The following is a 72089-nucleotide window of genomic DNA, read 5'->3' as shown; positions in this document are numbered from 1 at the left end:
TACTTACTCACACCTGGTTGAACATGAGTGGGTTTTTTAATCACAACAGGTGTGTTGAGATGAAGATCGAGCTCTTTAACTCCATGTTTTTGGTCATACCAATTTTTGTATTTCATTTGATGTGGTTGAGTCTTTAGATGCATATTTTCTTTGTTGTACGTGACCTTTTTACAACCTTCTAATCACCTGGGATTTAACTTCGTGCTAGCTTCTCTCCCTCTTAACATTACAAAAGGAGATATACCTGTGACGAGATTAGGTGTTGTGTGATAAGCCCAAATACATTCTTTCAAGGATGCTTCAACTTTAAGGTTGTTTGCGATTGCTAACTGAATGTGATCCTTTATCATGCGGTTGGCTCTTTCCACCAGTCCGTTAGCTTTAGGACAATAGAGTGCAGTTTTCTCATGTTTTATGTTTAGCTTGACAAGGAAATCTTTCATCATTTCGGAGGTGAACTGCACTCCATTGTCCGTGATAAGGGTGGCTGGAATTCCTTCAAAGAAAAATATATTTTCCAAGAAATAAGATTTGTCGTATTGGTGGTGGGAGTAAATTTGAGGTTGATCCAGTGTGATGTATAATCAATAAGGACAAACATAAACCTTTTTTGAGTTCCCAAAATTTCCATGGGACCAATTATATCTAAGTCTAACTTGGTCCAAGGAATCTCCAGAACTTCAACTGGAGATAGGGGCACTTTCCTTAAGACCTTGCTCTTATCACTTTTTGCACAACTGGTGCATTCTTTCACTTTCACTTCTACTAAGGAGTCCATCTTAGGAAACCAATAACAACTTCTAAGTTTGTTTTTCGTAAGGCTTCTGCCTAAGTGTCCTTCGTGAGCTAGATCAATTATTTTGTTCTTCATATTTTTTGGAGGGACAATTTTCCCATTTCTGAAAACTTTGCTATCCATGAATGATAGTTCATATCTTACTTCCCAAAAGTCTTTGATCGTGTCAGGAACTTGAGATTTATTCTCCGGCCAACCATTAATGATAAGGTCTTTTAAGACAAGTAAGTCTTTGTCATTTTTCATACTCTCTTCCCATTCTTCCTTAGTGATGGATGGAAGATGTGTAGACAAGATTGGAACATCAAGTTGATCTTCACCCTGACTGGAACTGAGGGGAGACCTGGATAAGTAGTCAGCAACAACATTGTCAGGTCCAGGTAAATACTCTATTCTGAAACAGTCATTTTCTAATCCTAACACCCATTTCATGATGCGAGGAGATTTATTGTCATTTTTAGAAGAGAACATGAAGGTCAAAGGTATGTGGTTTGCGCGAATAACAAATTTGGTGCCCCACAAAAAGAACTTAAAATGATTAACTGCCCAGAATCTTGCTAACGCTTCCCTCTCAATGATGAAGGCAGAACACAACAAGTATTGATCCCTCCCTTCATGTCCACTCCCCAAGCTCTTTTGACAGGTGTCCGCAACGGTCTGTACTGAGCCCTCTTTTGTTCAACTTGTACATGACTCCTCTCATTCATTTGGCAGAAGAACTAGGTGCTAAAGTTGTTGCCTATGCCGATGACACTCAGCTCCTGTTCTCTTGGAAAAAACAGAGACATCCACTTTTCATGTTAAAACCTGTTTAGCTGCGGTGTTTAATTGGCTGACGTTTGCTCAGATGAAATGTACTGAGGGCAAAACAGAGATTTTATTCTTTGGAGAGTTTCCCACTCAGGTTTGGTACACTTTGTGGCATGATGGGTCTCCCAGGCCCTCACCTTCAGGACTCCCTGTAAAAAACCTCAGGATTTGGTTTGATGAAAAACTGAGTTTTTGTAATCATATCAATAAACTGACTGGTACTTGTTTCGGCATCCTGAAACTTCTCAGAAAGTTTCTGTCCCTTTTGCACTTAGCAGCTAAGGAAACTATCGTTCGAGCTCTTGTTACCTCTCGCATTGATTATGCGAACGCACTGTAAGTGGGCCTTCCTGCATATTTAATTGATAAACTACAGGTGGCTCAAAATGCCGTTGGCCATCTGCTCCTTGACCTCCCCAAAAGTACCAGTGTTAGACAACATCTGCGGAATTTGCACTGGTTACCGGTGAAGGCTAGAGTCACTTTTAAAGCCCTGGTAACAATCCATGCTGCGCTCTACGGGGAGTGGCCCCCTCTACTTAAGGAAACGCTTTCAGTTCTACTCCCCCAGCAGACACTTGCGTTCCTCCAACATGCTCATGGCCTCTGTCCCTAGATTCCGCTTGAAAAGAAAGGGCGGTAGTTCCCTGGCCTATTTGGCGGCTATGGCATGGAACTCCCTCCCTCTTGACTTGCGCAGCTTGCAGAACCCTACCCTTTTTAGGAAGAAACTAAAACCTTCCTTTTCAATTGAGCTGGTTCTGTGTGTTCGGTTCTTTTCATCTCTTTTCTTTTCTGCTGTGTTTTTCGGACTCGCGCCGGGACACTCTGAGTAGCTTTGTGCTCAATAAAACCAGGATAACATAACATAACATATGTAAGTATATATATTTACTTCTTTTTTGCAATTTAATATATCACGGCTAAGGTTTCAGGTTGTTTATGTGTGACATCCCCATGTGAAGTGCATTTATGTGTGACATTTCAAGCCTTATGTGTGACTCTTTGTTGTGAGTGACGTAAGACAGTTGCATGCATGTCAAGAGATCATTTTTTGAAATAACGCCTTAGCTGTCAACTGTTCTGTTTTTGCCGGGACAGTCCCGCTCAGTTTGAGACTGTTCCCGGTAATTTACTATCCCGAGACAGTCCTGGCAATGGCACTTCCAGCCCTGCCAAGTGTGGCACATCTCACGTGAGTAACGCACTGTAATTCACTGTACTGCATTAGCACAAGTAACCAAACTGTCACGCAAATCAGCTTCTTAAAAGCCGAGTGGAGAAGCTCTTGTATTTGTAGAATCCGCCGTTTTTCGTGAAGCTCCAGTGACGCAAGGCAGGCGACGCACAGCAGCCAATAAATGTTCTGTTAACTTCCATAGGATCTGCAGGTTATGCTGGTTGGACTGTTTTTGGTTGCATTACGCAGCGCAGGCTACCCCCAGTATTGGTCGGCATTAGTAGCATGCACGTGCATGCGGCCCTAAAGCCTGCTGCTGCCAGGTGGCAAGGGCAGTGTTAGTGCCCATGAACGGAGTGCAGCAGGCGCCTCATTTGTGAAGTGGCAGTGACTAAAAGGCTCCAGCCAGCACAGGCAGGATCTTCCTGCCACAGCCAGCCCAGGCCACGAGCAATTGATGCTGCCGGAACTAAATGAAAGGACAGGGAGTGTCATCCGGGACCTCCTCGCCCTGCTCTTGGGGGACACGGGGGCTCAGCTGTGTCGAGTGTCTAAATGCACAGGGTGTGGCACTGAAGACCACATGCCCCACGCTATGCCCTCTGCACCTGGACGTCAATCAGTAGCCCCACGCTATGCCCTCTGCACCCGGGCATCAATCAGTAGCCCCACGCTATGCCCTCTGCACCCGGGCGTCAATCAGTAGCCCCACGCTATGCCCTCTGCACAGGGCGTCAATCAGTAGCCCCACCCTATGCCCTCTGCACCGGGCGTTAATCAGTAGCCCACGCTATGCCCTCTGCACCGGGCGTCAATCAGTAGCCCCACGCTATGCCCTCTGCACCGGGTGTCAATCAGTTGCCCCACGCTATGCCCTCTGCACCGGGCGTTAATCAGTAGCCCCACGCTATGCCCTCTGCACCGGGCGTCAATCAGTAGCCCCACGCTATGCCCTCTGCACCGGGCGTCAATCAGTAGCCCCACGCTATGCCCTCTGCACCGGGCGTCAATCAGTAGCCCCACACTATGCCCTCTGCACCGGGCGTCAATCAGTAGCCCCACGCTATGCCCTCTGCACCAGGCGTTAATCAGTAGCCCCACGCTATGCCCTCTGCACCCGGGCGTCAATCAGTAGCCCCACGCTATGCCCTCTGCACCGGGCATCAATCAGTAGCCCCACGCTATGCCCTCTGCACCGGGCGTAAATCAGTAGCCCCACGCTATGCCCTCTGCACCGGGCGTCAATCGGTAGCCCCGCGCTATGCCCTCTGCACCCGGGCGTCAATCAGTAGCCCCACGCTATGCCCTCTGCACCGGGCATCAATCAGTAGCCCCACGCTATGCCCTCTGCACCGGGCGTCAATCAGTAGCCCCACGCTATGCCCTCTGCACCGGGCGTCAATCAGTAGCCCCACGCTATGCCCTCTGCACCGGGTGTCAATCAGTAGCCCCACGCTATGCCCTCTGCACCGGGCGTCAATCAGTAGCCCCACGCTATGCCCTCTGCACCGGGCATCAATCAGTAGCCCCACGCTATGCCCTCTGCACCGGGCGTCAATCAGTAGCCCAGCTGTAGAGTAGATGCAATGCAGCGGTGACTCCACAGGCTTCACCTGAGCTACAGGTCGGGCGGAGCTGGAGGACACTGTCAGTGGCTCCCTTGGTAAGTCAAAGAGAACCTGTTATTTAATGTTCTTGCTGGACTGAGAGATCGGAGTTTTGTCTAGTGCAAGTTTTGACTCACCAGTAGCGCAGAGGGTTTATTGTGCCTGCTACAAAGAATGTGTATCAATCATATAACAGAACCTAATGTTGCTAAAAGGAGTTCGTTTGGATACAAATGCCTTCTTATCAGTAATGCTAACTCCAACCACTGAGGTACGTTTCAAACCAGTGTTTCTACTTCTCCATACCAAACACCCCTAACATATACTGCCTCCGAGGATCTGTGGCATGTTTCTCCTACACCTTGAAAGCCTCATCCTAGCGTGATTTACACAAGTATGATTCATGGTCTCTGTGTAATGTGTCTGTGATGTTAAGTGCTCTGACACCCTGTACTAGCATGAGCAGCGTTATAAAACAAATTAAATATTTGTGACAGAGGCCCTATGGAGAGACGAGGGGCACAGCTGGCCAGAGGTTGATAAGGGAAGCCGTGGAGAACTAGGTCATGGGGCACCAACAATGATTGTTGCACTGGGCGTCATCTGCTGGTCCTGAGAGAGTGAGTAAGTAATGCTTGTCACTGTGCTGTTTGAGATGGATAGTTTTGTCCAGTTGGGAAGGTGTGGTTATACATCTTGACTGTATGTATGTATGAACTTTAATATTACATTACTTATTTTCTATATGAACGTGACAATCCGCGACAGTATTTTTAACTACGTGTGTTTGCATGTGTGCACAAAACGTTAATGAAGTACTGACTCTGAACAATGTGTTTATTCTTTAATATCGCTGATGCACAATTGTTTTACTGTACACTGGGCTTATAAGGGCACTAGATTACTGCCCTTCCCTTTCAGGTGCTTTGCAGTAGGTTTAAGATCTTCTTACAGTTTCTTGTTGCTTTATATGCATGTACATTCTGAGATTAATCTGTTTTCATGAACTTCTTTGCTTGATTTTGCTCACCAGAAAGTGCCACTAGAAGTGGTACACATTTGGTCGTTGAATATCATTCATAAGTGCACGGAAACTATGGAATGTCACATTATGCAATCTGAAAACTTGGCAGCTGTGATTTAGATTAAATTGTAAAGTTGCCTGGCCTCCTCCTATAACCAGCTGTTGCATCAGTATTTGCAAAGGATTACAACTTACACTGTTCCCATATCAGAATAGTGTAGGGTCATCTAACATTTGCTGGAAGTAACATGGTCTAATGTGTGTCAAGCCATCTATCTATGTATGTATTGCCCCAGGTGAGAGTACATAAACAAAATATATTTGTGAAGCCAAAATGAGCTCCAAAAAACCGTTGAATATTAGATTTCTTTAAAACGAGATCTAAGAAACGGCCTGCAGGGCAAAGACAGGCAAACGCTGCTACACCAACTGATAGAGCAAATGTAGAGCAAGGAGAGCGAAGTGATGCTCTATTAGTTCAAAGAAGCTCTACATAGGAAGGACGACTGAGTGGCACTCGTCCAGCTGAGAGAGCGCCTGAAGAGGAAGGACACGCAAGTGGCACTCCTCCAGCCGAGAGAGCACCTGAAGAGGAAGGACACGCCAGTGGCACTCCTCCAGCCGAGACAGCACCTGAAGAGGAAGGACACGCAAGTGGCACTCCTCCAGCTGAGAGAGCGCCTGAAGAGGAAGGACACGCAAGTGGTACTCCTCTGCTGAGGAAGCGCCTGAAGAGGAAGGACACACAAGTGGCACTCCTCCAGCTGAGAGAGCGCCTGAAGAGGAAGGACACGCGAGTGGTACTCCTCCAGCCGAGAGAGCGCCTGAAGAGGAAGAACACGCAAGTGGCACTCCTCTGCTGAGGAAGCGCCTGAAGAGGAAGGACACGCAAGTGGCACTCCTCCAGCTGAGAGAGCGCCTGAAGAGGAAGGACACGCAAGTGGCACTCCACCAGCCGAGAGAACGCCTGAAGAGGAAGGACACGCAAGTGGCACTCCTCTGCTGAGGAAGCGCCTGAAGAGGAAGGACACGCAAGTGGCACTCCTCTGCTGAGGAAGCGCCTGAAGAGGAAGGACACGCAAGTGGCACTCCTCCAGCTGAGAGAGCGCCTGAAGAGGAAGAACACGCAAGTGGTACTCCTCCAGCCGAGAGAGCGCCTGAAGAGGAAGGACACGCAAGTGGCACTCCTCCGCTGAGAGAGCGCCTGAAGAGGAAGGACACGCAAGTGGTACTCCTCTGCTGAGGAAGCGCCTGAAGAGGAAGGACACGCAAGGGGCACTCCTCCAGCTGAGAGAGCGCCTGAAGAGGAAGGACACGCAAGTGGCATTCCTCCAGCTGAAAGAGCGCCTAAAGAGGAAGGACACGCAGGTGGCACTCCTCAGCTGAGAAAGCGCCTGAAGAGGAAGGATATGCAAGTGGTACTCCTCCGCTGAGAGAGTGCCTGAAGAGGAAGGACACGCAAGTGGCACTCCTCCGCTGAGAGAGCGCCTGAAGAGGAAGGGCATGCAAGTGGCACTCCTCCAGCTGAGAGAGCGCCTGAAGAGGAAGGACACGCAAGTGGCACTCCAGCCGAGAGAGCGCCTGAAGAGGAAGGACACACAAGTGGCACTCCAGCCGAGAGAGCGCCTGAAGAGGAAGGACACACAAGTGGCACTCCAGCCGAGAGAGCGCCTGAAGAGGAAGGACACACAAGTGGCACTCCTCAGCTGAGAGAGCGCCTGAAAAGGAAGGACACGCAAGTGGCACTCCTCCGCTGAGAGAGCGCCTGAAGAGGAAGGACACGCGACTGGCACTTCTCCGCTGAAAGAGCGCCTAAAGAGGAAGGACACGCAGGTGGCACTCCTCAGCTGAGAAAACGCCTGAAGAGGAAGGACACGCGAGTGGTACTCCTCCAGCCGAGAAAGCGCCTGAAGAGGAAGGACACGCAAGTGGCACTTCTCCGCTGAGAGAGCGCCTGAAGAGGAAGGACACGCAAGTGGCACTCCTCCAGCTGAGAGAGCGCCTGAAGAGGAAGGACACACAAGTGGCACTCGTCCAGCTGAGAGAGCGCCTGAAGAGGAAGGACACGCGAGTGGTACTCCTCCAGCCGAGAGAGCGCCTGAAGAGTAAGGACACGCAAGTGGCACTCCTCCGCTGAGAGAGCGCCTGAAGAGGAAGGACACACAAGTGGTACTCCTCCGCTGAGGAAGCGCCTGAAGAGAAAGGACACGCAAGTGGCACTCCTCCAGCTGAGAGAGCGCCTGAAGAGGAAGGACACGCAAGTGGAACTCCTCCAGCTGAAAGAGCGCCTAAAGAGGAAGGACACGCAGGTGGCACTCCTCAGCTGAGAAAGCGCCTGAAGAGGAAGGATATGCAAGTGGTACTCCTCCGCTGAGAGAGTGCCTGAAGAGGAAGGACACGCAAGTGGCACTCCTCCAGCTGAAAGAGCGCCTGAAGAGGAAGGACACGCAAGTGGCACTCCTCCAGCTGAAAGAGCGCCTAAAGAGGAAGGACACGCAGGTGGCACTCCTCAGCTGAGAAAGCGCCTGAAAAAGAAGGATATGCAAGTGGTACTCCTCCGCTGAGAGAGCGCCTGAAGAGGAAGGACACGCCACTGGCCCTCCTCCAGCCGAGAGAGCGCCTGAAGAGGAAGGACACGCGAGTGGTACTCCTCCAGCCGAGAGAGCGCCTGAAGAGGAAGGACACGCGAGTGGTACTCCTCCAGCTGAGAGAGCGCCTGAAGAGGAGGGACACGCGAGTGGCACTCCTCCAGCCGAGAGAGCGCCTGAAGAGGAAGGACACGCAAGTGGCACTGCTCCAGCTGAAAGAGCGCCTGAAAAGGAAGGATATGCAAGTGGCACTCCTCAGCTAAGAGAGCGCCTGAAGAGGAAGGACACGCCACTGGCACTCCTCCAGCCGAGAGAGCGCACGAAGAGGAAGGACATGCAAGTGGCACTCCTCCAGCCAAGAGAGCGCCTGAACAGGAAGGACACACGAGTGGTACTACTCCAGCCAAGAGAGCGCCTGAAGAGGAAGGACACACGAGTGGCACTCCTCCAGATGAGAGGGCGCCTGAAGAGGAAGGACACACGAGTGGTACTACTTCAGCCAAGAGAGCGCCTGAACAGGAAGGACACACGAGTGGCACTCCTCCACCCGAGAGAACGCCTGAAGAGGAAGGACGCGTCAGTGGCACTCCTCCAGATGAGAGGGCGCCTGAAGAGGAAGGACACACCGGTGGCACTCCTCCAGCCGAGAGAGCACCTGAAGAGGAAGGAAACGTTGGGCTGGAGGGGGCCAGGCTGCACCAGGAGTCTGGTGGAGGCGACCCAAGGTCTACAGCACTGGGGTCAAGATGCCCACCCGCCCCTTACAGATCAAGCTCCCCTGGAGGTGAGTGACAGCAAGCCAGGAGAAGCAAGGACTGACAAACAGCCTGTGGCCCTGACCTCACAGACAAGTCTAACAGGAAGTAGCTGACCCCTACCCTGAAGGGGCCTTCAGGCCCCACAGTACACTGACTTCACCATTTCTGAGTCCCGACACCCAGACCACTCACGTCCTCGACACATCTTCAATATCCCAAATGGGTTTCCCTTACAGCAGCCACGGGCCATAGGGATTCTAGTGTTGTAAGAAATACTTTTAGTCTATTAATAGTTTGGCTGGATGGGAATATAGCCAAGGCAGCTGCAATTCTTAGAAGCTGCCTGCAAGAAGCAGCTAGCTGGATGGATGCTAACCCTCTGCCTTTCAATGGAGGAAAAACAAAAGTCACTGTCTTTGGACCAGACAGCTTGGGCTTCAGAGCGGTGGCCAGAATATCACAGAGTGCTACCACTCCACTCACCCCCTGCTCTGAATCTAGGTCATTGACAACAAACTGAATTTCTGAGAACCTGTAAAGTCCATGGGATTCTGGTTGCCATATAATTAAAAAAATCCTGTCCTTTATTTCACTATCTGCAAGAAAGGACCAGGTTTAAGCACAGATCGTACCGAGAATGGACTACTGTAATTCCTTATTGGTTGGTGCCCCTCAACATCTCTTCAACCGTCTTCAGCTGACGCAAAATGCAGTCTCCAGGCTGATTTTGGGCCTGAGAAGAGATACACCAATCTTACAACGTCTACAGAAATTTCACTGGCTTCTGTGTGAACGTGGATTATTAGTTGGGGTCAAAGGTGGTCCACCACAAGTAATAATGGCACTATTCTTGTTAGGACCACTTACGGTTTCAGTAATTTAAACCTGAGCTCAACCCCTGGTAGCTACGGCACAGAGCAGACAGAAATGTGTAAAGCATTTAGAAATATCTAAACATCTAATAAGTTGAAAACACAACAGAATAAACAAGCATTTACAATGCAATGGTCTCGGCATTGTTAAAGTTAGAGCTATTGGCATTGCTCATGACATTATTTTTGTTTATGTTTTTGTTTTTAAAACATTTAAAGAAACGGCATTGTTATTTACAATGCCAATAGCTTAATCACTCTCAAATGCGAGACCTTTTGCATTTGCACCCACACACAGAGCCACACACACAAAGCCACCCACACACACACAGAGCCACCCACACAGAGCAACCCACACACAAATAGAGCCACCCACAGAGCCACCTACACACAGTTACCCACACACAGAGCCACCTACCAAAAAAGCCACACACACACAGCCGTCCACACACACACACAGAGCCTCCCACACACACAGAGCCTCCCACACACACAGAGCCTCCCACACACAGAGTTGCCATATTACTCAGTGTCAGAATGACAATGTTTCGGGCACTGATTTTTAATCATGAAATCAACGGATTCTACCAACCAAGTCATACACTGTTTTTAAATGCATAGCCCAATACTGTAGTGCTTGTGTACAGTCAACATGGAGCGACCGGACTACCAGTTTAATTCGCGCAGACGTAGGGCCTTCTGGTACTTGTAGTAAGGCAAGTGAGGCATGTCCACCGCTCACCTGATTTAAATCCTTGTCGTTCAGCAGAGTGCTATTTGATAGGCAGTGTGATAAATAGAACACTTTCTGATAGCTGGCTGGCTACCTATTACACAGTTTGCAACGCTACATACAATGGTCAATTAACCTTTCCTGCCGTTTACCCGGCTGTCTGGCAAGTATCACATTTTCACACCTGTCCGACACAATGACACTAAAAATAAGACACTTTCTGCTATTGGTCTTGCTGGCTACTGCACACAATAGCTCATTTTATATTCATCTCGCAGCCCCACTAACAATACGTTTTTTGTGTCTATGTACCCAACACGTCAAAACAAAAACATTATAGATGTTTCTTGCAGTTTATCCACCTGTTGATTTCACGGAGAAGTTTAAGATGGAGGTGAAAATAGCCAGCCTTGTAACACACATTTAATAGTGTGCTTCGTCCTTAAAGAATCTCGCTAAAACTTTTCTGCACATGTAAGGGAGACAGCATGAATGTGGTGCGGTATTAACGTGCACCTTAACTTCACCACTGCCTTTAACAAAGAGCGCCACAGCTGCACCACTCTAACACCCCCTGAGCAAAAACCTATGACAATTGCAGAGGCCGCCCCCGCAGGGGGCTCGAGGGCCGGCGCCATAACGGCCGCCAGAGCCCGACAAGGAACGGAACTGGTTCTCTCCAGCGGGAAGCGCCGGAGGGTGGAATGCCCTGAGGCCCCCGCGCCCCCCTTCCAAGAACAATAGGAAGGGGAGATATAAGACGACGCTCCCCCTGAGGCAGCCCACTTGCGTATCATGGGAGCTGGGGGAGCGGCGCCAGGCGCCAACGATTTTCGAATCACTGCTAAATGGTAGAAGGTGTTTTTCCCGCATGCACCGTCTTGCCGCCGTCGCGACCTAAGAACAGCGAGGAGTGACCACCAGATGACGGTACGGCCCTCGCCGGGGCATGGAGGGTCGGGGGCAGAATGGACGGAGGCCCGAGGTCAGGAGATGCAGGCATGACCCCCAGCTCCCCAGGCAGCAGTTGGAAAGGAAGAGGCTCTCGGCAGCCAGCGCCGACCGCACTAGCAGGGTATGGGCTCAAGGAGCGAGGAGAGGCGACGCGGCATGCTGCCAACTTTGGAAGCAGGGCAGAAGGGCACAGAACAGCAGGCAGGAGACAGCGGTAACTACAAGATGCCACTGCCCGGTGCGGGGTTCTGCCCGCTTGCTGCTCAACACACCGCCGTGACCCAGGAAGTCTGCCATCGCGTGCGGAGCCAGAGCCAGGCTGCGGAAAGAAGAAAGGCTGCATAGAAGGTGTGTACGGTCCCATTAATAAAAAATAAAAAAAAAGATATGTATATGATTGTGTTAGGAAAGTGCGCTATGGGTGCAAAGGCCAGCTCTGGGTAGAACAGCCCCTGTTAAATGGAACACCTTTGCAAGCTGGGATGCTTTCCACACAGTTGGCACCTGAATGTCGAAGAGCGCACTATATTTAGAGCGCGGTCTCACCCTGTTAGCCACAGATAAGGCTGTTTTAGGAGGGTAGTGGTATATTGTATAATGGACCAGTGTAAGCACACATTTCAGGGCAGACTGAGCACTTGCAGATACCTGCGTGTACAGTAAACCAAGCCCAATACATATCCTTTGGAAAGGGCAAAAAAGGAACATACGGACTGAGGTCCGGATATGTTACAATATCTGTTGAAGAGTCTTTGGAAAGTAAGCAGCTAGACAATGCAGCCCCCCTTGCGGCCTGATTAGCAACAGTGCTTTTAAAATAAGATTGCGTTCGGAAAGTGTGCTTCGGTTACGTTTTGGAAATGTCAGGAAATTTCTTGGATTAAAAATCCTGGCTTTGAGGATTATGTTCGAAGGCCACGCTGCTACTAGGCTTACTCACGGCATCACAGGCTTAAGGTGGAGCAAAGAGTTAGCACACCTGTGATTAGCGTAGACCTGGAGGAATTGATCAGTTTATTTCATCCAGCGTGAGACTTGATTTCTGCATAGCACTGCATAATGGGAGCCTATGGAGAGGGGTTGGCCTAACGGCTAGGGCTTTCGACCTAGAGAACGGGGTTCGAGTCTCGGCGATGACGCTGACTGTGCAAATCACTTAATCTCCCCATGCTAGATAAATATTAATAATCACATGGGGAGTGTAAGCCCTTCCTAGGTACTGGAATATGTCAAAAAGAATAACCCCAGTGGGAGCACGCCACCTCACCCCTAGCACGGCAAAGGTAAGGTGTGGTTTCGAAGGTAAAATGCTGCGCAATGGTTGAATGCGCAACACACACTAACTAGCGGCAGCCTGCCTACAGGCAGAAACAGGACAGGACTTACATTGGGAGCACGGTGCACAACCATCTTCTATTCAGGCGGTAAACGGGCGAGTGCGCCCGTAAATACGGCAACCGATAGAACCATGTGCTGCGGAGCGTTATCATGCGGCCGGCGGAAATTGCCCGCTAGAGGAAACCCCCTGGCGCAAGGGTGCTGCTTGCTATTTAGTAGCGCAAAAAAATGCAAAAATGTCTACTTTGGCAATTACAGTTGCAACACGGGCTAGGTTAAATAGAGTGTGTAAACTAGGCTCGACTCTTAAAAAGGAGCCAGTTCTGCTAGCCTTGCCAATATTTGTTAATTACAGCAATAAAACGTCATGACATTAGCTTTCCTTACCCGTTCTAAAATAATTGACAATCTTCTAATCTAAACCTGGAAAGTTGTGAGGTTTAAATTGCCTATCGGGGTTCTCTGCAGACTGGTGCGTTAAACTTGAAATCCAGAGACAATAAAAGCATACCTTATAGTAATCACATGTATGGCGCAAAGGCGTTTTTGCTTGGAGTAGGTCAGCCTGCCGGCAGGCTCGAGTTACCAGGAGTACGAGCGAAGATGCATGCTTTCAGCTCCGGACCGGCTCCAGGGCAGTGCGACCGCAGCGGGTGATGACTGTTGTGTTAGTTTACGTTGTGATCAAAAGCTATGCTGCCCATCCCCGCCTCCAGCAATTGTCAGGAAACAATGGTAAGGCAAGATAGCTAGTAACGTGCTGGCGAGAGCAGAGTCTGGTGTAGTAGCGTTGACTCGGGGGAGTTGTTTGTGTTGTTCATAATAAACAATGCTGAGGGTTAATATGCCCGCGGCAAACAACATGGACCATGCAGATCATAAAGGGAATGCAAGGTCAACATGTCAGTGGGTTACCACGTTATCAGAGATTTTCTTTTCTTAATAGCAGTATACAGTGAGCTCTGCACTGGCAAAGAACTGCGTGCAGATTTCAAGGTTTGGAACAGAGCATGGGTATTTCCCACCCAGACTTTAATTGGTCTAAGGTCACAAAAGGGCTCAGCTCCGGTTATGAAAGGGAGCCCCAATCCAGGGTGTTTCATTTTAGAGCCGGAGTTTGTGCTGTTCCTAACCCAGTACTCCCCAACCACACTGCCTACCTGTATGGATGAATAGATACAGCCGGTAACCAGCAAATGTAATGGGCGCCTGGGGAGCCTGTACTGGCTTCAATTAATGGAATCACTTGAAGCCTTGTGATGACAAGGATTTATTCGCCTGACTGGGGCGGTAGTGCAAGGTCCTTAAACAGTTGGCTAAATACTGCTTGCCTTTTGCCTAGTTTAATGTCACGGGTATGGGAGTACTGCTCACACACGTGGCAGAGAAAGGTTGGGTTAATGTTTCAGACAGCACCTAAGAAAAGGTTTCTTTTGGGTAAAACAGGGACCACTTATGAGAAATGGGAGGGTGTCACGGAGAGTATTTGCAGTAATAATAGTGAACTGTTGCAGTGGTTCAATCCTCGAAACACACATGACTATCCCCGAGGATGGGGGGGGGGTAAATCACATTAGAAATTGAAGGAGGGTGCCCAGGCACGGTAAAGGACCCAGTGCAGGAGTCAAGAAAAAGCGGACATTAATTTCGAAATCTAATGCTGTCCTGCATTCGAGCCCCTAGAATACTGAAGCAATCGGGTCAAAGGCCCATGAGCGGTGCCCATCCAGAGGGGCAGGAACAAAGTAACAAGCTGTACATATGCACAGGCATGTGCCCTAAGCAGCGCAAACCCCAGTTTTCATCCCCCGGAGTGAGAAATAAGTACTGTGGAGTGGGTACTCCAGCCTGGCGGATACTAATAGTAAGACCTTCGCGAGGTCTTGTCGAATGCTCAAAAAAAATAAAAAGTACCATTGAATGGGTAACAATAAACATCTATTATGCAGCGCCAGTGCCCCCCTATTTGTACGGTATTTCAAGAGGGAAGGTCAAAGTCAGTTTCCCGGAGACAAGGGCTGAGAACGCCCCATGGCGATAGTGTCCGAATATTGGACAGACGGTCTCCGTCCTTCAATGGTCACCACAAATTTAGAAGGGGGAAGGACGCATTAAACTAGGGTGTGTGCCAACCCGGGGGTTCGGCCTGGCGCAACGTGCAATGGTGCTGGCATGGAATCGTGTTTCTTGCTCACTGGGGTACAAGGAAGGCGCGCGTCGGGCAGTAGAATGCGGGTTGCCTTCCTACCAGTGTAAGAATTAAGCACAGTGGAGCGGGGAGTGCAGCCGGGCGAATACCACCTAGGCTCACCATTTTGCACAGGTGCTTACCGGAAGAGCCTGCCAGGAGCAGGGGTGAAGTAGAGGACGGGATGTGAGCAATGTATGTTGTATCATGCCACCACAAACTATATCTGACTGTCTCCCAATTTTGTTTTCATGAATGGCCCATGGTGAGAGGAGACAGCGCTGTAAGACTCCGAACAGGACGCAAGCGTCCCACCGCATAATGGCGAGGAAGGAGCAGAACACCATGGCGTTTGGATTGAAGATTGCCATCAGAGCCTACCGGGCGTCAGCCTCCCGAAACACAGCTAGAGGTATGACCCAGGGCGGGCGGAGACGGTACTGATGGAGCAGAGCACATCATTGCGTTTGTGGGAAGATTGCCGTCGGAGCTGACCAGAGGTGGGGGGAGCCGCAGGAAGACGTAAGCCTCCCTGGCGGCGTGGCGGAAACAACAAGTGTATTGGTATTGTATGGGAGCACACCAACAGGGCGGTGTGTAGAAGGAGGGCCACTCACTTTGGGATGCCGCACGGCAGGGTGAGTGCGCCTGACAAAATCGGGGTAGCAAACGGAGACGGCGCTCGCAGCCCAGCCCCCGCCAGAAGGTGGGGCACAAAAGAGACTAACAAGGTAGCGAGTTGGGGCCTAACTCCGGGGAAAAGGCTACCCCCACACGCAAAGGGGCGTGATAAACAACAAAGAACAATCTACGAGCTGTCAGGGTGATTTACGACCCTAGGAGTTGCAAATGAGCAAAAAGACAAACCAGTGATTTATTGCCAGCAGATGATTTATGGCTGATGATTTATGATGCTCATGCAGAGTGATTTATGACAGCCGAATGATGACAGATTGTGACAGAATGAGTTATGATATGCCGATGATTTATGACCCATGATTTATGATGCTCAGGCAAAATGATTTATGACAACGAAATTATGATGGCTTGTGACAGAATGATTTATGACATACCAATGATTTATGACCCATGATTTATGGCTGCTGATTTATGGGGATCAGGCAGAGTGATTTATGGCAACAAAGAAAGGGCCAATTGTGGCAGAATGATTTATGACGCACAATGATTTATGGCCCAATGATTTATGGCCCAATGATTTATGATGTCCAGCTGACAATGCGTGACAGCACATTTGTAATAATGTGTGACAACGATTTATGACCCCGGCCTCCAAGGGGGTGTCAGGGGGAGTTGTACAAGTGTGACTATGTAATAAGTAATAAAAACTGCGGCCAACAATTACCACCACATATGACGATTGTTGGCTGTATTTAGTAATGCATGATGCACAAGTATGGTACGGTTCCTGGAATGGGCGCGGTGCAGCCGTTATTGGTTTTATTCGACTTTTAAAACAAAATCCTTTCTTAGAATAAAATGAAAACGTTGCAAACTGGCATACAGTGGATAAAAGCCAGGGGGAAACCGTGAAAGACCTCATGCACACACACAGGCAGGCAGGCAGAGGAGAGGTGGTCCAGCAGCTTTCCAGGAACCGGGAGGGAGAGAGTTAGGGAAGAGTCAGACAGCTTCAAAGAAATGTTTGACAGGAGGGATCGAGAGCCTGCGGGCTGGGATTGTTTGGGAACCATTGTGACCTTATCGCCCGTACTCAATACGAGAGAAAACACAACACGGGAAAGGGGATAGGTGCGATTAGTTTCTCCGTGTTTCTTCCCAGAGTGGGGGGTGATGGGATTACAAAGATACAAACAAGCGCCCCCTCCCATCCCTTAACAGCTCTTACCCTACCTGCATGCCCGCGGTACTGAAGGGGCAGAGTGGTTTTTCCCACATTGGGGGTCCTCCTGTCTGAGACCCCAGGCGCCTGGCACGGTGCAGCTTCAAAGGCAGGGCAAATCACCGCAGTCCGCTCACCCCAGGCGGCACAGTGACGCATCAAAGTAGGGCGAAACTGTGCCGGGTGTCAGACGAGTGCCCACCTTGCAGATCACCACAGGACATGCACCAGAGCAACTCCTCTAGGCGCCAGCACCAAAGTTAATCCACGGGCAACAAACACCACACGCACAGTACTGGCGGGGTCTGGACCCTCCTCCCGCTCTGCCTTCTGCGGGGTGCAGCAGGTCCCCGGTTGGATCCCAGAGGTACGACTACACTGCTGTCTCTTCCCCCATACATGCACTGGAGGGAAGCAGGGGGCGCACGCGCTCGTGTCCCAGACCTGCCTGCTCCACGGCTTGCAGTTAATACTGTCTCGCGCTGAGCCCCCAAATGAGGGAAAGTGTTCAAAAGAGGCCAGAACGTATTCCCATAGTATTTTCTCAAGCACAACCCCTTCCCTTAGCAAAGCTGATCAACACAGACAAACCAAAGGATGGGTTCTATCGGCCGCGCTGTCCATTCCTTATTTCAGTTGGGTTTTGACTCAGTTTTTGCTGCTTTTTCTTCCACCTGCCCCGTTCCTTAAAACCAAAATGAAACGGCCAAGACACTTTTAAATAGGCGGATATAATAAAGTGCTATAATCTTAAAATATTTTTTAAATGACTTCATTTTGTCTAACTTAAAAAATAAAAACCTGCTGCTAATACCGATCAAGCTTCATTCACTCCCTGCATAAGTATAACCAAAAGGAGTTGCTCTATTCTAACTATTATGTCAAACGTACTGTAATTTTGACAATAGCATGATTATTACACTTTGTGGTTTTATAAATGATATGTGTACTAAGTTATGCCAGGTATGTAGTGTGAAAGTGCTGTCTTTACAGGAGAGCACAATGAGCGTATGTATAGGCTGCAGCCTAGGGCTACACCATAGCTTCCAAGGTTTCATATTGCTATGAGTGACCTTTTCGTAATTTCAGTGTAATTATGAGTGACATTTCAACAACTACGAGTGACACTTTCTTGTGAGCAAAATCAAGCCATAAAGACAAGGGAAACATATACAAATCTGAAATTGCACCCTTTTGACCAATGAGAAACTCTACGAAGATCCTAAAATTGCAGCAATGCACCAGAAAAGGAAGGGTACTAACATAGTAAAAAAGCAGTAACTCACAGCTGATAGTCAAGGATGCTACCATTCTAGTCACCTCTTCTAAGCAAACTGGGCAGTGTGTCCCTTTCTGCTGACCTTCAAAAGATAGTTAACAGCTGATGAGGGGAAAGGTACATAAAAAAAATGGAGAAGCAGAAAGGGAGATGCACACAGTGGGCCACAGTTGTATTTTTTTGGGGGGGGAGGGGGGGGGGAGTTGGCAGGGTAGCAGTCCTTTAAAGATTCTCTGTGGGGAGATTAGGCTATGCATCATAATTATTTGTAACAGTTTCACTATGCCCGATTCTTTTGTTTATAACACAGAAGAAAGACCATTTCTCCCTATCACAATTTAAAAGGTAAATGTTTCTGTGACTATTTTCTGAAATGAGTATGACAGTTTGGCACAAAAATGGGTACAAATCAAGGGTCTGTTTCGCAAAGCCATTTGCACACTGCAGTTGGATTTTCGTTTGCAAATGGCTTGTGTGTTACGGATGTTAGCTCTAGTTTTGTGTTCCCACAATGTTCGTTAACATTCACAAAATATTTTAATCCGAAGAAATATTACCTGTGCACAAATCTTTTCTCGGGATAGGGTATGGACATTTCTGAGACAGTGATGCCTTGCAAAGTCAATGTACACCCACAAAACTGCAAGAAACCTTTCCAACCTAGGTACTGCCTGAGATTCTCTCTTGTCCAGGGCAAAAATAAATCTGTATCCATGGTGGAAATGCCGACAAAGATGGTGGGGATGAAAATAAAGGGATTTCTATACAAGGGAAAAATCTCAACATTTTAAAATGCAATTGCAATTTTTTATTACGTGTACACATGTCTAAAGATAAAATGCATACATAGAAACCAGTGAGAGCATTAGTGAAGTCATAAAATAACTTTACTTCCAATTTTGGTTATTTGCAACCTGTTTGCCAGAGATGTACTCCAAATGTAGACAGAAACACTTGTGTTTGCCTTAAGAACAAAGGAGTGACAGTGGCCGTGCGAGCATGTGCACTTTCCCTGTGTGATTTTCGTTCCCCAAGCAAAGCTCTGCATACACAGTCAACTGCTAGTCACTCACTACCTACCTGCGGAAGGCAGCCTGAAGCAGGACACACAACGGTCAAGCTGAAGACTGTGGCCCGAGCACAATGTGAAAGGGGACGGGTGAAATGTGCATCGCAAGGCATGTGAATCTTGCACATACACTGTTAAGGACAGTGAGAGCAGTCAACGTGCAGAGGTACGCCCCAGAGCAGGATGCGAATGGAATGTTTGCAGGTCTGTGGACACTGCCCACACCAGCTCCTGCACCCGTGGAAGCAGAAGTGGCAGCCAGCTGTGCAGGCTTCAGCAGCTCCGCCTTTCACCTGCGCAGAGATCTCGATGCAGAACTGTCCCTAACTCGAACACCACTACCTCTCCCAGTGTCACAGCACAGGCCATTATGCGGAGCTCGTACCCCCGGTTAATTCAGCCTACAGTGTCGCAGGAAATGCCAAGAGACCCAGGGCTCTCCTGTGCCAGGGTCCCACGGGAAACAACTAGTAGTGAGTGTCACGTCTATGAGACCAGGCCAGCTGGAGGGAACACAATGGGGTGGACATGTGTCCATGACCAAGTGATGGCACCACATTCTGGTCCATGCACTGATGACGGTCCAGTCCAGTTACTGCCTGTCATCACAACTTGAAAGGCGGCTGGGGAGAGCTGAAACACCACTCGTGAAATGTGCATGGTCTGAGGCAGAGGTAAGAGTGCCGAGGCTAGACGGCTCAAAATGCAACGGCCACGCCTCCACCTGCTGACCCTCTTCCACTAGCTCCTGAGGTGCGGTGAGGTCGGCCCGGAGGCAGGGAGAGCAGAGCAGCAAGAGGGGCAATCTAGACATTGAACACTTGCACTCCCATCACGATACAGAACTTAGGATGGCGCACGTCACATGACAATCCAGGATGCACATTTATACAGCCCAATCTTGTAATAAAATGTGTGATAAATATTTTTAATGCGGTGATGCTGGCACTTGGCAGCGCTGATATACGTATGCCCACTGCGACTCCTTGTCATGGTCCACAGTAGGCTGCACTGCGCACCTCACCTGCAATCTAGATAGTGATCACATCTTTCTCACATTCCATTTATAACCGTCCTGTAAAGATGCAGCTGCGTGCAAGCACCGAGAACTTCCAAAAAGTGTGCGACTCCTGTGCAGGAGGTGCATGCTCACGCCCTAGTGCGGTGTGCGAGAAGGACCCTTTGCAGTGTTTCTCACTAATGGCGCAAACTGCGTGTCTGTTCCTGTGACAAACGCAACCAAGCAACGCACAGCCGTAATACATCGCAATACTTCCCTTTCGACTCGCCCAGCTGCTCTGAAAGGAAATTACATTTTCAAGTCTGCAGCTGTTCAAAATAGCCAGACATTAGTAGTACGGGCTTCGTCACATCAAAAGAGAACAAGAACTAAGGGCTGTACTCCGTGGCCTTGATCATACGAGATTCTACTCCCGAACCATCTGCTGCTGCCTGCCTGCCTTAGTGGTTACACATATGCATCTGGTTTGTGTCAGCTTTCCATGCAAGACCTGTTGTGACTCTTCGAACTGGAGCCTGCCCCAGCAGCACCGCCACCAGCACAACAACACGGCGCCGGACGGATGGATCCTCACGGCCAGACGACAGCAAAAAAATGGTGGATGGAAGCTTCGAAATTTTTTCGGATTCGGGGGCGTGTTCCTGCTGTTCGAAAAAGGGCGTGGCTAAAAAGTGGAAAGAACAGCACAGAACACGCCCCCGAATCTGAAAAAGACGGAGCCTATTTGGAGGGACGGCTCTCTCCTCCAATGGCTGGCCTCCGTTTAGGAAGCCAGCCAATGGAGGAGAGCCAAAAAGAGAGGCGGGCTAAAGAGCCACTCTCAGAAACATTAAATCTCCGACTTCCGGTTCTGCCTTCGGCAGACCGGACGGTCCTCGACCTAAAAATCCATTCCAATTTATAAAAGCAGAGAATATTTAAATGAGCAAAATGACACCAAACAACACAAAATCAAAATAGGGGAACCAGAGATGGGAATTATTAAAGTTTAAAATGGAAAAAGAAGCAAAAAGTGTTACATGCCAACCGGGGTCACTTAGTGGTGCTTGGCCGGTACCTTGACACAAATTAAGGCCGACCACGATGAAGCATGGATTGGATACAGAGACCAAGTTTCTACTGGCTGGAAGTTTTACCTTCTGACTTAGTCTCCAAAATGGAAGTGAAAAATCGTCAGTGGGGTGAAGCGGCAGGCTGTGGGCAAAGGGGCTCTACAAGGCCAGATACCTTTGCGCAGAGTCCCACTGAAACAGATGTGCTGCTGCTTAAGAGCTCTAAGTGGGAGCAACCTCAATCTTTGGTCCAGCTGCAATACACCTTTGTCGGAATGATTTGCCAGGTTTGTCCTGGTCTTCTGTCAGTTTTCTAGGCAAAATGTCTTGAAAATGTTTCTAAGTCCTGTGTTTTAGGGTTAGGCCGGAGGAGTACACTCTGACACCAGCCAAGAGTCCCAGGACATCTGGAACAGTACTTAGGGTTCAGGGCTTACTCCAGCAGAAGCCACCATCAGGGTCTAGTGCAGGTCTGGTTGGAAATGGTCAGCTGAACTGTTATGTGCCCGGGTTAGGCCCATTGTCCTCCTTTTCACAATAACATTTCTGCTATGACCTTTTGTACAAATTTGCATGAGCTACAATGTTGTAAACTACTTCTGTTTACACATCTAGCTTCGCATAACATTTTCACGATGCCTCGAACACCATGTACAAGCCTCTTTTTACGCACTATCGTCCTCATTACGATGTTGGTCGGAAAGCCTCCGACCGACAGTCGGGTTCCCCTAGACCGTGTCGGAACCCATCCGTCTGACTCAGTCGGAAACAATTCCAACAGACTGATTACGATGCTCGCGGTCGGAAGGAGAATTACGAATCGGTTCCAACCAGCATTAGGAGAATCCGAGTTGGTCGGAGCCAATTCATACAGCTCAATGACCAATTACGATTTTGAATTCCAACAACCTTTCCGACTCGGTCTGTCTGACACAAGAAGCTGTCGGAAACTGACTTTGGGGGCCCCTAGCTGGCCCCATTCATCCTCAGTCCTCTGGTTTGGGGTCGAGGTGATACCCAAGGGCCCCTCTGTAAAACCATGCACAGTGTGGCAGGCACCATGGGGTGCCCGAGACAGGGTGCAAGAATTTTCACAGACACCCATTTTCCCCATAGGGGCCCTTTTTGTCGGTAGGAACACAGGCTCCCATTGAAGTCAATGGGAGGTATTCTGAATGGTGTTCGGAAGCATCATAATCGGTCGGGCGGAACTGCCGACTGCGAGTCAGTTGGAACCGAATCCGACAGGAAGTCGGGCAGTTTAGTTTCCGACCGACATCGTAATGAGGCCCTATGTACAAATGTCGTTCTAGCTTCATCCACGGGGCAACAGGGATATCCATAGCATTGCTAATCTATACGTACATCACAAGGCTGCTTTAAATTATAAATAATGAGCCTCCCAAAGATTAGAAGAGGAGGCACTTCAGCTGACACGAGAGTCCCTGCATGCTGAGACTTCACCACGCAGAGGTCTGACATTTCCATGAGGGGTGTCCAGTTCAGGACCAAGACGGGCTCCTACATTCTCTCCCACTAGGTAATGGGGTTGGATCGTCCCTTGGGCGGATTCTTAGCTTCACACCCACACACACTAGAGGTACACGCAGAGTAGGGCTTGCATAGTAGGAGTGCGCCTCATTACTACTTTCTGTATATATACACTTTGTTCGCACCATGGTAGAACTATATCTACTACTTACCCTTTTGGTGCTTGTAATCACTTTCATCTGCTTCTGTCCCCGGATTATCGCAGCACATGTATGCTATGGTTGCCGATACCACTAACCTGTGGCGTGCTTCCCAGCTCAGTCCACGGGAGCAACGAGAATGTCCCCACACTCCAACAGTCCGTCTATGAATGGGAAGAGTTTTGAATACTCCCACCTCGCAGAATAACTATTGGAGGTGTGGGGATTAGAAGCCAGGTCTGAACACCTCACGTCCCCCAACTGCTTCCCTGTAACTGCTCAGAGACGAGACAACCTACAAAGACAAAAAGAAAAACTATTACTTTTAGTAAGGTTTAGTAAATTCTAGATGATAAAAAGAAACTAAGAGTTGACCTTGTAACAGACACACAGTCCCTTACCAGCTGGACACCTCCGGAGTCTTGGTAGGATTCAACAAGCAGCCATGCAGATATTGGGGATCCATAAAAGGGTAGATGACGGCCGCAATAATGAAAAAGGACATCAAATGGCAGGTTACAAAAAAAAGGACCGCTGTTAAGCTTCTCCACAGCGCTTCTAATGAGACAGTTCTTCCTCGAAAAAACAAGAAGGGAGCAATCCAACATAAAAGAAAACGCGCCCCTGCGCGTGTAATGAAATGTCCGTCGATATAAAAAAAAAAAAGAAACGTGCACCACACGTATAGGAAATTACCAGTATAAAGACTCTGTGTAGGCTGCAGGTTGCTAAACAGACTCGACTACTGTGTTTCTGCAATTGCGGACGCGTTTCATTCCGGGATTCAATGTAACAAAAACAACCCGGAAGCGTCAATGGCTGCCGCTTTTCAGTCAGGGATACACTGTAGCAAGAAACAACTCGGGAGCTTCAATGGCGACCGCGGCAGCGTTAAGCAGAAAGAACAATTGTAATCGTGGGTAAGGAAAGGGAATGCCCGCTGAACTTCAATATCGGGCGAGAAGAGCGGGTAAACAGGCAAAATATTGTCTTGGTCTTTGGAGGGCAAAAAGGCGGCAAACAGGATGTTATCTCGGTCTTTGGAGGGCAAAAAGGCGGCAAACAGGAAGGGAAATTCAGTGAAGCACCAGGTAACAGGAGGCAATAATTCAGGATTCCAAAGGCAAGAGCGGGGAGCCAGGTTCACAATTCGAAAGCCAAGCAATGACTCAGCAGTAGTTCACCATATTTAAAGGGAGGGAGTGTCCATAAACTCCACCTCCATTTGAGCAGTAAGGGACCTGCTCAAAAGTGTACAGCAAGAGACCTGCAGGAAGGGACCTGCTCAAAAGTGTACAGCAAGAGACCTGCAGCAAGGGACCAGCTCAAAAGTGTACAGCAAGAGACCTGCAGCAAGGGACCTGCTCAAAAGTGTACAGCAAGAGACCTGCAGCAAGGGACCTGCTCAAAAGTGTACTCTGTTACAAGGCAAGCACCTAGTTCTCGTTCCAACCCAAGGGACTACGCAAACGGCCTGATGTCTAACAGCTATACCAAAATAACCTTGGTTCAATAAACATATTGAAAACGTCCCACTGTGTATTCTCTGAATATTTCTCTGAGCACAAGTAAGCACGAGTGACTGAGCGGTTCTGATCTGTTTTCACGATTCCTGAGGGGTGAGGGCCAGAATTTGGACTACATCATTTGTGTCCAAAATTATTAGACCTACAGAGAAAATCCCTGCATCACCCTTTCAAAGAAGCAAATAGGAGTTCATTCAAAGAGGTGACCAGGTGTTATTCTATGGTTCATTTATTGTTGCAGGATATGAGCAAAATGTTGCCAAGAATTGAAAGTGTTGCAGCGATTACGATTGTATTCAGAAAAAAGCAGTGCAACAAGATTTCACCTATCCCAAAACGCCCCCACCCCTATTCCCCTTCTCTCCCCCTGGGGTACTACTCACTACCCATGCGAATGAGAAATAGTGTAGTGATCACCAGGCGTATAGTCTAGCTATTTCCCAGACTCAGTAGTGGCCTGCCTCGGTTAAGCGTATCAAAGTTAAGTATTTGGGGCACGCCAATTCCCTACATTCCTGGTATAGAAGAGTGATGTATTGTTGCCAGAAGTCCCTGTAGGAGTCGCCTTGTGACATTAGGACTAGTGTGAGTTTCTCCATACGTAGCATGTGCCATAGACGGTGAAGCCACCCTAAATGCGCCAGAGTTCCTCTCTGCCCCAATGTTCAAGCATGGTCTGACGAGCTCCCCCCAACTCCAAGCTGATGTGGCGGCGAATGCACGTGATTGAATTGGGAAGTTCCAAGATTGACTAGGCAGGAGACCTGGGCAACTGGGCATTTAAATGTGTGTCATGTCGTTCAAGACAGTGTCCCAAAATTGAACTATCTTGGGGCATTCTCAAAGTATATGAAATAGAGTTCAGTGAGCCCCACAGGGTCGCCAACGGTCCGCGCTACGTGCCGGGTTTCCTCTGTGTAGAAGGTGTAAGATACTAGTATGTGACAATCTCGGTGGCTGTCTCAATACTGGCTCTGCTGTGGGCTATGTGATGGGCTCTATAGTAAACCTCACCCCACTACTTGGGGTCAGTTGTCTGCCTAACTCTGTGACCAGGCGTTTGTCCGCAGCTTTTGTTATCAGCCATTTCTTGACCCATGTTAGGGGCCGTTGTGCCCCGGCCCGTACGGCGGGATGGAGGAGCCAGTGTCTAATCTGTAAGTTATTTCTTGTGTTCAGGGAGTGGAAATCATCCCGTGGCTGTTCAAAGGCTGGGGGGCCATTCTCCTCGAGGAAGGGGCCTGTAGATTGACAGCCACTATGCTGCCATCATTGGAGTGCGGCCTGGTCAAGGCCTGGTGTGAAGTCTGCATTGGTAGCCATGGGAGTCAGAGGAGAAGGGCGCGTAGACCGCCCCTTAGTACAGCCAGCCTGTCGCATACTCTCCTTACAGATCTGGTACCCTGGGAGGAGAAAAGGCCGCAGCCTCCTTGTGAGCGCGGTAGAATGTATTCCTTCCACCGATGGGATCCCAGTACCGTGCAGTCCATGAATAACAAATGCTTTTCCGACTCCTCTCGGGACCGTTCCACCATATGGCGGAGCTGAGCTGCCTGGTAATATTGCAACGGATTCGGAAGTCCCAGCCCCCTTCAGTGGGAGATCGATAGCTCTGTTCCCCACTCATACGCGGGCGCCCCTGTGACCAGACAAGATATTTGCACAGATGGCAAAGGCAAATAAACCGTGAAATCATGCTGGAACCCAACACGAGCAGAGTCTACAGGTGAGGCTGCAGTGGGCAAAAGTGCAGAGGGTCTCACTGGGGTGAGTTTTAACTCAAACCGTTGGATATTTAACATGCAAGTCATGGTTTTCTTAAAATAAAATAACACATTTCGGACAATATCCGAATCAGCAACGGACATAATGTTTACATTTTAGAAGGAGACTTTGGGCAACAAAAACGTCCGCTCATATTCCTTAATTGCAGGAAAAATTTCAGGGCGGAGTTCTAGCAGTTCTAATTGGAAGCTGGACACCTTACTGCGGGACACAACCTTTACAACGACTCCTTGACAACGAACGACCTGAACCTGAATCACGAGTCTTTGAACCACTAATATTTACAGCTACCAAGTCTTAACTACGACCTATAATATTATTACGGGTAAAATTACCTCATAAGGCCAGTAGATGGCACTCTTGGACCGTATATGACAGATGTATTGATCAATGTAAAGTACTTTGGTAAGTATTACGTGTATTACATATAGGGTTGTAAGTGTATTTAAGGGTTTAAGGGGAGTATGGGTTTTTGGGTGACAAGGGTATTTTTAAGTTTAGGGTAAGTGTTGGGTGGCAAAGGTAATTTTAAGGTTTTGGGTAGGTATCGGTTTTTGGATGGCAAGGGTATTTTTAGGGTGTAGGGTGGCTATGGGTTTTTGGGTTGCAAGGGTATTTTTAGGGTGGCTATGGTTTTTGGGTGGCAAGGGTAATTTTAGGATTTAGGGTGGGTACGAGTTTTTGAGTGGCAAGGTTATTTTTAAAGTTTTGGGTGGCAAGGGTAATTTTAGGGTGGGTGTGGGTTTTGGGTGGCAAGGTTTAGGGTTTTGGGTGGGTATGGGTTTTGGATGGCAAGGATAATTTTAGGGTTTAGGGTGAGTATGGGTTTTTGGGTGGCAATGGTAATTTTAGGGTGGGTATAGGTTTTTGGGTGGTAAGGGTATTTTTAGGGTATAGAGGTGGGTACGGTTTTTGGGTGGCAAGAGAATTTTAGGATTTAGGGTGGGTATGGGTTTTTGGGTGGCAAGGGTATTTTTAGTATAAAGGGTGGGTATAGGTTTTTGGGTGGTAAGGGGATTTTTAGGGTTTAGGGTGGGTATGGGTTTTTGGGTGGCAAGTGTATTTTTAGGATTAAGGTGGGTATAGGTTTTTGGGTGGTAAGGGTATTTTTAGGGTGGGTATGGGTTTTTGGGTGGCAAGGGTCATTTTAGGGTGGGTATGGTTTTTGGGTGGCAAGGGTCATTTTAGGGTGGGTATGGTTTTTGGGTGGCAATGGTAATTTTAGGATTTCGGATGGGTATGGGTTTTTGGGTGGAAAGTTAGGTTTTAGGGCTGGGGTGGGTGTGGGTTTTTGGTTGGCAAGGGTAATTTTAGGGTGGGTATGGGTTTTTGGTTGCAAGGTAATTTTAGGGTGGGTATGGGTTTTTGGGTGGCAAGGGTAATTTTAGGGTGGGTGTGGGTTTCTGGGTGGCAAGGGTAATTTTGGGATTTAGAGTAGGTATGGTTTTTAGGGCTGGCGCCCTGCGTTGCAGAGCGCAGTACTGCTCGCGCAGGCGAGAGCCCTTTTGTCAGGGGTTTAGAAACGGAGCTTGTAATCACACACGTTTGTGCGTGTGCTTTTCCTTTTGGCTTCCACGATTGGCCTTTGGTGCGTGTTTTTCTGAAAGACGGCACGCAATAGGCCAAAGGCGGGCGCATTGCTCTGCCCATGGCCTATTGGTGTCTGTTACACGCACCAAAGGCCATGTGGTTTCAATTATCGTGCCCAGACACGAGTGCGAGAATTGAAAACACATGTTCGCTGTGGCGCGCGCGCGCACCACTCACGGGCGTGTTTTTTTTTTTTACTGCGAATGCTTTTTATGGCTCGCGCCCTGCGTTGTTTCAAAGCTTCCCTGCGTTCATTGCTGGTTCAGAATGGGCTTTTGACATCTCGTGCTGAGGCAGCCCTGCCTCCCGTTGTCAGCCTCGCTTAGAATGCATGCATGCGAGGGCAGCATATACAACTGAACAGCGGCACTGTAAAGGCAGACGTTCAGCCAGAGCGAGGCATTCGCTCATGCGCAGTGTGCAGGAAGGTGGGGGTGGAGGTCAGCAGTCCGCACTCGTCGTGCAGAATGTTAAGAACTCCGCGCACAGAAAGAAAGAAGCGCACGTTCTGTCTTGCACTGCGGACTTGTATGCGGGTAGGGTCCTCAGGGTGAGCGGAAACCAAGTGTAGTGTTTCGAGACCACCCCTCCTGCTGCCAACCCCGCAGTTACGACTCAAACGGTGTCCTCGTCAGGCGCGCAACACCCATTGGACTCAAAGGGCTTCAGCCCTCCCAGTCGTGTGTGGCCGCCCGGGATGAGACAGCTTCCCGGGCGCACACACAGCCGCACCCGAGCACTTCACAGGTCTTTAGAAGACCATTTGCATGTTAATGAGGCCTTGCTGTTGTTTCACCCCTTCTAAGAGCCCCTGCAGCTCCACGCTGCCTATTGCTTAAAGATTCCGCCCCCCCGAAATGTTTCCTTAGCCCCCCCCCGGAATTTGGCTCTAGTTGCGCCTCTGGTCCTCGTGGTTACTTTTATTACATTGTTTGAATGCACCCTCCTCTCCCTGCACAGGAAAGCGGTGGAGGCGCCGTTCAGTCATTAAACGGGTTTTACTGCACCCTTGCAAAATATTTCCCTCTGCAGTTTCAAAGATAAATACTAGAACAAAGTCGTAGCGCGTGCATGTGGGTGTCGGAAGGATTAAGGGGCATTTGTGTTCAAGGGTGTGGACAGAAGTAGAATAATAAACACAACAGACCCCCCTCCGCATTAACTCCTCACCACTCCCCACTCGCTTCTCTGCTCATGTTTATTCCTGTCCCTTGTGGTGCACCCCCTAACCTTTGCTTACCCACCCAAAACCCTAAACCTTGCCACCCAAAACCCACACCCACCCTAAAATTACCCTTGCCACCCAAAAATCCATGCCCACCCAAAACTTTAAAAATACCCTTGCCACTCAAAAACTCATACCCACCCTAAATCCTAAAATTACCCTTGCCACCCAAAAACCATAGCCACCCTAAAAATACCCTTGCAACCCAAAAACCCATAGCCACCCTACACCCTAAAATTATCCTTGGCACCCAAAAGCCCATACCCACCCTAAACCCTAAAAATACCCTTGCCACCCAAAAACCCATACCTACCCAAAACCCTAAAATTACCCTTGCCACACAACACCTACCCTAAACCTAAAAATACCCTTGTCACCCAAAAACCCATACTCCCCCTAAACCCTTAAATACACTTACAACCCTATATGTATGGAGGTAGCCGAGAGGCTGCGGGTACAGCACAAGAAGGACCACCCGGACTACAAGTACCAGCCCCGCAGGCGGAAGTCTGTGAAGAATGGTCAGGTGGAGCAGGAAGAGGGCTCAGAGCAGACGCACTTCTCTCCATTGCCATCTTCAAGGCGCTGCAGGCCGACTCGCCGCACTCCTCTTCCGGCATGAGCGAAGTGCACTCGCCCGGGGAGCACTCTGTTAAGGAAGAGTGCTGCTTCTTACATGTTCACGTCTCTTATTTGTCTCTACAGAGGTTCCCCATCGCTTCCAAGTCATTCAAAAACTTAGACGCACCGCCCAGCCTTCAGACGCTTCTCCTCAAACCTTTCTAACTATTTGAAGTGCTAGTTGTTTTCAGTCTCCCATCTTATTTTAAAGGGAATTTAACAATATTCATTATGTTTCTGAATATTCCCGCATTTCTGGTTATGCACCACTGTGAGCAATAGTGGTTCAAACATCAAAAAGGAAACCCCGGCCGGCTGCATTGACATGTTCGTCGACGTTCACTGACGTTCTTTAAACATTGCTAGCCCCAATTTACAGCAGTTTAATTCCTCAGCTCATTATATAGTCCTCAAAGCTTTAACATTACTTCTCAATAGTTCCTAACATTTCCCAAAAGTTCCCCAGCTTCTCCCAACTTTTTTCAAACCTTTATAAACTCATCCCAAATCATCACAGCTGAAGCTGCGCTGGGTATTATTTTTAGATCAGATCTAAGGCTCATTAAGGTAGGCGCGGCGATCCTTCCATTAGTAGATGGCTGGGGATCTCTTACACGTGTGGTGCCCTGGGGGCCGGGCTCCTATGCACACCTTTAATCACCTGTCGCGAAATAGGTAAACGGCCTATTACCCTTGACCCCGTTGATACCCGCCCTCTTGGACACCTCTGTCACAGAGTCTGATTTACATTTCAGCGAATGGGCTGCAGTGGTTTGATAGCGCCTCGTTTGCAGAACTTGACTTGCTCATATTTTACCTCGTGCAATTGTGGTTTTCCAGCTATTTCAGTGCCTTTTTAATTAATATGAGGGAGCACGTTTTCCATATGCTTAATGGCATTGTATACCTTGCAGAGTGTGTGGTATATGTGGGGTGGGCAAAAACAAGAGTATCGTCATGAAAGAACTGCTGTTGAATGTCTACTGGCCTAGGCAGCTCCCAGGTTTTGACCCCCCCCCCGTAACCCCTCTACTCCCTCAACCCATCATTACTGTGATCCCGCAGGTGGTACCCTTCTTCTCGCCTTATCTTCACGATCCACCCCTGTCCCTCATCCTTTCATCTCCCTTTGGTTCCACCACTCTGCTTGTGTCCCCAATCCCTTTCATTGCCACCCACCCAACCCACACCCCACCGTCCCTCGGTGTGTCCATCTCTCCCTGCACACATCCTTACTTCTGTCTCTCCCTGTTGCTCCTTCTCCAAACACCTTTGTTTGCACCCTCTCCCTGCGCCCCGCTAAGACACCTTCTCCTCCCACCCCCCTCCGCATTAACTCCTCACCACTCCCCACTCGCTTCTCTTCTCATGTTTATTCCTGTCCCTTGTGGTGCACCCCCTAACCTTTGCTTACACGCCCCTCTTGCACCCCTCTAACCCTCACACCCCTTCTGCCTCCTCCACCATCTTTAGATCCACGCCTCTCCATCATGTTCCCCACTTCCCCCCTTTACTCCTGTCCCTCCTCCTGTTTCCCATTTACTTCAATCGCACCTTTCTCCTTCCTTGCTCCTCTTCCACTCCCCTCATCACTCGATCGATATCCTCATTCCTCGACATGCCCATTCCCCCTCGCACTATGTTTAGTTCCACCCCACTCTGTTCCCCCAAAGCTTCCTCTCCCCACCCCTCTTCCCAAACCCCTCACCATCTCCTCCACACCTCTGCTCCCGTCCTTCCCCCCCTTCCCTTACCTTCAGTGACTAAATGCCACCTCCATCCAGTACAGAAAAAAAAAATAACAAGCATTTGCAATGCAATAGGTCTCGCATTTACGGAAGTTTAAGCTATTGGCATTGTAAAAGACAATGCATATTATTTTTGTTTTTTAAAACATAAATTAAAGGGATTGTCATTTACAATGCCAATAGCTTAAACTTGCGTAAATGCGAGACCTATTGCATTGCAAATGCTTGTTGGGCTTGCAAGGGTATTTTTAGAATTTAGGGTGGCTGTGGGTTTTTGGGTGGAAAGGGAATCCATAGGGTTTAGGGTGGGTATAGGTTTTTGGGTGGAAAGGAATTTTATAACATTAATAGTGAGTATAAGGGTGTGTGTGTGTGTGTGTATATATATGTATAGTGTTAATACTTACTAATATTAATTTTACAATGCATATGTCTTTAGTATGCATGCCTTTACCACGAAATTTAAGTGTTTACAGGTACATACAAACCCATTACACATACATATACAAACATATATGTATATATATAAATATAGGTTTATACTTACCTGTATAATAGATACATTAATGGGGTAAAGGCAAACGTGGTAAAGGCGTAGTAGTTGTAAAAAATAGTTGTTGTTAAAACAGTAGTGGTTTAGACTAAGTGGTGGTTAAGGAGTAGTTGTTTAGACTGTAGTTTTTTCAAGTGGTCGCGGTTCCATCATTCAACCCTTTCTGCAACAAGGTGCTTGGGAGGTGTTCTTATCCATGGAAACGTATTCCTTCAAACCTACATTTCTGCTCGTAGAATGAGGTTTGTGATTGCATTCTAAGGTGTTCCTTCTACCATTTCATGTCTGCAAGATATGGTATATTATGCGCTTTTCTGAATAGTCTTCAAGAAGACAACGGATTATTATCTAGGATTCCATTGGGTAAAAGAGTGGTTTCTGTACAGATAATATATTCTTGAATGCCCAGAGCAGGTCTGCAGGAGGCATCGAGCTCCTCATACAGCGGGGTCCATTGCGGGGTCCTCCACGGACGCTCTTGTCCAGAACGGTCATGGAAGGAGTCATAGGCAGGAGGTCACAGACAATAATGCAGCATTACACAGTAGTGCGTCACTAGAGGTGTCTCGTCGACAAGGGTGCTGTGGTGAGCAAGCTGCACCATTCTTCTCAAAAACAGACATAAGCAGCTGTGGCATCTAGAGTGGACAGTAAGCAATAGTTAACAAGGGAACCATCATTGTCAGATCATTGACTTGAAGTCTTACCTTTTGATTTGAAATAAAATTCCTGCTTCTTTCTAGAGGACTTCTCCTCAGACTCTACAGAGGCACACCGGAAGGATCGAATATAGAAGCGGTAGCACACATTTAAACAGATATTAGCTTTCTCTGCCAGTCCGTGTGTCTTGGTCGAAAAGATTGTTCGGATGCAGAAAACAATATCAGACTACAGGAGGTAGCCCATATACCCTAATGAGACCAGGGCACACATCTGCAACGTACAACAATTTCTCAAAAGGATGTCAGTAAGAGGACAATTAGAATTAGTACAATTAATTACTGAAGAATAAATCAAGAAGGGGAGAAACCAGGGAGACGAGATACTTTGAAAAACAAATTGTATTAGTACATTCACATATTTGACATTCAATTTCATATGATCAAACAATTGAAGAGTTGTGCTGCGTTACGTTAAATGCCATGTAACCTGTTGGATACTGTGCACATGTGTTCGTGAAGTCGTGAAGGATTGTGACGGCGCAAGTGGCACGTGAGGTAGTATATACAGCGACGGTGAAGGGCGCGAACAAGTGAGCTTTAAAATTGTACAATAAGTCAGGATAGCCAAACAGTAAATGATAATTTAATAAACAAGTAATTAAGTATGGTATCCTTGAGGGGAGCGCCGAAAGTTCCGCTGTGAAAGTCGACAGCGCTTCGGCCTGAAGGGGTGTTAGGCCATCATCAGGAGCAGGTTACAATGATTTGTATCGCCGTGTTCTGGTGCCACACCGTCAGGTGTCCGGAGTGGAGGCTTGGAAAACAACTCGTAGCGTGAATTAAATGGAAGAGCCGGCGTCAGTCAGGCTCTATGCGGCGGGAGCTGGATAACGAAGCCGGCGATAGTGATCCAGCTCCCGCCACATAGAGCCTTGTGAACAGCAGCCGTGGCCTTCCGCAACTCACACCACTAAGCGCGCCTACGTCACCTATTTGGGACCTCCTTTTCTACCCCGATAACCCATCCCCGGTTCGCTTAGGGTCTCCTTAGACCTAGCACCCATCCACTGCGGACTCCTGACAGTGTAGCCTCAGAACACTGCGATATAAATCATTGTAACCTGGTCCTGTAACGCAGCACAACTCTTCAATTGTTTGATCAGCAACGTCTTCCTTCTGTTCCTATGGGGTCCATACAGACCAAAAACGAAGGTATTTTTAAGTGTAAATGTTTAGATTAAAAATGTACGTTTCATAGTACTCACTCACAGACCAATTTCACATCGAGGTGGGAAACAGCAATCTCTGACCGAGATCTTATTTTCACTCACTGGATAATATCTAGTGATTAACACGTTTGGGAAATAACGTAAACACTACACTATCCAGTAAATAATCATTGAAATATGGGTGTGTTTATATGAAACACCAAAAACAAACAATTGAAATATCACTTTACTTGAGTAAGAGCAAGCAAGAACAAAATCCATAGACAGTTCTCTTATAAGGCTCCCAGGTGCGAAAAAACAAAAAAAAGAGAACATTGTTGGATACACATGACCTCCTCTCAATAGGAACTAAAAAGAGAGATTTTATCGTTCACGAAAAGCAGGATCAGATACGTACACAAAATATACTTAAGAGGCGGTTTAATATAGCTGATAACATTAATGGGACTAAAAAGGACACATTTTTCTACTATCCCAAAAGACGTAATTGGCATTAATCGTGACAATAACACAAACCCTATCTATGAATCAGTGGTAATACGCATATGTACAAATTTGATACAGCACCATCTAATGAGATTACTGTCCTTTTCCATTATTCTTTCTCTTTCACTTTAGATGGGAACATAGTTCTCTCCGTACCGCAAGCAAATTGCTGACCTGTACCTTAATAGAACCCAGGGGACAGTGCTCCACCTGTTCTAACCAGCATTAAAGGATCCTCCTAATATAACTTTTTGAACGGTCCTAAACAAAAGCCGCCGACCCTTAATGGGTGCAGGAAGGCTGAAACATGTAGACCATGACCTTATTACAAGATGCGATGGATATATTAGACGTCCATTATACACATCCATTTTTCTTTTAACCTTACCCTTCTCAAACCTTTTTTAAAATTCTAAACACTAGACAAGAGGTAATTTTAGATAGAATCAAACAAACAATGGTGGCAAGGCGACCCGTTTATCGCACAATCACGCGTTGCTGCGAGTGGAAGTAAAATAAACACATTTTCAGTTGCCCACCTCAAGAAATGGTTCGCCGCCAGTTGGAACCACAAATAACTCAGCAAATTACACAAGAATCTGAGAGGCAACAAGGGTAGTATATAACCGAATAACGTCAAAGTTGCCAAACAAAGCAGATGATACGAGGGGTTTGTATTTGATAATTGTGTCCTTTATTTCATGTTCCATGAAGAACTGTAAATACAGCCAACGCGTTTCGCCCATATCTGGGCTTCTTCAAAGCATCCAAGAAGACAAGCGCCTCGGTCTCAAGGCTGTTCCCAGTGCGTTTATCCTTTTAGAGACCATGAAGCTGTTTGATAAAAGAAGTATTCCACACACGAGTTTTTAGATTTGTAGAGGCTGAGAGTCTTCGATGAAGAGCTTTGTTATTAGGGTTCTTTATACATGTAAGTAGTAGAGAGCTGTAATCAGCCTTCATTATGCTTGAACCATGTCCGGTTCCGGCAGCAGTATACAGAGTGGTTCCATTGGGCAGCATCCAAAGACGCTGCCCAATGGAACACCTCCGTAATTTTAGATCACTCATTCTGTTGTGGATCCCCACAAAAAAAAAATCTTATATTGAAAAAGATCACCTCCTGCTTGGAGGGAGGGAGGAAGACCCGATGATGATGCTATCAATTACCAGTCCGTTAGTGGCAAAGCATATACCACTGCCCGAAAGTAGTTGTTGAGGGTCCCATAGATTTATTTCAAAGAGATCCTCCAAAACATAGAGCCCACTCTTTTGATTTCTGTGGACATAAGCTTGGTAGCCGAGTGGGACCTCTTTACCCTTAACTTCTCGTTCTCCTCTTTGATATTTACGGATCTTCCCAGAAACCCATAACTGTGGCACAGCCTATTCACGATTGCTAGTGGACATTCCTGGCTCCTACTGAACATGTAAGTAAGCAAAGGGGCTACTGATCAGTAGTACCTGAACTATTCCTCTACAAAGGCTGTGGTGGTAAAAGCAGGGGGGGGGGTCTATGGACATTAATCCCTTTTGTAAAGCACTCATCCTCCTAATAAGGACAACCAACTTCTTCCATATCTTAAGAAATTACACTCTTCTTTTCCACTACTCAAAAGAAAGCATCCTTTTGCATTTAGGTTATGGAAATTTAACTTACCGGATACTCCTGCTTAGATGAATCAAACTACTCAAACTAGAGCAGTGAAGTATGACTTAAGACCACATGACGAAGTCACGTCACCATCAAAAGCCCTGCAGTGTATGCCAGGGAAGAATCACAGAGTTAAAGACTTTGTTAGACACTCAGTGGAGGATATTCAGATCCCTCCTATTGGAAAAAGTGAGAAGATTTCTGATCCGGGCTGCTGACTGATGACCTCAGGCTACAAGTTCCGGTGTTCAGAAGAAGCTTGTTTGAAAGGTCTATATGCAGCAATTCAGAAAACAGGAGACTGCCTTACTTTCAGAAAATACCTTCAGTCTTACTGCTTCACTGGGTCTTCCTGGCAACCTCAGAGCAAAGGAAAGATACCAGCATTAGCATGTGAAAAAGTAACACTACCCGTGGGCAAAAAGCGATACACAGAATATCATACATATAGAATCACAAAAACGTAGACACCATAATCGCAAGGAGTAGATAAATCTTGGTCAGTAGGGGCGGACATAATCATTACAGTCCATGCAGTTCCTATGCATGGGGATTGATTTAATGTTGCTTTAGTGTACTTTACCCTACTCTGACATCAGCACCTCTCGACCCTATGAATTGTTCTTAAAGGGTATCATGAGGACCCTGACTGACCTGCAACTTTCAGGGATGCGATATGTGTAAAGCTATTTTTTTTATAAACAGTGGCTGCAACCTCGATAAGTGTGGCACACTTAAAACCACCTACCGGCTAGTGTCCAATACAGTTCCGGAGACGCTGGGCGAGCTTCATGCCACAAATACAGTTAAAGGGCCTGGATAGTAGAGACACTGCCAGTAACCACTGTTGTGAGACGCATTTAGTGACAGAGATCGAGAATGGTAACATCTCTGCTCAGCTGAACACAGCCAATCACACAAACTCATGACTTATCAAGCATTCACCAGCTGTTTAAAGAAATCTCTCTGCACATATCACATTCCTCAAGGTGGCAGATCAGTCACCACCCTGAGCCTTTTTAAGAATCATCCATAGGGTCGAAACTTCTAGTCATGCGAGTTAGGCAACGTGCACAAATCAACGGTGAATCGACCCAGAGGCATATGAAATACAAAAGAATGTAAAGTCTATGGTTGCCTGTATTAGATGACCCCCGATTCAATCCCTAACCGGAAACTCCAAAGAATTACACGGTCTGTTCCCCAATGCGACTGTAAAATGGACTGACCAGGTTCCATCTAGTCCTTTCGATTAGGATGTTGTATATATTGTTGTGGTTATATGTGTACAATAATATGTGCATCCCTATTTGACCACGGGTGGAGGCACTTTTTTCACACAGCACTTTGCATGACTAACCACCTACCATTACCCGATAATGATAACCTTGATTTAAATCTGGTCCCTTGAGCCCCTTTTACTTTTGGTAATACCATCTAATAATCTCAAATATCTTTGATTTATTAAAGAACAACACACTAATAATTGTTGTAAGGATGGTTGTTATGACAGATCAATAGGATATATCTGTTTTCTTTGTAATTTGAAGATAGCTTCCAACAAATGCCCCGAAGCCAACAAAAACACATACAGGTCTTCACCGTGACAGCTCAGTTACATTTCAAACTTCATATAAAAAACGGAAAGATTTCAAGACCATAGGAAAAGGGTCACAGAAATACACATTTTATTCAAAGGGTTCATGGTCATATAACATGGATGAAATGAACCATAAAAACTTGATTAAGTGAACTCTGATTTTATAGACGACACAAACTCGACCCTCTCACCAGATTCAGTCTGTGTCGCTGGCACTAGCACAAATCGGGCTTTGCTTAGCTGTTGGCAATGAGGCGGACTGTAATAGTCTCTTAGCAGTTTTCAAGTGGCCAGTTACCTGCAAAGTGAACAATCAGGAGTAGTAGAGACCCAAAGTAGGAGTTCAGAGATCTGTCGTTTCCTTCAGTTCAATTAAGCAGCATTTTAGACAGCGAGCTGGGTGGGGGTCAAAAGAACACTTCAGTATGTTGTGAAACACAAGTAGTCTGCAATAGAACCAGGCATTTACTTCTAAAAAGGACGGTTTCTGCTCATCAGGTTCACTGTAAATCCACACAACAAGGTAGGGCTCATTATCCACATCAGGGCTCCAAAGAGGCAGACGTGCTGTCATAGTTAGCACTGCACTACCGTCTGAATTCTTTTTTTCAAATTTTCAGCTGTATTGTGGTTTGTGCATCTACTGCTCAAGTGCCAGGGTGTACACACACACCACAGGCTGCATAAGAGAGATCATCACACATGTCCATGGACAGAATCAGGAATGCATTTACTCCCTCTTGCACCTCGCAACACAGTCCTACAGTATTCTTGGGTCCAGCTTTCTCTCCCTTGTAGGTCATATGATGAGCGCTAAAACAAATAAACCATGAATCTACTGGATCTCCTCACAGAGGATGCAGGTCCGAAGCTCTGTCTTGCCACCGGCTGTGTCAAGATTCCATCCACCTCCCCCACACACAAACACGGTTTAACTGGAAGCACAAAATATAATCCTACAATGATGGAAGCGAAGACTTTTGCCTTGTTACATTCAGCAGCAGTGTGCAAATACCAAGTGGAAATCCTTGCTGTGGAAAGCAAGGATTCGTCAGCAGCCAAACCAGTGCCATTCTGCCTCCACCCTCCAAGCTTCTTCTACACCTTCAAGGAGCACCTATACTCAGAGTTGAACACAAAGATACATCTGGCTCAAATAAAATATAACAAAAAATTAAAAAATGTTCTGTTTGTATCTCCGTCTATCATATTCACATGAAAGTTTGCATCCATAAATGCTATGTGGACCTACGTCATGTGACCGCTTCAGCCAGTCCAGGCTCTTTTAGCCTAAAACACTTTCCCCCGACTTGTAGGCCAAGACTTCGACTGACAAAGGGAAGCAGAGTCACAAAACACCAAGAAGAATTCAAAAGTCAGAACTTGCTGAAGTGGCCACATGGCAGATACACATATAGATCAGGCACTTCATCAACTCCTGGTTTTCCTGGAGCAAATACATTTCTTTTCACAAAACCACATGATTGGGAATACCTTGATTTCACCTAGAATGTACAGATATTTACAAAAGTCTATTAAAACTTTGTTTCTTTTAAAAAGGTATTTCTGAATCATTACAACTGCCTGGAGCATACCAATACTCTTCCCCCTTTTCAGTTTGTGCTGTCCCAGATTTTCACTTTGTACCTATCAGGTGTAAAAGTCTATTTTGTGTACCACCGTCTTGCAGCCTTTGTCCGAGTAAATCTTCTCCTCCCGAGGGAAGTACGTCATCTCATCGGCAACTGTGGTGACAATGTTTTCGTCCGGTTCATACCCACGTAACTGCAGCTCCACCTCAACACACATCTTCACGTGCTTGTACTCCAGTGGCAGGAATGGTACAAAGAAGTCAATAAGGTTTTTGTCAATCAGGCTACTGTGCCAAAGGCCACCTAAGGAGATACACAGACAGAAAAAGCAAGTTCAGTGCCAGGTTGTTACTTAGCATTATACACCACGCAACTCCGGCCATGTCCACAAGCATGCATACATTGTGACTCCACCTGTGAAAGACAGGGTTACCTGGGTGTTCGACCATAGGGCAATACACAGGATACCAAGGGAGCTACTGCAGGGGAAAGCCACCAACAGAAAAGAGGACAGTTCTAAATGAGGAGTTCTTATGAAGGAATTCTGTGTTTCCTAAATTGCTGAAAACAAGTTGAAGCTGGTGTGGCATTGGGCCCGGAAGTAAAATCCTACTTCTAACCACACATTTCAACCAACAGAAGACAACCAACAACAAACACAACAAATCTTGCGTCCAACAACCAGAAGGATCTTCAGATTGTGCATCAACAAGGCAAAGATTCCACGATTCCCAACAGATCTCCAAAGCCAAATGGCCCCAAAAAGAATGCCGTAGAATCATTATGATTTTCAGCAACTCTCAAAACTTCCTGTAACACCATGTTGCTTAAAAAGCAGAAATGGTGGAAGACCACCTCTAGAACTAGACAACAGCCATACACCTCCCTGAGAACAAGATTAAGAAGACTAGTCATAGACCGACATCAGAACCTGGCACCCTTCCAGGGAAATGATTCAAGTAGCTCGCGGGAAGACCCATGCCCATTTGAAACATGTAATGACTGCCAACACCATTAAAGACAGAAACTCTGTGCTTTTCACAAAGTAATGAATAGCAGGTTTGTGTTTTTATTATTAATTGCTCAATAATCTGAGGGGTTTCATGTAAGGAATTCAGTTACATCTCAGAATTTTCCCCTTGAACTTCTCTCTTCCTGCTTACCTGCGGTTATTTCCATTTTATCAACAGTCTTTCTCTCTTGTTTTTCTTTTCACTCTGTGTAATCCTACTGGTCCACCGCACTTTAAAAAACATTTTCTTTTTTATTTTAATAAGATAAACCCTCCCTTAACCTACAACTTTACCCTAGTATTACCATTACCCCCTTTTTCTCACCAACAGCCTTATTCTTTTTCACCATTATTTTAGCTTTCACAATTCGTTTTCCATAACATTTGTTTAATCACAGATAGTTAAACTGAGAGAATGACCAGTCGCCCAGGCAGGGCTTGCACCACCACTCCTGCTACTGGGGCTTGAAGAACTTGACCTCAAAAGAACCAAACACTTCCTGTTAACACTTGGAGAGGTTGAACATCATCTCCCTGCTGTCAGTTGCATCAGTTCTTATCAGAACTGATGATGACTCAGTGCAAAGTTTGAGCGTCTCACCCAACGTCTTCAACATCTACTTCAGCCTCCCAACGGATCGCATCAAGTCCTTCAATCTAGCCTGCTGCAACTATGCCAATAACACTCAGATCATCTTAAAGGTGGAACCAGAAGGACCTCAGACATCTCTGGATGAGACTTCTCCTCCAAACCACCAACCTATGGAGGCTGAGAAATCACCTACAACTCAGCATGTCCACAACAGAGATCCAAACATGCAGAGAATGGTAGAACTACCAAGCTAAGACCATCTGGCCCCAGAAACTCAGAAAACGACCAGAGGCAGGCGAGAATGAAGCCAAAACAAAAGGTGCAATCTTTTGAAACGATGCTACAAAAAGTAAGTAATAACTGGTCCTTGGGACCCTTAACAATCTCTGGAGCCAAATCTTATTACTATCTGGGCACATGGTTTTCTGCAAACGGTGCATCAACAACACACAAGCGCCACCTAAAGGATAAGGCAGCATTAATACCTACTAGACTCTGCCAATTACATACAGCCCTTGAAAGCCCCTCCTCAGCGCAAATCAGAAAGGTGCTCAGGGCAGTATTACCATCCGCAATTACTTGCGGCAGCGAGGCCTTCCCAGGTCAACTCACCAAAACCATTGAAAAACTACACCTAAAAATACATAAAAGAGTGTTTAAATTGCCCTATTACACCAGGGGACCCTTGGTGAGACTTGAATTCGGCCTGGAGGGTATCGCATGGTCTAGTACTACCATAGATGCACTACAGCAATGCCGGGACCCTGAAATGTATTTTGCAAGACATTTTCAAACATAAAATCAACCCGTGGTCCGCTTATTTAAGGACGTCAGTAGTAACTCTACAAATCAACCTGACCACTCTAAACACTTCTTCACCTACGCCTACTGCAATACAAAGCATAATGAAAAACCAGACTAAACTACTTTCTAGGACCACGGACTTGCAAAAAATTAATTCCAAACCGCCATTAAGGGCCCTGGAGGATCATAAAACAAGGACAGCCAAGTTGGACTTCAGCCACAACCTTATCTTAACTGCACAATAGGGAAAGCTAGCCTGACCAAAGTCTTGGCAGTAAGGATGCTGGCATTACATATCAAAGACTTTAATCCTAACTGGACGTTGCTTTCTAAAGTAGTTAAGTGTAGACTTTGCGGCTACAAATTGGAACGCTTTCACATCTACTGTGCAGCTGTGCGATGTTGCTCGACTCTCGCCGATGGTTATTAAAGACACTCTTCTCAATTCATGGTATAAGAACATGCGATCAAGCAATGAACTGGATTTTTAGCACCATGGTCCTCCTCAAACTGGTAAGAATAGGCACATTTTTCAAAGCAGTGCAGGACTTCCTTAAAAACTCACAACAAAGCACTGAGATGATCATGAACTCTTAGCTTTTGGATCACGGACATTAAGCATTGTAGAGTTTGACCCCGCTGTAATCGAGTTCTTTCTTAGTTGAAACACTTAATCCATTTTATGGTGGATTTTTAACTCACTTTTATTCATTATTTCCATAAAAGATAAGGGAAAGGGAAGAAGGTAGAGAGAAAGCCTGTACACCAAGAGTTCTCTGTAGCAGTGTAGGATCTGCTTCACATGGGTAACCCCACTTTTTGCTGGTGTTTCACTGTTTTTTTTACTTTAGTCTGGCTGTGGACCTGCTAATCAGGACCACAGCCTAGCTGCTTCCTCTCTAAAATGGTTTCCATGTACATTAGGTACATATCTAATTGGATTCTGGAGTGCCCTATAAGCCCCTAGTATATGGTATACTATGTACCAAGGGCATAGGTACCTCAGAGGCCTACCAGGAGCTGCAGCATGTATTATGTCACCCCTGGGAAGCACTCCAAAATGACACAACGGGCCTGCTACTGCAGCCTGGGTAAGGGTGTGCTTGCACCCCTTACAGTGGTATAGGCTACCTATATCACTACCCTATACAGACACATATAAACCTATAAGCCACTCCTATGGCAGGCCTTGACAATCCTGAAAGCAGAGTGCTTGGTTTTATGTGAGAGGGTGCCCAAGCATGAGCTGAGCCCCTCTGCAGGTTTCGGAAATACTTCCTTATGGCTGTTCTGTGAAACAGCCATACCATATACTCTTAAGTGCATTATAACCTCGCGGTAAATGCTAACTTTGGAATGGCTGCATCAAAACATGTCGTGTTTGGTGTCAAACGCTTTGGAATATTACCCCCCCCCCCGCCAATTCTGGCGGCGGGGGTAGCATTCCTCCCTTCTAGAGGGAGAGACATGTTCACACTGGCTAAACCCGGTATGATTTTCCTGAGCCCTGGCATCACAAAATGAATGCCTCTGCCACAGACACGGGTCTGGCCTCCTGCTGCTGACCGAAACTCCGGCATGGGAGGCCTGAACAATAGGTTTCCTGTCGAAGGGAGGTGTGACCACCTCCCCAGACAGGCTGATGTGTATTGGGGCTGGGCGGGAGCACTCTCTGGTGCTTTGAAGTCCTGCACTGGGGGCACGTTTGGTGTCCCTGTGCATAGCCCAGTTCAAACCTGTTGCAGGGACTACCTGCCCCTGCTCTGGCGCGAAACTGGACAAAGGAAATGGGTGTAACCACCCCGCTTTCCAAGCCCACCCAGAGATGGGGCCTTAAGAGTTAGTCCATCCCCTAAACTTACTATAAGTATAGGAATCCAGTCCCTAGTACTTCAGATTACCCTAGACGAAACTCTGGACCTTCGACGTTCTACGTTCTACTTTAACTAGAAGACTGAAGAAATCTCCCTTGGGGTCAAGGAGTGACTCCCCTGCTTGGCAGGCACCAAAGAAGCAACTGACCGGTCTGCATCGCTGAAGCTCCCGCCGGACGCCAAAGTCTTTGCATCACCAGAGGTGGATTTCCGGACTTCCCCGAGGCTACCCTGAGTCCACAGCAAAGCTGAGGCCCGTGGCTATCGTGGGTGACGTGGAACCATGGCCCCCTGGACAACGTGAACTTTTGCAGCACCACTATCTTCCTGGTCCTCCTCAAAGTTGTGCTTTGGGCTCCGAGTAGCCCCAGCCTTGAGCACCTCCTGCACTGAAGATTGTTGGCCTCCACTCCACGAGTGACCCGTGGGCAAGCTTCAAGTGTGACCGCTCGAGGCTCCTTCGCGATCAATAGCCCGTTGGCTAGCAGGTCCCCACGAAGGCAACTCCTTTTCTGAATGGGCTTTCCTGGTTGCTCCAGACGGGCCCTTACTTATCCTCGCTGGAGGAGTCCCTCAGATCTTGCTAGTCTGCACCGCAGTCCTTTCTCTGATTTCCAGTGACTTGCCGTTGCCAAGGCTGGCTTGTTGGGTCCAATCTGGTCGCCGACACCGCAGCACTCGAAAGACTTCGTGGGACAGCTCGAATCCGGCTCGTGGACTTAGTCGATGCCTCCTGGACCTCGTGGCTGAAGAGTCAAGACACCCAACAACTCTCCTGAAGCACCCGACATCTGTGGGCATTGGTCCATCCTGCCCTAGGTCACTGGCAAGTAACCCAGACTGTGTCCCCTCTGCTTTCAGGTCCCTTTCATCCTAGATCCAGGCTTGGATCTCTCCGGACACTTCTCCTCTTCATGGCAGCAGCAGTTCTTTGCAGGCTCCCATTGAAATCGACGACGCGACCCGACACCAAAAGACCCCTATGCACACGGCTTCCCTGGGTGAGGTAACTCGAGTACTCTGGTGCTCTTGTGGGTGCAAGCCCTAGAACTACCTAGGTCCAAAAGGGTTTGGTCCTAACTCAATTAGAAGTGTCCCTAATCTTTAAATTTCCAACCGCGACATTGCCCATAGAAGATAACGGGAACCCGCGGTTGTGTTTACACACTGCATACAGTCCCTGTGGATCCCCTGTGTCACTACCTTGGGTGGTTCCTTGGAGTCTCAGCGATTCTAGAGGCTGTAGACCTAGTGTCTATCCCAGTCGTGGTTCTTATACCAGTTTTTTGGTATATGGTTTGGTACGCCCCTAGGGCCCAAACGTGGATTTGTGCCATTACTGATGATTCCTATCTTGTAACTTAAGTACTTCGAACTCCAGTCTCATAAAGAAACTAGAGGGGTGTGTGTTAACCTAAATACATACATGTTAAATATATACCTGGTGTGGTTGTCTTTTCATTTGATCATGCAAGAGATTATAGACTGGTAAAACAAGCTGCTTTACATTCCTTCACGACTTAGCCTAAATGCTGCTCTCCATAGCTACCACTAGGATAGCTTTCAATAAAGGTTGTCTTTAGCCTATCACCATAAGGGGTTGTTTGGACTGATACAAGATGCCCACTATAACTAGTGGACACAGTCTCTTTTCGGGCATAACATGCCAGCTACACTATAGGGTCTTGCAAGGAACCATTATTTTCTTTTGCCTTTGTATAATATGTTTCTTCTTTTTAAATGTTTTCTAGTTTCATGGTTCAAGTAATTTAAAAACTTTGTTTTACAAAAACGACTAGAGGCATGGACACAATCAAGTAAACTGTAGGAGACAATGGTCTACAGCCCAGTCTCCCAAATCATCAGTCACACAAAGCACTTTCTACACCTTTCAAACGTTTCAATGACAGGTTTCCAACAGAAGCGCCAGATTACCATTGCACTTGACATGCCTTGTCAACACAATGCAATCATTCTATACCTACCCTGCTCGTATTGCTTCAAAGTCTGAAAGATTCCAAAATCAGACTATAAAAAATTACCTACAACTTCACATGCTTGATCACATCTCACCCGCCCTCTGATTGCTTCTCTGGCTCCCCATGACTAGACCCTGCTTCTTCAAGACATTCTTCTGTATGGCCTTTCTAAGGGTGACCTACAGCTAAAAGCGAGCATTCATCCAAGTAAACACAAGGATACTTGAAAACTCAACCCTTCACTCTAGACTAGAACCTTTGCTGACCATCACAACCTACAAAAACAAAACACATAAGTGGACCAAGAATTCAGGAAGATAGTAATGAACTGGCTTTTCCCAACAGGATAAGGAAGGCACATCCCAAACACAAGACAATTATTTACCATTACTACAGCACTTATCGCAGCCACCGATGACATCCGAATCATCCTGGACTGAGAAGAAACAGCGTCCCTCGCCCTGCTCAACCTCTCTGTGGCCTTCAACATTGTCTCCCAGAACGCCCTCATCAGAAGACTCCATGAGATTGGCATAAAAGGCTCTGCTCTCAAATGGACATGTTCCTTCCTCAATTGAAGAAACAAAAGGGTCAGGCTGCCACCCTTCACATCAGAGACCAAGAAATTGATAGGTGGAATCCTACAGAGATCGTCCCTTGCCCCACCCTTTTCAACATATACATGACAAAGCTCACCAAAATCATCTGATCTCCTATGCTGATGCCACCCAACTCATCCTCTCCCGGATGAACAAATCAACCACCGCCAGAACCAACTGCATGACAATGAGAGCAGACTGGATGCGAACCAACTACCTGCAGCTCAACTCCGACAAGACAGAAATACTGGTCTTCGGGAACAAGACCTCCCCGTGGAAATCATCTTGGTGGCCATTGGAACTAGGACTAACACGCACACCCCACGCAAGTAATCTAGGGATCTCCCTAGACAACTAGCTCAACATGACGGCTTAAGTCAACACAGTGGGAACCTTCTGCTTCCACATCCTACGCATGCTGAAAAACAAATCTTCAAATGGTTACCTCTGAACACCAGACAGACCATCAGACAAGCACTCATCACCAGCAGCCTGGACTATGACAATATTTTCTATGTCGAATCTACAAACAACTCCTACACAGACTCCAGGCCATCCAGATCACCGCTGCAAGTCTCATACTTGACCTCCCACACCGCACCCACAACACACAACACCTCTGGAAGCTTCACTGGCTCCCCATTCACAAGCGCAGCCAATTCAAACTTCTCATGCACACATACAAAGCCCTACACAACACAGGACCAGAATACCTGAACATCTGCATACACTTTCACCAACCCACCAGACACTTCGATCTGCCTCACTTGCAAAAGTAAAAATGGAAGTCGCACATTTTCCTACAGCGTACCCAAGACATGGAACTACCACACTCAACACATCAGAGCCTCCTCCTTACTTCTTGAATTCTGCAAGAAACTGAAGACCGGGCTCTTCGTATAAGCACCTTGGAGACCACAAACTTAAACACCTGCCCAAGCACCTGGATACCCTCTCGGGTTATTAGTGCGCTACACAAATCAATAGAACATAACTGGTGGGCATGGACAGCACAGATCTCAAGATCATGCCTTCCTTAGAACTGGAAACAAATCTTTGACAAAGATGGCAGACACGATTACAGGTGCTTCTATCTTGAACTCTCATTTGCACAGATTGAGACATAATCACCGCTATATGTCTGCAACAAGTTATGAGCACATGGCAACACCCTTACAACCAAGCCCAACGGTACTTATAAGCTGAAGCATCCTATCGCTCATTCCTTTTGCTCTGCTACAAATCGAAGCACAGTGACGCACAACACTATAAGAGCCCAACTCTGGTCAATATGAGACACTCCCAAAAACTTCATAGAGGACACACCACAAATGCACACCTTCACCCTCGCACAACCTATGGAGCATTGTACTATCCGTCCTCGTAGTGATTCAGCACATCAGGTGTATGAAGCACTATGCAAATGCAAGTAAAGTAAAACCCACACTACCCTTTAGCAGCATTTTCTCATGCAGAAGCAACAGAGACTGAGAAAGACAATGCACATCCGCGAGCTTACAGCCTCTTGCAGTATGCAGTGCCACTCATCCATTACCACATGAGACACTTACAAGACAGAGACCTTCTCAACTCCTCCACCCAGAGTCACCTAGAGCATCACACACAGCATTGTCTGCATCACCTGAGACACGTACAATACAGAGCACATTACCGCACATCTACCCTGCCCCATCTGCAGTGTCACAAAATACATCACCAGTCATGTATAGACAGAGTACATCTTTCTGCCTCCACCCACTGAGGCAGGTAGAATCGCAGAGTCTTCTTGCACACCAGCCACTCACTTTCCTTGTTGTTGAAGATGGACAGAGATAATGCATTGTCCAAATCTTTCAGCTGCATTTCCTCCCTTTTCCTGCCACTCTTCCAGAAGTCCAGGGTCACCTCATTGATAAGTCTGCCGCCAGCATTGCTGCAGGAAGAGATGTGGACACTCGTCTGATATACATAAGGAGCAAAGACCCTTAAGCTACTGAGGACGGGCAAAGACCCTGACTGCATACCTGAGGAAGATGAAGATGGCTTTACGATACGATACACCCTCAATGTGATCATAGTAGTCCAAAAAAGGCTTAATGGCATCGATGAGGCCCGGCAGCATTTTGTCCATTTCATCAAATATGAAAATAGAGCGTTCACAGTTGGTGACATTGCCCCGGATCCACGACTGCAGCTGGTCCTAGGATTATGGAAAGTAATCGCATTATATGGTTTTATTATTAATTGCACTGAGGATGTCAGATCATGAAAGAAAAATGGTCACAATTCAAGTCAAGTTGATCTTTATTCGGTTATTAAAACAAAATAACCATAAAAGTACAGACACAAAATTACACATATTTTAAAATAATTATGGGAACCATACATAGGAAAACCGAGTAAGTTCAGATCTCAATTGTTTTCCGTAATTTAAAAACATTTTTAAGGAATGTGGAAATAAATACGACTGTTAAAATATTATCCAATTTCTGAACAGCTAAAAGAGCAGGGCGACATCGATTAATTTCCATAATTTTTAGCAAAGGAACAACATACATTTATCTAGGTCTAGTATAAAACTTACAAAAGAAAAGTATATGCATATCAGATTGCACTGATAGACCATCACAGGGACATTTGCTCAAAATTTTTGACCAATTATTCATAACTGGAAAGCTGAGTGATCTGAATAATAAATTAAATCTAAAACGTATTAGTAAAAACCTTTCATAGTCACTCATTAGTAGCTTTAAATATGGCTGTAAGTAATTGCAGATTACAATTTGCTCATGAGCTACCACCGTAGTTTTCTTGAACTCTATTCTAGTTCTGGTCTCATGCAAATAGGTCATACATCTATCTTTTAAACATTTCCTAGATATATTACAAAGAGTGGGCGGGTCTGTGTAATAATTCCCCAGCCCTAGTAGCATGAGAAAATTATTAATATAATTCAGCCATCTAATTTTTCCACACTTCTCTAGACCCATCGCATTTTCCATGATCATTCGATTTAAACCAGATTCATCTGCAGTCCATATTCTATGCCATAGTAGAACTGGTGCAGTTTTTATTATATCTTCTAAGTATGGCTCCCCAAGTTCTACATGGCAAACGTATGTCGAAACACTCTGTGGGACCCCTAGGAGATATTTCATAAAATTATTTTCAACCACTTGTAAAGTGCTGGCATTTGCATATCCCCATAGGCCTGCCCCATAAGTGACAATGGCTACACAAGTCGCTTTGTAGACAGTCAACATTTCCTTAATTGGTTTCCTCCCTATTTTTCGACTAAAATTTTTTAAAGCCATGATAGATTTACAGTACAGCAATTTCCTTGTCTTAATTGTATTGTTCCATAGCCCAGAACTATCAATTAAGACCCCTAGGTAGGGAAATGTTAAAATATCCTCTACTGGGGTAGTTCCAATATGAATTACTTTTTTCTTTCTCTGTGCGCCCGACCCACAGTGCATGGTAAATGTCTTAGAGCAATTTATACTTAAATCGAGCTGATTCATAAAATCAGAAAAGGATGTAACTACTCTTTGCATGGCCTGCGGTGTTCTAGCCATCAGGACCGCGTCATCTGCATATAGCAAAATAGGGATTGATCTTTTCCCTACCATTGGCACGTCCCTGCACTCAGTTATCAATGTCTTTTCCACATTGTTGATATAGAGTGTAAAAAGGAACGGCGCCAGGACACAGCCCTGTCGTACACCCCTTTTGATTGCAAAGGATCTAGTGCATTCGCCATTTTTTCCGTATCTTACTCTGGCCGATGCTCCTGCATAGAGATCTCTCAGGAAGTTAATAATCTGTTTATCCACACCCAGTTTACTCATAACTTCCCAAAGTTTACAATGTGTTACAGAGTCGAATGCAGAAGTAAGATCCACAAAAGTTAAAAACATTCGTCCCTCTTTAACTTTGGTGTATTTTTCAGTTAAAATATGCAAATTCAAACACTGTTCAATTGTTCCGAGACCTTTCCTAAAGCCATACTGTAGGTCACTTAAAATATTAGCTTCATCAGCCCATACATGTAATCTATTTAAAATTATCCTTCCTAGAATTTTGATAGTAGAATCCAGGAGTGATATTGGGCTGTAACACTTACAGATTTCACGGTCACCCTTTTTAAAAATTGGGACTATCAGGGATTCACACCATGATGGAAGGAGGCCTTTTTTTCAGAGTGGCGTTAAACAAACGTGTGAGAATTAGAGCCCATAGTTCCCTGTTGTTTTTAAATAAATCAACAGGAACTCCATCAGGGCCAGGTGCTTTCCCCGCCAGACATGCATCAATACATTTCTGCACCTCTGTTATTGTTATTTCAGGTTCAAGTGGGCTACTACTCTGTGTACAGTCTCTCATTTGGATGTTATCATTAGAACTTTCCATATTATCCTGTACAATGGAATACAGCTTGGCAAAATATTCAGCCCACTCACTCTCAGTAATTGCCACATCTAGTGGGTCTGTGTGACTAAAATTTTAAAAAGGGGCATTAACAACTTTCCAGAATAAGGCAGAGTCTTTACTTAGCGAGGCGTCACATAAAGCATCCCATGCTTCCAACTTTAAAGCATTTTTCCTGTTTTTAAGGGTCTGCTTATAGACATTCCTACAATTCCTAATTAAATCAGTATCTTTCTCCGTAGCATGTATAACATGCTTTAGACTTCTATATGCCTTAGTACATTCTGAATCAAACCACCTCTTCTGCCTTGTATTCCCACCACTAGTACCAACCCACAATAACTTCCTTATTTGGGCAATAATCAATAAAAAATTATTAATGAAATCAGAATCGTTGGCATTCTCATCTGTACATACATAAAATTGGGGCAACATACTTTTTATTAGTTTCTCCTGGAAGTCAACGGGGCAAATTTTTGTCCACTTTAAAGCATAACCATTTTTACGGGCCATAGTGATATTATCTATTATCACTTTAGATTTGACCCTACCACGATGTTTCTTAAGTCTCATAGTCATATCGAAGCTTAGAGGAAAATGATCGCTAAGCGGGCAATCCAGAATTCTATAATTCCGTATCATATCCCTATGTCTAGAGGTCATTAAGGCATAATCGATAGTTGTATTTGCCCCTCTGCCATTGAACGTTGGTAAGAAGGGGATTTCTGGACTGATCAGCCTATTTACAAAGTCCAAATCATTTTCAAATATTAATTCATTTAGATAATCCCCTCGTCCAGGATGTTCAAAATGACTAAAGCCAATATCTCTATCTAATTTTACCCCACATAACCCACTCTCTGCACTCCTGCATAATTGACAGTTAAAATCTCCTACCCAAATAATGCAGGTGTCCTCAGTCCTCCTCCCAATTGCTGAGGTGATATTACTACCTAATAATCTAAAGACATCCATTCGGTCTTCTCCTTGGATATTATCATAAAAATTAATCAAAACTATGGAAAACCCCTTATTAACTGTGATCCTTATAATGTGATAATACACATTATTAAAAACTAACTCAGTTTTAATTCCTACTAACAGATTTGAAACGTAAGTACACAAACCTCCTTTAGCCCTACCATGAGTTGAGCTTACTGCTGGGGAAAAATATGTTTTAAATCCATTAATGTGTATAGGTTCAGTTGTCCATGTTTCCTGGAGGCTAATAACATCAGAATTACCTACCAGTTTTTCCCAATTTTCATTACCCAATTTAGATCTCAGACCTGCAATATTCCAACTCAAAAAGGACCAAACCTCCCCACTAAATTGATCATCCACTGAATCATTGTTACTATTAAGAGATGCTTCCCCACCACAAAGTACCTCAATTTGTGGGCTCTTGCTAATAAGGACCACCTTAGCTATCTCTAATTCGGTGATGGTATTCCGAGGCCCTTGGTCCTTTAACTCGCTACTTTTGCTAGTATTCAAATCAGTGGGTCTATTGTCTCCCTTGAGTCAGTCAATGTCTTCTAGCCCCTGCAAGATCTGAAATCTATTTGCTAAAGGGATATTGAAATTTGGGCTAACATTACCTCTATGTCTGGACCTATGTTCCCCATGATACCAGGTATTATCTCTCCTTGAATCCATTAATGGATAAAAATAGGTTAGGTCTACAGTTTGAATTCTGCCTGTATTATAGTTAGGTTCCCAATGACAAATAAAGCCCACAGCTCTTCTGTCTCTCAAGTTCACGATAATACAATCTCCTTGAATGTCTTTGTGCCTCTGTCCAATCCAGTGTACTCTCCTAACATTTAGAATTTCCACACGTGTTTGTCCAGGCAGTGGCCTATTATAATTCAGCCAATGTATTACCTTATTCTTGAGTTCCTGATAGTTTTCTGCCTTTCCATTGCTCAACTCTGGTACCCCTGTCAACACTACGGTATAGGGAATTGACTGTGGAGGGAGGTCAATATATATTCTTTTATCCTTGTCATAATCGTTTATATCCTTATTTCGATTATAGACTTTTGAATCTGCCATTCCCTCCTTCTCCTCAAGTCCCTTACCTTTCTCTTTTTCAATTCTTTTACCACCAGAATCCATTTCATTTAACATATTTGCCCCCGTAGGTAGGATAAGGGGTGCATCATCCTTCTCGCACCTTCCAGGTAAAATTGCAGGTTCTAATGAATGCGAAACATTAATAACAGCATTATCTGTTTTATTGGTGTTAGATACGACTATAGATCTAATTAGTGTACTAAGATGTTCCAATGTTTCTAAATTACCTGCCCCTTGCTTTTCTAAGCCCTCAATTTTTTCAACAAGGGTTTTTAATCTTCCTACTACTGGCAATATCAAAGACTTCATTACCTGCTCAATTTTTATCATGAAGTCTACCAAATCAGTCAATGTAATTCCTTCTTGTATGGTGGACTTATCATCTTGGTTAAGGGATTCAATACTACTTATTGACTTTCTTTTCTCCCCATTTTCTTGTAGGGGTATCGGTACAATTTTCTTATTTTTGCCTTTTGGTTTCCCTTTCTTGCGTGCATTCTGCACAGCTTTTGCTTTTGAAGTACTCCCTTGTATCCCCTGTGGGGAGATAGCACCATGTATTGAACCCACAGTGTTTATATCTTTGTTTTCACAAATAATTAACTCCTCCCTGTGATCAGGCACATTGTTTATATTAGGTTGTCCCTCACTTAATCCTAATCTGGGGGTAAGAGACAGCCTTTTTTCCCGAGTCATGAAATCATCAGGAGGTGTAGTTTGCGAAATTATAACACAGTTCGAGTCCTTAACCGGAAAGTCCGCATATGAGGCCATTAGGATGGATTCTTGTGATAATGGCATGCTCAGCGCGGTGTTAGAGTGATCCTCAGTGTCCTGATGCTGTTGCGTTAGCAAACATAGACTAGGGGGTAATGATAGCCGCCTCTCGGTGCTCTCAATAGCATTAGCGACTACCCCAATTGTTTTTTGCAGCATCCTATCTATTGCTGTCAAACTTGGAAGAGGGGTCTTAGATGGGGCTTTAGTTTTAACAGTTGAACGAGTGGCCATCCGCGTGGATTTCCCCATTCTTAACAACCACCGTACGTTCAATATATCCAAAGTACCCCTTATATAGGGATATTGACAGAATACCTGTGATGAAAATCAAGGGATGTGGCCCAGCCCAGCCGCGGTCAGCCCCGGACGGCCACAGACGGCCCGCCCTTTGCCCGGGCTTCGCCCGGCGCGTCCCGCGAAGCGGGCCTCCCCGATGTTTGTAGGCGCCACCTGTCGCTCTCAGCGCGTCAGCTCGACGCGCCGCCGCTGGGGCTGCCGGGAGTTTGAGTCCCGGGGCGGCGACGCGGTAGATTGGATACGCTGCTGCTGCTGTGGTCGGTGTTGGCCCCCTTGTAACTCCTGGCGGTGGCGGCAGTGTAATTATCGGCGTGGCCCACACAAGGTAAGTTCTGCTGGTCACAATTCATTAAAGTGCTGCAGTGAGCTTTCAATATTGTGGTGTAGCTGACCTGTAATACCACCCACTGCATATCACAATAGAAAATGGATACTAGGACTGAGTATTTGAAGTAAAGAAGGAATATGTCAGTTTTCACGCTTTGAAAGACAGAGGAATATTTTCAAGAGCCCAGGTTCAATGAGACATGACTATCTGGAGAAACAAACAACTGCAGACTTCTTCATTCACCCCAGAGAGGAAAAGGAATTCAAGTCGATAATCAATACTACTGGTGGCTGCAACTCACCAGGGGAGCTCTCCAAGCTTTGATCTTGCTCATGAGGAGCTGTGCCTCGTACCCTGGTGATGTGAAAATCTACTGGGTCTTGCGTATATGTCGGAGTCAAAATTCACAATGACTTGTACTGAGGAGAAGGATTGCGCTGTTGGGACTTGTATGAGGATTACACACAGATCCTCATTTAGAGCATCAGGTAAACCCTGAAGTAATACCCTGAAATTGTGAGGCACAGTATTCTTATGGATTTTAGTCTGTGGTGCTTTGGAGCAATCAGGACACAAAAGAGACAAGATCCCTATGAGTTGGTTGGAAAATTCAGAGCAGGAATCATATCAGCTAAGGACATCAGCGCAGAGCACCAGGATAAAAATCATACTGCAAGTGTCTGCGTCACCCCCTTCCAAACACCACAAACAATTTATGCATTGGCAAATCAAAGGCAGAGATGCAGTGTAATCCCAGAAACACAGGGGGCTTTCAAGCCTCATCTCGTACATACAGAACTAGGCTGAGACTCCATTGGATATGGAGTAGGATAGTTACTCAGGACCCAACAGAACTCCTTGCATCATGTAGACTGCGACCCACACCAACTCTGAGAGCCACCCGGGTGGATTCCCAATAGTGCAGCTAGGACAGAGATCCCTCAGAATCTATTGTGGGGAGCAATGACCCTGATCAGTCCTCTCACACGTGGGGCCTTGCCTTCGTTTTACTGCAGGTAACAGTTTAGAGACACAATGCATTAGTCCACAGGGAGGGCAGCCCATATTTACACACCCGCTCCCTTGGTGTGTTAGGGTCCAGCAAATAGGTACAGGGGGACAGCTTTGCACTTTGTCGTCCATGAATCTAAGAAGTCTCACTACTACGGGACACAAGCCTGTTATAACTTGCATCCTGCTGGTCAACAGAATAGAAAGCTGCTATCGGGGAGCTCTCTTCTATAGTGTGCAAAGAATATGTGCAAATAATCCCTCCCAGAGGGAGCTCTCATCTACAGTGTGCAAACTATGAATCCCTCCAAGAGGCAGCTCTCATCTATAGTGTGCAAAGTAAGAATCCCTCCCGGAGAAAGCAGTGCACTTTGTTGAAGAGGGCCACCTTACCTTGTAATTGTTGATATTGTGGGCATGTTTGAAGTGCAGCGTGGAAACAAACTGATGGACATACTGGCTCTGCAGCCCTTCCTTGTAAATGTTCTTTGCAATGATCTGGCTGACCAAGTTCTTGCCAGTGCCGGTCCAGCCATGCAGCGAGAGGGTGAGAGGTTTCCTGGGGTTCTTGTTCCTCATAAAACCAGTCACTGCTTTCAGGATGACTTTGTTCACCAGGTGTTGTCCAAAGAGCTGCTTTTGGAGATCCTCCTGTAGAGCTGAGGACAAGATACCAAAAACAGTACTTGTCACTCTGGTAAAACAACGCAATCAATGCAAGGGAGTGGAGAAGCCCTATCCGAGGGTTGATTCAGCTGGCCAATGAGAAATCAAAAAGGGAGGCAACCCATTAACTCTGACAATAAAAACTCCTCCTCAAGGCAACGTCTTCCAGATCACTAGATGGCAAACCAAGCATAGCATTTATAAATAAACTGCTGCACACCCAGGAAGGTCCCTGCCCTCAGCTTTCAGGTAATAAAAACACATATCTCTTCCAAAACTTTGGACAAGGAGAAAAACGAACCTTTTAAGAGAAACCTCTGTAGGCCTCTCCCCTTCCTAACAACGGCAATGTCTATGAACTCACGGTCAGACAATTACCCCTCCACCAGATGCTGCCCTGTCTGGCTTATTGAGCAAGGTTCGTGTTTAAATTAACTATTTTTACCCTATTATGAAGCAACAGAGACGGATCACAATTCTACAGCAGGGTACATCCGTCAATCGACAAAATATTTGCAATAATCTTGATTCCTCAATTGATGACTCTTTCTCTGTTCAAGCAATGAACACCACCGTCACCTACTGGTGGCACTGTGCACAAGACATCAGCAGTACCCTCCAAGTGCACCATCGAGAGTCCTCCCTCTCGTGGTGGATAGCATCCAGTTTAAGCATCAGGTCACTGCTTTACGCAGATACATCACCTCCCTATTGGAGCCATTGAAACACTACTCCACGTTCCCCTCTCGCTTCTCATGGATTAATTAATCTGCCCCAGCTCTTCGCTCACAGTATTACTGAACAACCTCATATCTTTCCTCCCTTCCTCTGTGCCATCTCTATCCGGTGTCTGCACCACAAATGATCACCTGTTGAAAGATTTCAGGCCTCACTCTCACCAATGGCTTGGATAGCCACTAGATTAGAAGCATGAACTTCCCCCACTAGCCTCACCCCACCAGTGACAGCTCCCAGCCAACACACTGACCAGTGGCACTGAACATGCCACAAGATTCCCTAGCCAGTGAGTCCACCATAAGCAGGACAGTGGCCCATCAACAGACAGTCCCAGGTATTTGAACAGAAGAGACCCATCTGAGAAGCATCACGCCCTTATTAAATGGTAGTATGATAAACATGAAATGTACACAGGACAAAGAACCAAGGGCTATCCCACTGTAGGCGTGCACGAATAAAAGCCTATATACCTTGCACTAATATCTAACATAAACGTACCAGGAGCACCAGGTGTGTAGCGAGAAAAGGAAGCACCACGTTGATCCTCAAACACAACACTAAATGTCATACTACAAATCACACACACCACCAACCATGCACGCAAGCCCTGGCTTTGAATTTAACAAAGAAAGGCAGTACCCAACCCCTCACTGGGCAACCCCTCCCCCAAGCTAATCTCAGTTCTTGGGCTCAGTAGCAATAAGACACACAACCATTGTCAACACCCAGCTCACACCCTCATTGGTGGCATTGACTCTTTCCCTAATGAATGGCAGCTGCTACCCACACCCTAAGGGTTGGCAATGACCGCTTTTCCCACACCCTCACTGGTGGCACTGAGCTGCCCACACCCAATGACCGCTCCCAACTCACACCATCACCAGTGGCTCTGTGCAAGCCGAATCAGTGACAGCTCATAGTCCCCGCCCTGACTGGTAGCACTGTCCTCAAGTAAAGGTCAGCCCTCGACCATACTCTCACCACTGACGCGGAGCCCAGCCATAGACAATGTGTAGCTAAGGACAAAAATAACTTGTTTGTTTCGTACAAGTAAACTCTTTAACCCATAAATTCCAGCAAAACAAAACTCATATCATACAGGCCAACGGACCGGATTCAGGCGTGAAAGTCTCAATGTATTTGAGGCAAGCATGTGTTTATTTTATTTAGCTGTCAATGGGGAAACTACATCCCCCCCGATGAGGTTTTCAAAATCTCCCACTTGACAGGTTAAACATGAAGGCATGTATGCCTTCTGCTCATTCACGAAGTGGAGAGATCAAACTGGAGTCCACTGCTGCAAAAGCAAGACCAAGTGTACGATCTGTTCAAGATCAAATTGAAGATTAATTAATGCAAATTATTTCTTGTTAGGAGGAGTGCTGTGTGGTTAGATAATGAGTCCCAATATCAAACTGCATTACTGAGTAAGTGGTTCAAACGTAAAAATGCACAACACACTTGATAAATGTAACTATTTGTGGTCCTTGCCAATACTCCATTGATACTCTATGAGTGCAGAAAATGCAGAACTTCTGAACATACAGCAGGGATCTGCCGCTTCACAACTTGGGTCCTAAAAATCCAATTGTCTCTGCCAGTGTCTAGATAAAAACCTAAATGCAGAAAGACGTATACAAAAATGTACATTATAGCTGGGCCACCTCTGCTATTGTTGGCATCTGATCAGTGCAGAGGTGAAAACAGAGAACAACTTTCTGCTATACGTTTACTAAGCAAAGCGATGCTGTTGAACACTGTTCAAACAATGATGAAGGCTTCCCTGAATGCCTTGAAATCTCGCAGTGTGTAGGAGGTTTACCGAAGTTCGAAATGGGGCATCATCTTCACTTGACCCGAGTGGGGAGTAAATTCATTTTTAGAATTGTACAAATTAGTTTTCACAATTGTATTCTTGCTCTGTGATACTGTACTAATGGGTTCCATTAAAGAGCTTAGGATACTGTATGGGTCTTTTGGTTGCCAAGGGAGCAGTGACATTCTGTATTTGACAGTTGGGAAGAACTGGCATGGAGAGAAGTCGCGCTCGATCTCCGTGCTTCATGAAATACACATTCATGATGAACGTGCAAAAGTGTGGTCCTTAACAACATAATTTGCCTGACTCCAACCGGTGGTATAATTTTTTCATCCCCTACTAAAATTCTGTCACCTACTAAGGACAATTCACCCAACACTTTTCTTTCGGTCCTTAATGCTTTCGGTAACGTACTTCCCTTCGCCCACCTTTTAAAACCATTTATACCACTCGTCTTAGAACTTCACCTTGTAACATGGCGCCAAAAATATGTTGTAAAGGAGACCACACATCCCCTTGAACTTCTTGAGATGCTGTAGGCCTGAACCTTTTCACATCCATGACACTCCCTGTTTTGTGAAGAGAAACCCACGGATAGAACAAACTTAATTGCCAATTGACATTTCCACATCATTTTAGCCATCTGTGGTGAATGTGAAAGTTTGATATTTTCTGATGGAAACCTCTGAAGGATTATTGCACAAAGTAAACAAACACTTCACCATTCACTTCCAATGACACCTGCTGCCCTGTGCCCTCCCCGGTGGCACTGATCCCCTCCCCTCACGGGTGGCCTTGATCGCCCCGGCGATATTGACCCCCCTCCCCCTTCACAGGTGGCCAATAGCATCCCCGCTTCCCTCACAGGTGGCCCTGAGACCCCAGCCCAATGGCCCTGCCTCCCGCCCCTTCCCGGTGGCATTGAGAGCCCCCCCCCCCTTCACCGGTGGCTTATACACCCCCCCCCCCCCCTCACCGGTGGCATTCAGCCCCCCATCGCAGCACTCCCGGAAGTAGCAGTAGAGCCCCGGGTAGGTGGAGATGAAGCCGGTCAATGCCGAGGCGGCCCCGAAGACGGCGAGGCCCATGCTGACGGGCTCCATGGCCCGCGCTAGGAGAGGCAGCAGCAGGAGCAGGGCCGGCCGTAACAGCTCCATGCCGGGACAGTCCGCCCGCACACCAGAGACGGACTGCTTTCTGCGGAGCACTTCCGCCCCTCAGTGCGGACCACCAACACGCAGCCGCCATCTTTGTGAGGGGCATGCACTACGCATGCGCAGACGACAGGGACACTGATTTACGGTTCAGAAATATCGGACTGCGCTTGCGTACGAGTGAGGACCACCGACTGAGCGCGCGTTCAAAACACCCCCCGCGCATGCGCAGGAGCGAGGTTTTTTGATCCGAGCAGTATAATTCGACTTGCATTTAATGGTTTAGACTACGCAGACTTTATTGATTTTTTTTAATACTCAGAAGTTATAATTAAATAGTTTCAGCCCTAACAAGCATAACACTATCGCATCATGTTTAGCAGGAGAAGCACAGCTGCCTCCTTTTCTGTATTTCAAGTGTTCAGTTCTATGTTTACAGTAGGACGTGTGCAAGTTTCAGGTGGGACACAAAGGCCTAATTCTATGTCAGGAAAGGAGTCTTCTGATTATGCTTCTCTTTCTTTACTGAAGCATTACAGCAGCCAATAAAACCTTAAACTACAAAACCCAGAAGGCATAGCATACATGCCAACATTTTAGGACAGGGACTGTGCGAGATTTAAAATAAAAAGTCGGGAGATTGCCGCTGCGGCCGCGTCCCACGCAGGGGGACATTAGCAGGTCAGCCCTCTAGTGGCCACCCTCCGGAGCCTCCCCCCCCCCTTGTTCCTCCTCTCTCGTGAGGCCGCGCCTTGGGAGGGGAGGCCCCAATCAATGGCCCTGCTGGGGGAGGCGGGCCACTGGGCTGGGCGGGGCCAGGCCTATTTATGCCTCCCGCCGCCGTAGATTGCCCTCTGCTTCCTGGCTGCTCGAGACGCCATTTGCCATGCAGCATCGGTCGTTGGTTCCGTTCCGTTCCGTCCCGACGTTGCTGTGACCTCGTATCTAGGGTAAGTCTTGCTGCTCCCACTCCGCCCCGGCCCTGTCCCTGGGCAGTTCCAGGTTGACAGGGCCCTGTGGCTCGGATGGCCACGGGCGGAGGGGGTGCAAGATTGAAGCGTGGTTGGCGCTTTTAAGGGGCGGTTGCCGCGGTCCGTGGGCGGCGCTGCAGAGGGGCGGCGATGTGCAGTGCACGGGAGAGTAGCGGGATCTATGTAATCCTTCGAGGTGGCGGGCCGGCTGTTAAGTATGCGCTCACACTTGAATAAAGTAGAAAGTTCCTTTAATTAGCATAAACCAACACATGCTCCAGAAGGGAGGAGCGAATAACGACTTGCGTAGTCGGCGATCAGCTGTCAACTGTCAGTGGTACAGTTGAACAGCTGATGACCTCACAAGTATGGTGTCCGCGCAGGGACACACAGTGGCAAACTAGAACGGTGTCCCAAGTGGGACATAAGAGGAACGTAACACATCTTCCCCCCTTTGAATCAACGTAAAAGTCAGGGAACTATGGAAGAGTTGACAGGTCTAAGTAGGTAAGTTTCATTCACAAACAAAATCCCTGAGCTTCATGGGCGCCCCCAACAACCTTCCCGCACGTGTTCTGCGGACTTGCGGTGAATCTCCTTCAAGAGGTGTGGGTGGTAACTTGCGCCTGTTTTCCTTAATGGCCTGTGTGTCTTTAGTCGTATCTGATGGATTCATGGTGGTTCCTGTACCGCTTCTTTCCACAGTCACGGGTGTTGAAGGGAACTCATAATCAGACTCGTCGTCTGAAAAGTCCATGGATGTTTTGTTGTCATTGGAGGCAGCACCTAGATTATCCCTGTAGTTTTCCGGAACAGGATCCTTATTGGACTCAGCTTCGGGTTTTGCAGGATGCTTGTATGCTGACAGTGCTGAGAAATGCCACACTCTTCCGTCGCTCAAGCGAGCTGAGTTGCTATAAATGTCCCGTACTGACAAGGGTGCTGTATATCTATTCTGCATTTTCCCCACGTGACCACTCCTTCTTACCTTTACAAGATCACCCACCTTGATTTCTACTTGCTTGCATCCGTGCTTTTTGTCATAGAAATCTTTTGTTTTGTGCTGGGCTCGCCTAAGTCTCTCTTGGATTTCTCTTGCTGACCACTCCACTCTTTTGGCAGCATTTATCCACCCCACGTTGTCTTTAGATAGTGGCGTTCTGCCGCGCATAAGTTCAAATGGGCTATGACCCGTGGTGTCACTTGGTGTAATGCGGTAAGCCCATACAGTTTTCAACACTTCTTGTTTCCAGTCGAGGTTATTGTTCGCTGCCAGTTTGATGGTCCCCTTCAACACTCTATTAAACCTTTCAACTGCACCATTGGCAGCGGGGTGATACACCGATGTGGTTTTATGTTTTATATTCTGTTTTTGTATATAATTTTGGAAAATGTGAGACATGAATTGTGCCCCATTGTCACTAATAATTTGCTTGGGTAGACCTTCCCTTGTAAATGTCTCGTCCATAAATTTGACCAGGTTGTGTGCATCTGGCTTACTGGTTATTTTTACTTCCGGCCATTTGCTGAAGTGATCCTTAATTACTATTACATACCATTGTTCCTGCGCTTCCGTGATGGGTCCCATCACATCAATGCCAATTCTTTCCCATGGCATGGCGGGCGAAGCTATGGGTTGTAATGGTGGTCTAAATGGAACTTGTGATTTATCTGCGTCCATGCATAGCTTGCATTCTCTGATCACCCTTTCAACGTCTTTGCTCACGCCTGGCCACCAGTACATATTTTTCACTCTGCTCTTAGTCTTGACAATACCCAGATGCCCTTCATGGCATATGTTGAGAATTTTGGTACGTAAAGACTCCGGTGGTACGAATCTTCCGTTTCTGATCAAAAATCCGTCCTCCTGGCACAACTCATTCTTGACTTCCCAAAAATGTTTCAGTTTTTCTTGTAGCCTATTCTTTGCTGGCCACCCCTTATTAATTTTTTCCATCACTTGAACGATGGTGTCATCTTTGCTCTGTTCAGCGAACCATTCGTTTTTTTTCCAAACGGCTGTCCTCATCAAAAATTTTTGCAATGCACATTTCTTCATTTTCCTCTTCAGTCTGCTCCCTGTTCTTCAAAGGCATTCTGCTGAGATAGTCAGCCACGACATTCTTCACACCTGGTATGTAATGCACCTTGTACACGAAGTCGAACAGGCGCACAGACATTCTCGCCAACCTTGAGGATGCAGTGTATAACCCCTTGGTTGTCAGCACTTTGACTAAAGGCTTGTGGTCAGTGCAGAGGTGGACCATCCTTCCCCAGATATACTGCCGGAAATGCTCCAATGCCCATACACACGCGAGTGCCTCGCGTTCAATGACGGAATACTTTTCCTCCGCTGGAGTTAGTGATCGTGAAGCGAAGGCCACAGTATTCTCATTGCCCTTAGAATCTTTTTGGGTAAGAACAGCACCAATACCCTTGTTACTGGCATCAGTTGTCAAATAGTTCTGCAAGGTTGAATCGTATCCTTGCAACGGTAAAGCCGTGCACATGTCGTTCTTGAGGTTTTGAAAAGCGGTTTCACAGTCCTTGCTCCATTCAAACCTGTTCTTAGTTTTGAGCAGTTGTCTTAGATCGTATGTTTTCAATGCAAAGTTTTTGATGAATTTGGAGTAAAACTCCACCAGACCTAAGAACGATCTTACTTCATCCTTGTTGGATGGGATGGGGGAATCCTTAATTGCCTGTAACAATTCCATTTTTGGGCTAATGCCTTCACCTGTTATCTTATGGCCCAGGTAATTTACAGATTTACATGCAAATTTGCACTTGGAATGTTCTGCAGTGAGCCCTTTACTTTCCAGGATTCCGAGGACTTGCTCAACTCTCTCATCGTGTTCCTCCTTGGTCTTACCCATAATCAGGATATCATCCTGGAATAGTAAAATTCCTTTAATCCCTTTGAAGACATGGTTCATAAGTCTTTGAAACATAGCTGCCGCTGAGGCCAAACCAAAAGGTACTCGGGTGAACCTGAAACAGCCATGTGGAGTAATGAACGTCGTCAATGACCTGCTGTCACGATGTAGTGGCACTTGGTGGTATGCGGACTTCAAGTCCACCGTTGAAAACCACTTTATACCCTTGGTTGCAGCCAACATTTCGTTTATTTTGGGAAGTGGGTACTGTTCCACAACGATGTTTTGATTGAGGTCTCTCAAATCGACGCAGAGCCTCAATTTTCCTTATTTTTATGTCTGGTTTCTCTAGGTCATTTCCTAGTTTAGATTCGAACTTGTCCTTCCATACTTGCTTGTTGACTATGGTGTATGGAGATCCAGAATCTGCCACAATGTCAATATTTATTCCTCCAATGGTCATGTGACATATGGGTTTTCTTGTTCTGGTTATTTTTCCTGTGGTGTTTATTACATCTACGTACTCGCCCTTTTCTTCTTCAATGCATAGTACATACATGTTAACGTCATCATGTTCATCTTCACTGTCGCTTGAGTTTCCACTGTACTCAATCATTTTAATTTTTTGTGGTTTTCTTTTATTACAAGCTTTCACGTAATGCCCTTTAACCCCGCAATGTGTGCATTTACTTTCTTTGGCTGGACATTTGGGATCATTGGCCAAGTGTGATGGGCTCAAACATCGATAACAATGAAAGTCAGTTTTGGTATCATTTTTCTTGTACACTTTTCTATAGTTTTTTTGATGTACATTGGTTTTGTTATAGATCTTTTTATCAACCACCTTTCCCACGACGTCACTTTTATTTTTCTCTTGCGTCTCTGCCAGAACTGCTTTGGCGCAACGCCCTGTAAGTTCTGCCTTTCTGGCTATATCAATTATGTTTTGTAAAGGATACTCTCCCTTAGCCCACAGATTGTCTTGTATGTTGGAGTTAGATCCTTGCATTACAATCTGATCACGTATAAGTTCATCATGTAGGTCCCCGAAACGACAATTTAGTGCTAGGTTTTTCAATACAGACACATAGTCGTCAATAGATTCATTGTCACCTTGTTTTCGGTGGAAAAATTTGTATCTGTCCACACCGACGCATACTCTTGGTTTATAGTACGTATTGAGGTCATCAATGGCATTAAGGAAAACATCGCCTTCATTTTCGGCCCTAATCCTTTTGTTTATAGCATTATACACTTTTATGCCACCAGCCCCTAATGAGTGCATAAGTAATTTATACTTCCTTTCAGGCTTTACTTCATCATCTTCCTCTAGCGTGGATATGTAGTTTAAAAAGTAATCTCTCCACTCTTCCCATTTGAGAACTGGTTCATCCCCTGCTCTTAAAAATGTCTCTGGTGGTGCGAGATTCCACACGTATCCAGAAGCCATGGCAAGGGTTATGTACAAAAAATGGGTAAGAGTACTGGTGAAACGAGGAAAGTACACGTAATGAAATGGAGAGGATGAAAGTAATGGAAGGCGAGGGGGTGAATTATTTGTAAGATGAAGGGCGTGGAAAGTCACGTATTTGAAAACACAATGGAAGTGAGAAAGGTAAAACTGTCCCCAAGATGCCTGTATTATGATCAAAATTATTGTAATTATAATGTTTTTTGAATATCTTACTGGAGTTGAAGTCCCCAGGGAAATCCTGACACTCCGTGTGGTCTTCTATTGAGCACGCGCTGCACCGGTGCTGGTTTGAGTGCTTAGATCATAGCGCGCGTTGAAATTGACCGGTGACAGGAAAATTGAAGCTTGAACGTCGTAGCGATCGTCAGCATGAAAGACTAGACCGCTAAAAGCTGGAATTAGGATTTCCAAGATGGCGGCGCGTATCACGTAGGAGCGTGATGACGCGCAAAGCAGCTGAGGATCGAGTCAGGTGAAATTGACAGTTGGCGAGTGGCAGTTCAGGTGACAGTTGTAGCGGTTGGGAAAACCGTTGGATGTCATACAGTGGAACGAAGGTTTTTCTCACAAACAGCCACTGCACAATAGTCAAATCAATTTGTTTGAAATCGCCACAGGAATATTTTTTTTATAATTAGCCAGAAATGTTAAAAGGGAATTAATCACCTCAGCTGGTACGAATGTTCTGGAAGAGATTTGTTGACACTCCGCTTGGCACGAAGATTGAAAGCGAAGTTCAGTAAAGCTGAAAGCAAGTGCCTTATATTCCGGGTGAAATCCAGTAGAAGTTCATGAATAAGAAAATCCGGCTGAAGAAAATGCAAGTCTCTTGTGCAGGAAAGATGAAATTTCTTTCTCAGTACAGCGAATGTGGGTTCCGTGTTGGTCCTCGTCGCCAAGTTGTTAAGTATGCGCTCACACTTGAATAAAGTAGAAAGTTCCTTTAATTAGCATAAACCAACACATGCTCCAGAAGGGAGGAGCGAATAACGACTTGCGTAGTCGGCGATCAGCTGTCAACTGTCAGTGGTACAGTTGAACAGCTGATGACCTCACAAGTATGGTGTCCGCGCAGGGACACACAGTGGCAAACTAGAACGGTGTCCCAAGTGGGACATAAGAGGAACGTAACACCGGCATTGTAGCAATTTTCTGCGGGCGAATCATACACCCTCCCCGCGCCGCGGGGCCGGAGCATTGCCCGCACCCCCCCCCCCCGTCTTAGCAATCGAGTGCGCGAGTCTGGGACCGGCCTTCCTGCAAACCGGGCTAATCATTCACCCTGCGCCTCGGGCTAGGGTACGCGGGGGGTTAGATTCAGTCAGCCACCCTGCGCCTCGAGTGGGGTCCGAGGGGAAGTTCGATTCGCCACCCGCTCCGCGCCTCGAGCTAGGCTCCGAGGGGGTGCTCGAGGCAGAGTACAATGGTCCCTGCTATCCAAAGTCATTTCCCCCCCCCCCCGTTGACTGCGCCGACGCTGAGGGTGGCGTTCGATTTAATTCGGTCCTCCCCCCTGTGCGTAGTTGTCCGGGTGGGGCTTTGAGGAGGTGGGCCGTCTGTCTTGCATGGTGCTCCTTGGAAGACCCGTGCGAATCTGCCACCCAGCAGGAAGCGCCCAGAAGCCGTGCGGCTCACGGGCCGGGCTGTTCCAAGTGGCGGTCACATTCCGTATTCGGTAAGGCAGCATGCAAAGTTCGGGAGCGCCGCCTTGCAGTGAGCACAGAGGCACGAGAATCCTGCATCTTACACCTGTGCCCCCCGCACCCTCCCGGCAACGCGCTCTAGCGCTGGCAACCATTCCCCGCCAATTCTCCTGACGGCGCTCGCCTTCAGCCTACTGCTGCGCGCATGGAGAGAATGCTTTCGAGGTACCGGGTGTCACATACAACCGCAGCGCTGCGGGTCATTTTACCTGGATGTATGTTTAGCACTCCTCCGTACAGCGACAATACTTAAGTCGTGCGTGCAGGAATCCATGGCCTGAATGTGTAATGTAAATGCCATGTAACGCGCCCCAATACCTTCGGGGCGAGCTCGCGCTATATATAAGATATGCGAAATAAGAACCCTTCTCTGTAACGTGTCACGAAAAATGGCGGGAGGGTGGAGCTAGGCGGGAACACTAGGCGCGCTCTCCCTCTTTCGCCTGTGATAGCTATGTGTTGTATTCCCGGTTTGACCTGGCTGCATGCTCTGCGGCTGCTGTCTTAGGGCATGGTAATGCGGTATAGGTACCTTGCAGTGTACGACGTGTCTATGGGTGCATTTTAAGACCGGCGCTCACGCATAGCGCTCCAAGGCCGTCTGGTCTATTTCGCGCGATATAATCATGCTGCATGCCAAACCCCCAGTGCCGTGATTTTGGATTCAAGACACTTTGGAGCAGCACGCTGGCTGAACTCGCTGTGTCCATGTCTCCCTATTGCTGTCGTGACACGCCGAGCCCAGTTGTGGCCCGGATGCGACGGGTATCCCCTGTCCTTGCAAGGTGGTGGTTATGTCCCCAGGGGGGTAGGTGCCGCCTCCGTCTTGTGCAAGGCACTGCTTGGCACAGTTCCCTGGAGGGCGGGGCACTAATTTTGCCTTCTCGGTCCCCCTTATCTTTGGTCTGACATTCCCTTTTGAGCGGGTGCCTGGTAAATTCAGAACGTTGACCACGAAGCACACAGGAGATGCGGGTATAGTGGTGCGGGCAGTGCATCGAATCGCTTGGCCAGAATGAGTGAGTGGGCTTGGGGGAGGGTTCGTTATTAATAAATAGCTAGCAAATTGTTACCCACCTAAGCAGGAGCGAAACTCGGGCTGCCACGTTTTGGGGTGAATAGGGAAGAAGAGTGGTTGCGCCCCCCCCCCCCCTTCTCGTAATAGTTTCCTTTCCAGTCCTGTCATGACTCCGGCCCTGGCTCGACCTAAAACGGCCCGGTGGCGCCGAACGCAGACGGGTACCAGGGCTGGACCTCGGGTAGTTGAATCTAGGGAATGGGGGGAGAGGAAGCTTTTTCAATACTATACACATGCCTTAGTTGATGCTTAATTTTCTTATGCAACTAACAACCTTGGACGAAGTCCATAGTCCTGACTTGTTGTAGGATCGAGGCTAGTGGTGCTTTGGCCACCGGGTGGCACTGCCGCATTGTGTTACTTTAGGCACATACCGTTCTGTTGAATTAGTCGGTTATCTTATTTTCGAGTGTGTGTCAAAAGATGTGATTGACAGAAATTCTTATTTGTCTACTGAAACGTAGACCTTTGACACAATCATGTTGTATTGGGCGGCGCCAACTTCGGCTTTCCATGGTCGCCGGGCCTCCCGGTGCACGGCGGTGGGGGGTGTGTGGAGCGCCTGGCGTGACTGAATATGTAATGTGAATACACTGCTCATGCACAGCTACTGAAACTTATGCTTTCCATGCTCAACTAGCTAGTGCATGGCCCATTTCGTTATGCTGGGGAGAACCAGGCCCGAAGTCTCAGCGCCTTATCAATAGGCAGTGATTCTGGGAAAATCACTTATTCTCCCCGTACCTAATAAGAAAGGAGTGTGTCCTTGGTGTAGCGTTACTTGGTGCACAGGTAAAGCGCGCAAACACTCGATACCTTTCTGGTCGTGCAGCACTACCATAAACTTAAAAATATATATGGTACCAAATAGTCTAGCATGAGGGTGGGTTGCAGACGTATTAGGGCAATCTGCAGCTCACTAGCTACTTTTTAACAAGAGAAGCTGTTTTACATAGTATGGACGTCAGTGATCTGGCTTGTCATTCGAAGTCTGCAGCGTGCGCTTCACCTATTTCGGATACTTGGGGTCCGTAACAAGAATTACTCACACATAGTTTCAGCATGGGCACCCCCCCTGTGCCAGCCGGTTCGTTGATAGCCCTAGTCTGGACTGACACAGCTAGATCTCTACAGCAGCCGCCTGTGTCTCCAAAATACCGTAAAAAAAGTTCTGTGTGACACCATATGTGTTTGGCGGCAGTACTGTATTTTTGGTGACTTTCTGTGCTGGCCGGAATGTGCGGGGGCAGCGAGCTGGGTTCTTACTAGATCAAAGTTGGAGACGGGTGGTGTCAGGGAGGTCCTTGACACACTAAGCTAAGTGTGAGTGGGTGGTTCTTGGTGCATGGCACCACCTCTTATTGTTCAGCTCCGGCGCTGGGGAAAGGCTTCCAGTTAGCACTGTCGGTCTAATTTTAGAGTGTACCACTACAACATGCATTGAGGAATTAAATCTCATTAAGATTGCTATTGCCTGCTGCCCAGGCCGTTCTATTAGCAGTGGGAGTATGGAATAGTCTTTACTGTCAGGCCGTTAATGCAGTGGGCCTACGAACAGCTAGTATAGCCCGCTACGGCGGGCTATAAGGCTGTAATATGTTTTCCTTTGTGGAAGGGTTTTATTGGAAACATTCTGAATGAGACAAGTATTGGTATAGATACATGTTGTTAGTTGCAGGTACAGTAAACTGCCTACTTTTACTACCACTTCCTCGAACATAGCGGCTTGCCAAAACAGCATGGTTTTCAGAGTCTGATGTAAGATATATAGGCATGGTTGTCCAATCATCATGCTCATAGTGGTCCCTGTAATGTAATTCTTATCGCAGCCCACACGCTGGTGGAACTACAATCCATGCAAGCAACATATGGGGCAGTTTCCCAAGCTCGAGTTGAGTTAGTGGTCTCTCTTAACTTGACGGATGTTTCATTCCCGAAAGCCCTGAACCAGAGGACACCATCAATATTCACACTATTGTCCCCAAGCTGTCCTTCGATTCCTGGCTTCATGTTGAAAATGCATGGCTTTAGATTTCAAATTTACTCTTTTGCGGGCCACTCGCCATTTTACTAAGGAAGTAGGCCCAGGCTGATGGTGGTTTAGATAGTCACATGTGATCAAATATTGGTTAAAGGTTTGGATTTGGAATATCGATGTTATTATTGTGAGTTCCACGCTTGAGTCAAGAGGTGCTGCTGTCTTTCATCTTTGCCTTGCTATTCGAAAACAGCCGGTGTAATGTTTTCTTTCAAATCACAGTCGTAGTGGCAGCTTAGTCTATACAGAAAAGTCAGCAGCTTGAGCTGTTTTGAGTCAAATCACAGTCATAGTGGCAGCTTAGTCTATACAGACAAGTCAGCAGCTTGTGCTGTTTTGAGACAAGCTGAGGGCCTGGGTTTGTGTGTCATACATAACATCGTTAAGGTTATTCTCCCTGTTCCACAGGGAGGCATGGTACAGCCCAGAGTGACATGGTCTACCGAGACCTAGCCTGGCTCGCCTCTTCTGCGACCTGTTGAAGTTCGTTTATTATTTATGACGGTGATAGATGTTATCACGGTTGTTGGATAGGCACCAGGGCCAGATGACATTCAAGTGCATTGTGTTCTGGGAACCAAGGATAGGGTCCAATTTTGTAAGTACAAGGAGCGGTGAATATTTGGTGTCGCTCATAAGATGTCCTGTGCTGGGTGAATGATATCTGAGAGCTGTACTCCTGCGAAAAGGAAATTGCCAAATAGGCAAGCCAATGGCACATCAAGTGGTCATGGTGCAAAATCTCGAAAGTCACTTTGTTAGGGAATCCACCAATACTGCTCTATTTTATACATTCTACGATATTAATGTGTTGACGTGAAAATGTTCACCTTGGCCACGTCACGACCCCCAAGATTAAAACTACATGTGGTTTTCCCAGGGATCCTTTACATGGACACACTTTGGGGGAACAAGGTTTATCACACCAGGTCACAGATATTGGAACTCCCCACCTCTAGAGATTAGGTCTTGCAGAGACCTCATGACTTCCCGCAAACTCCTAAAACATGGCTAGTTAGACAGGTATATGAGTAACATACCACCCTAACAGGTTTCAGAGTAGCGCCAGGAAACCAATTTGGTACGTGTGCCCTACAAATTTAGTATAACATAACACAACAAATGTTGGATTGGTTTTTTCATAATCTTTTAGGAGCAGAACATAATGTGTTTATTGCACAAACTGAGAGATTCGAAAACAGACCTGTGGAACCACACAGGATGTTTCACTAGGTGACAGCAAGCCATACTGTTGGAATAAACAATTAACACAAAAAAAAAAACAAAAAAACAGATTTTACACTATTTTGAAATTAATTGAATGGAAGTCAACAAGTTTAACGATATTTTGGACGAATAGTTATGGTTAAAGGTGAGATACGGTTACATCGTTTTACAAAATCAAATCTAAAATTGCAGTGCAAGTTGTATCAGTCAATAACATTAACTAACAACATTATATAACGATCAGTACACAAACGGTAAATATTTTCAGTGCCTGTTAAAAAGACATTTGCACATATGTTCCCGATTGTTGGGGTTAGCATTAGGTTTTGAATTAGGGAAGGAGGTGCTGAGCCAATTCACGCATTAAAACTGATTGATTGCTACAAATATTAGTTCAAATTACATGCCGTCTTCAGGAATTAAGCTTTAATTTTAAGTAAATTAAAAAGTAGGAATGAACCGAAATATTTCAATAATATTTATCTTAGTTTGATTTATATGAACTATTGAAGTAAAAGGCTGGAATAAGACTCCATCATCTAATTTAATGTAACTTAATTTACAAGAATATGCAATAAAACTCGAATTATCTGGTTAGTTAAGATAGATCCCGAGAATGCCAGGTCATTATTGGCAGTAGGGAGGCCAAAACCAGGATATGTTGCGGAGATATTTGTCATTTGAAGTAAACAATAGGATAATAATTAGGGCTCCCGGTTTTCCGTATTTACGGATTTATACATATAAATACAGACGGAAATCGATATTTCCTTTGTCTGTATTTATATTTATAAACAGTAAAATACGAGTAAATGTTGCCGCGCTGCCTTGCCTTGTGGTCGGCAGAACTGCTGAGTCAGGGAGGGAGCTGGGAGCCTCGACAGGCAGACTGTCCCGTCCCCTGAGGACTGATAACACAGCCACGCAGAGTCTTATCAGTGCAATCGTTGATGCTGCCAAATGTTATCCATGCACACACACACACACACAGAGGCGCAACTAGAGCCAAATTTCGGGGGGGCTAAGCAAAAATTTCGGGGGGGGCTGCATCTTTAAACAGAAGGCAGAGTGGCGCTGATTTCGGGGGTGGGGGGGCTGAATCTAGGCAGAGTGGAGCTGCAGGGGCTGTTAGAAGGGGTGAAACAACAGCGAGGACTCATTAACATGCAAATGGTCTTTTTAAAGACCTGTGAAGTGCTCGGTGCGGCTTTGTGACTGCCCGGGATCTGTCTCATCCCGGGATTCCACACATGAGGGGGGGTGGGGGCTGAAGCCCTTCGAGTCCAATGGGTGTTGCGCGCCTGCGACGCACACATACACAACATTTCGCCATGCCCCCCAGCACTAAACACGAACAATGGAACACGCAGAAGCCCCCAATCACAAAGCCAACAGCTGCACTCCCGCCTCAGCCTTTGCAGGGCAGGCTGACAATGATAATGTGTAACCCCATCTCTGCTCTCAGCT

The 72089-nt window shown here is 46.6% G+C and overlaps 1 protein-coding gene across 1 annotated transcript; it reads right to left on the bottom strand.

Annotated features, from left to right (window-relative positions):
- Positions 1 to 37571: 37571 nt before the first annotated feature.
- On the bottom strand, positions 37572 to 59334 carry LOC146868930 (torsin-1A-like). Its single transcript, XM_085613997.1, has 5 exons — positions 59078 to 59334; positions 55272 to 55537; positions 47977 to 48152; positions 47758 to 47885; positions 37572 to 39395 (listed from the first exon to the last, which is right to left on the bottom strand). Exons 1-5 carry the CDS (start codon positions 59256 to 59258, stop codon positions 39151 to 39153), a joined length of 996 nt encoding a protein of 331 aa, XP_085470123.1. The 5' UTR covers positions 59259 to 59334; the 3' UTR covers positions 37572 to 39150.
- Positions 59335 to 72089: the final 12755 nt, after the last annotated feature.

This window comes from Triturus cristatus, chromosome 1_2 (genome assembly GCF_964204655.1).
Source record: "Triturus cristatus chromosome 1_2, aTriCri1.1, whole genome shotgun sequence".
Classification (NCBI taxonomy): domain Eukaryota; kingdom Metazoa; phylum Chordata; class Amphibia; order Caudata; family Salamandridae; genus Triturus; species Triturus cristatus.
The sequence above is the reverse complement of the archived record's forward strand: the minus strand, read 5'-3'. Positions and strand labels throughout refer to the sequence as shown.

Excerpts from the sequence above, each read along its gene's own strand:
- LOC146868930 (XM_085613997.1), bottom strand. The coding sequence starts at position 59,258 with ATGGAGCTGTTACGGCCGGCCCTGCTCCTGCTGCTGCCTCTCCTAGCG. Across the intron at positions 55,538-59,077 it reads TGGGGGGCTGAATGCCACCG|CTCTACAGGAGGATCTCCAA; the intron begins GTGAGGGGGGGG and ends TCTTGTCCTCAG. Across the intron at positions 47,886-47,976 it reads GCCATCTTCATCTTCCTCAG|CAATGCTGGCGGCAGACTTA; the intron begins GTATGCAGTCAG and ends CTCTTCCTGCAG.